Source organism: Miniopterus natalensis, chromosome 18 (assembly GCF_054644295.1).
Source record: "Miniopterus natalensis isolate mMinNat1 chromosome 18, mMinNat1.hap1, whole genome shotgun sequence".
Taxonomy (NCBI): Eukaryota; Metazoa; Chordata; class Mammalia; order Chiroptera; family Miniopteridae; genus Miniopterus; species Miniopterus natalensis.
In genome coordinates this window covers 40,223,031-40,292,884 of record NC_142098.1, presented here as the reverse complement: position 1 = coordinate 40,292,884, position 69,854 = coordinate 40,223,031, and the positions used below count along the sequence as shown (strand labels likewise).

General features: G+C 50.7%; 4 protein-coding genes and 1 long non-coding RNA gene across 6 annotated transcripts; 3 read left to right on the top strand and 2 right to left on the bottom strand.

Moving 5' to 3' along the window:
- Positions 1-1,243: 1,243 nt before the first annotated feature.
- On the top strand, positions 1,244-15,951 carry NLRP12 (NLR family pyrin domain containing 12). 2 transcript variants are annotated; one of them, XM_016217223.2, is made up of 10 exons: positions 1,244-1,535; positions 2,542-2,622; positions 5,420-7,121; positions 8,434-8,604; positions 9,937-10,107; positions 12,105-12,275; positions 13,421-13,591; positions 14,417-14,587; positions 15,027-15,197; positions 15,864-15,951. In XM_016217223.2, the coding sequence occupies exons 1-10, from the start codon at positions 1,244-1,246 to the stop codon at positions 15,949-15,951; spliced, it is 3,189 nt and encodes a 1,062-aa protein (XP_016072709.2). The 2 variants fall into 2 exon arrangements, with proteins under 2 accessions (XP_016072709.2, XP_016072710.2); XM_016217224.2 differs by lacking the exon at positions 14,417-14,587.
- Positions 15,952-25,639: 9,688 nt separating this feature from the next.
- LOC148091105 (uncharacterized) lies at positions 25,640-59,430 on the bottom strand. The gene is made up of 3 exons (XR_015716000.1): positions 59,293-59,430; positions 27,010-27,146; positions 25,640-25,866 (listed from the first exon to the last, which is right to left on the bottom strand). It is a non-coding gene; the product is annotated as an uncharacterized LOC148091105 (long non-coding RNA).
- On the top strand, positions 36,613-42,129 carry LOC107540443 (cationic amino acid transporter 3-like). Its single transcript, XM_016217204.2, has 11 exons — positions 36,613-36,985; positions 38,011-38,166; positions 39,318-39,495; positions 39,575-39,687; positions 39,851-40,073; positions 40,223-40,362; positions 40,462-40,564; positions 40,972-41,174; positions 41,372-41,538; positions 41,732-41,840; positions 41,986-42,129. The coding sequence occupies exons 1-11, from the start codon at positions 36,613-36,615 to the stop codon at positions 42,099-42,101; spliced, it is 1,881 nt and encodes a 626-aa protein (XP_016072690.2). The 3' UTR covers positions 42,102-42,129.
- ZNF331 (zinc finger protein 331) lies at positions 46,664-53,213 on the bottom strand. The gene is given in 6 exon segments (XM_087826900.1): positions 46,664-47,707; positions 47,709-47,751; positions 47,754-48,917; positions 50,147-50,273; positions 51,543-51,626; positions 52,421-53,213. Coding segments are annotated over 5 exon segments (1,449 nt in total). The 5' UTR covers positions 51,552-51,626; positions 52,421-53,213; the 3' UTR covers positions 46,664-47,601.
- A 4,847-nt stretch (positions 59,431-64,277) lies between the features above and the next one.
- Positions 64,278-65,359, top strand: LOC148091104 (vomeronasal type-1 receptor 4-like). Its single transcript, XM_087826904.1, has one exon. The coding sequence runs from the start codon at positions 64,399-64,401 to the stop codon at positions 65,335-65,337; it is 939 nt and encodes a 312-aa protein (XP_087683030.1). The 5' UTR covers positions 64,278-64,398; the 3' UTR covers positions 65,338-65,359.
- Positions 65,360-69,854: the final 4,495 nt, after the last annotated feature.

Here is a 69,854-nt window from a genome sequence, read left to right as displayed (position 1 = left end):
CCAACTGAGCCGCACCGGCCAGGGCTCAATTATCTTTCTTGCCATCAGAAAGGAGGGCTTTCTTGAAAGGGGATGTAGGAACTAGATAGCTACTGACTCCGCTTCCCACCACCTGAATACCTAGAAATTTGTCTCCCTCTCCTGTGGCCAGGGGTGTGATATTCCCCGAGATATCTCCCTCCCTTCCTGTGGCGTGATGTGGAAGGTCAGCCACGCGTCATTCGGGGAAGCCCGGGCCTCGCCCAGGCAGCACCCAGGCCAGCAGCACCCCCCTCCCCTGCCTCAGAGCCGCTGCGGCCTCAGACAGCCCACTGCGCCCTGAGCTCCCCGGGCCGGCCCAGCTCCCTTCCTGTGCTCTCCCAGCCCCCAGGCTGCCTCCCCGGTCCACCCTGAAGGACCTTCCTCAACGTGAATCCGGGTCCCTCCCTCCCCTGCTCAAAACTCCGCCGAGCCACATGATGGAATATTATCTGGCCACGAGAAGGGAATTCCCACGCAGGCCGCAGCGTGGATGAACCTTGAGTACTCGGCTTAACAACGTCGAATAAGCAGATGTAGGAGGGCGCATGCTCTGTGACTCCATTCCCACGAAAAGTCCAGGATGGACAAGTTTATAGAGAGGGAAAGTAGACTGGTGGTTTCCTGGGGGAGGGGGGGAGCGGGAAGAGACCGTCTTCGTGGGCATGTGGCCTCCGGTGGGGATTATAAAGTTCGAGCCTGCAACCCAGGTACATGCCCTTGCCCGGAAATTGTCATTCTACGGATTGGAGAGAGAGGCAGGAAGGGAGCGGGAGAGGGAGAGAAACATCGACGGGAGAAGCGTCCGTCGGTTGCCTCCGTCGCACCCTCACTGGGGCCCTGACCCGCAACCGGGGCAGGTGCCAGGCCCGGGAATCGAGCCTTTCTGTGCACAGGACCATGCTCAACCCACTGACCACACCGCGGACCACGGACACGCGCGAGGCAAGGACAGCGGCCGTCCGTCAGTCAGCACCTGGCAAGGAGAGTGACTGGCGGGGGCCTTTCCCACGCACAGAGGGACGCCTGCGGTGTCGCAACAGGTCCCCACTTCCTCTGCTCGGTGACACCGTTGGGGAGCAGGCGGGCGGGCGGAAATGGGGGGGGTCCTATTTCAACAGCCGCACTCTTCTGTCCCTCACCGCACCCTGCGCAGGATGAGCCAGGGGCCTGTGTAGAGACACTCCAGGCGCCATCTGCTCTCCCCGGGGGGTCAGCCGCTCCCATGTCCCCCACCGCGGTCAGGGACTGCCTGTGTCGCCTGTCCGCCTACCTGGAGGAACTGGGGGCCATGGAGCTGAAGAAGTTCAAGCTATACCTGGGCACGGCCACGACGGAGATGCTGGGGGGCAGGATCCCCTGGGGACGGATGGAGAGCGCCGGTCCCCTGGAGATGGCCCAGCTGCTGGTGGCCCACTGCGGGGCCCAGGAGGCCTGGCTGCTGGCTCTGAGCGTCTTCGATCGGATGCACAGGAAGGACCTGTGGGAGAGAGGACAGCGAGAGCCCCTGGTGAGCGGTAAGGTGGTGGTGACGGGACCCCGGGCTGCACCCCCAGCCCCCTTCTCCTTGCTGAGCTCAGGAGGCCTGGGCCACCACTGCCCCCTTGGCCTTTGTTCTGCCTGGTGCTGCCTGGAACACCCTCCCTCTCTCTTCTTGGTCTGGAGAATTCGAATTTACCCATCCGATCTTGGAGGCGCTGCCTTCCCGCAGTTCCTCCTCTCCGCGCTCCGCCTGGCCTCACCCTCAACCGCCCTGGCTGGCCCAGAGGCCCCCACTCGCACGTGTCCTTAGCACTCATGTTTCTTTTTTTAAATTTTTATTTACTGATTTTTAGGGCGGGGGGAAGAGAGAGAAACATCTATTTGTGGTTCCACTTATTTCTGTACTCATCGGTTGATTCTTGTATGTGCCGTGAGCAGGAATTGAGCCCGCAGCCTCTCGGTGCAGGGAGCGAGGCCCTACCAGCGGAGGCACACTGGCCAGAGCTGGTGTTTTATTTTCTATGCACTGAACTCTCCATGCCATGAGGACGTAAGGTCCATGGAGCAGAGACCTTTTGTCTTGCTATGTATCCAATACCTAGAAAAATGCCTGGTGCCCAAAATGTGTGTATTTGTTGGATGGATGGATGGATGGATGGATGGATGGATGGATGGATGGATGGATGACGGGTGAGACATGGCCGAGAACTGAAGGGGAGGGAGGAGTTCAAGCTGACTCAGAATTTCTTGCCTGAGGAGGTTATGGGATGGATGGAGGTGCCAATCACCATGATGGGTACCCAGGAAGAAAAGTGGGTTATGAACTTAACAAGTGTCACCCCAGTAAATTCAGTTAAAAGGAAAAATGTGGGTTATGAAGAACAAATATTTTAACAATAGTGAACGTGAAGTGACGGCTGAACATTCTGGGGTGTGGGTGGGCAGGGAGCTATCATGTAGACAGTTTGAGGTCATAGTAGCCAAGGTTATTGAGTGCTACCCAGATACGTGCCAGCTGATCTCCCCAAATGTGTCTTCCAGATACTCCACCTGGTGGCCCGTGCTCGCTGGGGAGCCAGTCAGCATGTTCCCTGGAAGCCTTTCCCAGAACTCCGAGAAAAGGTGAGCCATGAGCCTTGACCCTGTCAGAGTGCACTGAGCACCATGGACCCAGCTATCCAACCGAGAATAGGTGAAAGGAAAACAGGCATTTATTGCACATTTGCACGTAACAAGAAGTCTTAGGGTGGGGGCTGCAGAGTTCATGCCTGGGCTTAGGACACCATCAGAGCCCCAACTTCTCCCTGTGTTTCAGTTCTACCGACTTGTCATCTCACGGTTGCAAGATGGCAACCAGACCATCTCATACAGAAGAACTCAGAGCAGGGACAAGGGAGGCAAAGGCTTTCTTCCTGAATAGAAGGTCATTTTACCCAGGAACAAAATTATTCCAATAAACCCCCGAGTGTCTATACCTGTGTAACTCTTGGTCAGGACCGGGCACACGACCAACTCCAGGCCGGCCACTGGCAAAAGGGAATGAGATTCTCAGGACCAGGCTGGCAGGGCCCAGAGAGCCTCAGGACCAGGCCGGCAGGGCCCAGAGTCTCAGGACGGGGCCGGCAGGGCCCAGAGAGCCTCAGGACCGGGCCAGCAGGGCCCAGAGAGCCTCAGGACCAAGCCGGCAGGGCCCAGAGAGCCTCAGGACCAGGCCGGCAGGGCCCAGAGAGCCTCAGGACCGGCAGAGCCAGCAGCCACCCCCCAGGGCTTCTGAGGGACATTCACTGGAAGCAAGGGATGGGCACCCATCACCTAAATAGACTCAGTTATCAGCAAGAAAGAAACAGGAATACGGGCTCTTGGGGAGACAGCAACACCACCCACAAAATGCACGATCCTAGACTCTTTCAAGGACATTTAAATGCATTGGACGTAGCACTTGTTCAATATATGGTAACTCTTCATTCTTGTTCTCACCATTATTTTAAACTTTTGTATTTAAAAAAATTTCTGCCAGGCTGGCGTGGCTCAGAGGTTAAGCAATAACCTAGGATCCAGGAGATTGGGGTTCGATTCCCGGTCAGGGCACATGCCCGGGTTGCGGGCTCGATCCCCACTAAGGGGCGTTCAGGAGGCAGCTGATCAATGACTCATCATTGATGTTTCTCTCTCTCCCTCTCCCTTCCTCTCTCTGAAATCAATAAAAACATATTTTAAAATAATAATAATAAAAGTTTTTAATTGATTTTTTTTTTTTTTTTTAGAGAGCGAGAGCGAGAGAAACACTGATTTCTTGTTCCACCTGTCTATGCATTCATTGGTTGCTTCTTGTGTGCGCCCCATGACCAGGGAGCGAACCCCAAATCTTGGCTATCAGGAGGCTGCTCTAACCAACACAGCTAACCGGCCAGGGCTCAGATCTTTGTTACCTTCCCTTAGGCAGATACAATGGGCCTCTGGTGACATCCGAACACAAAAGGATTACATTTTTGTCTTTGTCGGGGTTTTTCCACCTGGCCCTATTGACTCTCGGGGCGGCAGCAGTCTTCGTTGTGAGGGTGGGGCTGTCCTGGGCCTTGCAGCATGTTGAGCGGAATCCAGGACTTTTATCCACTAGATGGCAGTAACACCCCCCATATTTTTGTGACAACCAAAAATATCTCCAGGTCTTCCTAAATGTCCCCGAGGGGCACACAGTCAGCCCGCAGAGAACCACTATCCTAGATCATTCAGACATCTGTACCGAGCAGGCTTTCCCAGAGGCTCGAGCAGAGGACTTCTAGAATGGATAGTTCTCCAGTGTCGAGAAGCATCTTCCTTGCTTCCAAGGGGACACGGAAAACTCGGGGTCACTGCTTCCCCAAACTTTCAAGGTGCACGCAAATCATGCAGTGGTCTTGCTAGAAATAGTTTCTGATCCAGTGCGTGGGGAATGGGCCTCAAGGTCGCGCATTTCCAACCAGCTCCCCGGTGCGGCCACGTGGAGCTTAGGTACCAGGCGGGCTGAAGTGTGCAGGTGGTGGAGGTTCCCGCATCCCTCTAGGGCTCATTGCCGGTCCTACACCTGCCCGACAGGCGATGGCCATACTGGGTGCACCTGGCCCACCACCGGCTGCGTAGCAAGGACAGAGCACTGTGTGTAAGAGCACTTGGCGCCCTGGCTGGAGAGCACAGTTGGTTAGAGTGTCCTCCTGATAGCCAAGGCTGCGGGTCGGGTTCCCCATCAGGGCCCATGCAAGACTCCCCCAGTGGCCCTCCCAGTGTGGCTGGGACCCCGGGTCAGGGCACATGCCCAGATTGCGACCTCCCCCCAGTAAGGGGCGTGCATGAGGCAGCCCATCGATGTTCCTCTCCTGATGCCTGTCTCTCTGTCTTGCTCTAAAAGCAATAAAAACAGCCTGGCCGGGCATGGCTCAGCGGTAGAGCTTCGACTTAGGATCCAGGTGATCGGGGTTCGATTCTGAGTCAGGGCTCCATCCCCAGTCTGGGGCCTGCAGGAGGCAGCCCATCAATGACTCTCATCATTGATGTTTCTATCTCTCTCTCCCTCTCCTTTCCACTCTCTGAAGTCGATAAAGATATATTAAAAAAATTAAATAAAATCAATAAAAACATATATATACATTTTAAAAAACAACCAACCAATGAATGCACAAATAAGTGGAACAACAAAGGATGTTTCTCTCTCTCTCTTTCAATAAACAAACAAAAACCCCACTTTCCACGTTAATGCCTCCGCTTCCCACGAGAAGGGAAGGTGCTCACAGGGAAGGGAGCCCCGAGGTCGTGGGGCCCCATCCAGAAAGCCCTTCTGAAGACTCTGCAGGGCACGCGGGCCCTAGGCCCTGCCGCGCTCTAGCTCCTGAATTCGGGAGCGGCCGCTGACCTGTCCTGCACGCCCTTCCCTCCTCTCCGCTAGGTCCCCGGGAAGCCTACAGGGACTCGGTCCGCAGGCGGTTCCGGCTGATGCAGGACCGCAACGCGCGCCTCGGGGAGTCCGTCAACTTCAGCCACCGGTACACCCGGCTCCTCCTGGTCCAGGAGCACTGCAGTCCCATGGGGGCCCAGCAGAAGCTTTTGGACACAGGCCGGGGACACGCCAGGAGCGCAGGCCAGCAGGCCAGCCTCATCCAGGTGGAGACCCTCTTCGAGCCAGACGAGGAGCGGCCCGAGCCTCCGCGCACCGTGGTCCTGCAGGGCGCCGCGGGCATGGGCAAGTCCATGCTGGCCCACAAGGTGATGCTGGACTGGGCCGACGGGCGGCTCTTCCAGGACAGGTTTGATTACCTCCTGTACGTCAACTGCCGGGAGATGAACCGCGGCGGCCCGGAGCGCAGCGCGCAGGACCTGCTGTCCAGCTGCTGGCCCGAGCCCAGCGCGCCCCTGCGGGAGCTGCTCCGAGTCCCCGAGCGCCTCCTCTTCATCATCGACGGCTTCGACGAGCTCAAGCCCTCTTTCCACGACCCTCAGGGCCCCTGGTGCCTCTGCTGGGAGGAGAAACGGCCCACGGAGCTTCTCCTGAGCAGCCTGATTCGGAAGAAACTGCTGCCCGAGGCGTCTCTACTCATCACCACCAGGCCCACGGCTCTGGAGAAGCTCCACCGCCTGCTCGAGCACCCCAGGCACGTGGAGATCCTGGGCTTCTCGGAGGCCGAGAGGAAGGAGTACTTCTACAAGTACTTCCACAGCGCCGAGCAGGCCGGCCACGTCTTCAACTTCGTGAGAGACAATGAGCCCCTCTTCACGCTGTGCTTCGTCCCCTTGGTGTGCTGGGTGGTGTGCACCTGCCTCAAGCAGCAGCTGGAGGGCGGGGGGCTTTTGAGACAGACGTCCAGGACCACGACCGCCGTGTACATGCTCTACCTCCTGAGCCTGATGCAGCCCAAGCCAGGGTCCCCGACCCTGCAACGCCAGCCCAACCAGACCGGGCTGTGCTCCTTGGCCGCTGACGGCCTCTGGAACCAGAAGATCCTATTTGAGGAGCAGGACCTGCGGAGGCACGGCCTGGATGGGGCGGACGTGTCTTCCTTCCTGAACATGAACATCTTCCAGAAGGACATCAACTGCGAGAAGTTCTACAGCTTCATCCACCTGAGCTTCCAGGAGTTCTTTGCGGCCATGTACTACATCCTGGACGGCGGGGACAGCCGGTCCAGCCCAGACCAGAGCCTGACCAGGCTGCTGGCCGAGTACGGGTTTTCGGAAAGGAGCTTCTTGGCTCTCACCGTCCGTTTCCTGTTTGGGCTCCTAAACGAGGAGACCAGGAGCTACCTGGAGAAGACTCTGTGCTGGAAGGTCTCGCCCCAAATCAAGGTGGAGCTGTTGGAGTGGATCCAAAGCAAAGCTCTGAGCGAGGGCTCCACCCTGCAGCGGGGCTCCCTGGAGTTCCTCAGCTGTCTCTACGAGATCCAAGAGGAGGAGTTCATCCAACAGGCCCTGAGCCACTTCCAGGTGGTCGTGGTCGGCAACATCGCCACCAAGATGGAGCACATGGTCACCTCCTTCTGCCTGAAGAGCTGCAGGAGCGTCCAGGTGCTGCACCTGTACGGGGCCGCCTACAGCGCGGATGAAGAGGAGGGGGTGAGGCCGACTTCGGGGCCCCAGATGCTACCGGAACAGTCGTAAGTACCTGGCCGGGGCTCGCTGTTCACGCTCACGCTCCTGACCAAGTTCATGTCCTCAGCTGGGGGGTGATTTTGCCACCACCCAAGGGCATATTAGGCAATACCCAGAGAAATGCCTGGTTATCGTAACTCATCCCCTCTCACTCACGAGGACTAAGTCTGGGCTCATGTCAAGGAGATTGTGTTCAATCAAGAAATGGCAGCCAGGTACTTGTCCATCAATAAATGGGTGGATAAAGAAGAGGTGGTGTGTGTATATGTACATATAATGGAATACTACTCAGCCATAGAAAAGATGAAATATTGCCATTGGTGACAACGTGGGTGGATCTGGAGGGTATTGTGCTAAGTGAAATAAGTCAGACAGAAAAGAACAGGAACCGTATAATTTCACTCCTATGTGGAATGTAACACGAAAAGCGAACAAAAATGAAACAAAAACAAACTCATAGGAACAGGCAATAGTGTGGCGGTCCCCAGAGGGGAGGGGGGTTGGCGCAGGGTGAAGTAAGTAAAAGGGGACAAGCATATGGTGATGGATGGAGACCGGACGTTTGGTGGCAACGATGCAATAGAGTATGCAGATGTCGAGTTATAATGCCGTAGGCCTGAAACTTGTAATGTTATTAACCAATGTTACCTCAATATAAAAAAAAAATATATCTTTAAGATGAAATTCACCTCCCATCCCTAGTCCAAGGATTCAAGCCTGGTCTCTGCTACTTATCAGCTACGTGACCTTGGGCAAGGAACTCAGGGTCATTCAGAAGATAAACTGAAATGAAGATGACAGCCCTGGCCAGTTTGGCTCAGTGGTTGGAGTGTCAGCCCTCAGGCTGAAGGGTCTCGGGTTTGATTCCGGCCAAGGGCACATACCTCGGTTGCAGGCTTGATCTCCGGCCCCGGTCAGGGTGTGTGCAGGAGGCAACCAATTGATGTGTCTCTCTCACAGTGATGTTTCTCTCCCCCGCCCCCACCCCACTCTCTCTGAAAAGCAATGGGGGGGAAATCCTTGGCTTAGTATTAAAATAGTAATAATTCAATAAACAAATAAATAAATAAGCGAAGATGACAGGCCCTGGCAGGTAGCTCGGTTAGTTAGAGCGTTGTCCTGACTCGCCAAGGTTGCAGGCTGGATCCCTGGTCAGAGCATGTACACGAATCAACCAATAAATGCATCAATAAGTGGAGCAACAAATCGATAGTTCTCTCTCTCTCCCCCCCTCCCTTCCACTCTCTCTAAAAGTCAATAAATAAAATTAAACAAACAAACAAAAAACTGGACTTGACCTGTGGTTCCTTCACGCAGACCCGAGAGGAACGTTCTGCCAGATGCCTACAGTGAACAGCTTGCCACTGCTCTGAGCACCAATCCGAACCTGACCGAGCTGGCTCTGCACCACAACGCCCTGGGGAGCCGGGGAGTGAAGCTGCTGTGTCAAGGGCTCAGACACCCCAACTGTAAACTTCAGAACCTGAGGTGAGTCTAGGCTGGCCTGGCAGCCCCTGATGGTCCCACCACGCCCTGCACCCCCATGGGGCTCAGTCAGACAGAGCGCAGGCTGGTGCGGTACTTTGCTCTGGCTGCCATAACAAAGTGCCCCAGAGTGCCTGGGTGACTTAACAGAAAGGGATTTCTCACTCCTGGAGGCTGGAAGTCCAAGACCGAGGTGTGGGCAGGGCTGGTTCCTCCTGGGGCCTCTCTCCTTGGCGTGTGGGTGGCCGTCTTTCCCTCTGTTCCCACACGGTCTTCCCTCTGCGTGTCTGTGTCCTATGAAGACACTCGCTGTATTGGACTAGGTCTCATCCTAATGACCTCATTTTAACTGAATTACTTCTTGTAAAGTCCCTTATCTCTCCTGGCCAGTGTGGCTTAGTCGGTTCAGCATCGTCCCACTGGTACTAAAAGGTCACCAGTTTAATTCCTGGTCAGGGCACATGCCCAGGTTTCCGGTTCGATACCCAGTTGGGGTGTGTGTGGGAGGCAACTGATCGATATTTCTCTCTCACGTTGATTTTCTTTCTCTCCCTCCCTCTCCCTCTCTCTCGAAAATCAATTGTTAGAAAAAGTTATACCAATAATAATAATCAACCAATGAAGGCATAGATAAGTGGACCAACAAATCGATGTTTCTCTCTCTCTTCCTCCCTTCCTATCTCTCTAAAAATAAAAAAAAACTCACAACACAATAAAACATGGTAGTGGCATAAAAAAGATGTAGACCAATGGCACAGAATAGAGAGCCCAGAAATAAACCCGTGCCGATCTTCAACAAGGGGGCCAGGCGTGCACAGTGGGAGTGCCTTGGAGAGGCAAATGCGTAAGGACAGGAAGAGGAATGGGGACTGTCAGGGGCCCGGGGAGCTATTGCTGAACAGGTAGTTTCAGTTTGGGACGATGTAAGGGTTCTGGGGATGGGTGGTGGTGATGGTTGTGAACGATGGGACCGTGCTTAGTGCCACTGACCTGTCCACTTAAACACGGCAAGTTGCATGTTATGCTTTTAAGGCGCCGTGGCCCTGCCAGCCTGCAAACGTGGCCCCGAGGGCCCCTTGGGACCTGCTCAGAATTGTGCGAAGCGTCACCGGGACCTAACGGCAGGACCTTTGCACCAGACCAGCCGCTCCCTACCCACGCGCTCCAACCCCTCCCCCCAGCCCCTGACAACCACTCATCTCCTTCCTCTGGTTTTAGAAAACGGGGAAAACAGACCTAAAAAAGGGAGGGAGGGAGGGAGAGAAAGGCTAAGGGACAGAGCCCACTAGGGAGCCACAGAGACATGACCCGGCTCTTTCCTCCCTCCCGCCCCAGGCTGAAGCGGTGCCGGGTGGCCAGCGCCGCCTGCCAGGACCTCGCAGCGGCTCTGATGGCCAACAGGAACCTGGCCAGGATGGACCTGAGCAGCAACGGCCTCGGGCTGCCCGGCATGAAGCTGCTGTGTGAGGGGCTCCGGCACCCCAAGTGCAGGCTGCAGATGATCCAGTGAGTCCCACCCCCGGAACGAGCTCTCCCGGGCTCGAAATCTCCCCCCCAGTGCTGGTGATCCCCGAGCCTCGACCTGGAAATTAGGGCTGCCCTTGGACCCATGCCCTGGGCTCCCTGCACTTCCGAGAACCTCCTTCTGGTTTCCTCTGACCCCGCCACTTTCGCCTGGTGAGGAATCCTGGGGCCACCTGCCCACCCGGGACCCACAGGCAGGGGTCCAGGCTGGTCAGAGCCCCAGAGCTCCCGAGCCCAGGCCTGTCCTAAGGTCCCCTTTCCTGCGACGCTGCGGTGCTAGAAAAGCCACCCAGTTTCCCGCCTGTGTGTCGTCACTGCTCACACAGAACACCTCCCTTCTGACACTTCGGTCACCAACGGTGTGGCGGTCTCCCCAGTCCCCCTCCACCACCACCAAGCAATTCTGTCTGACCAGCCAGGCGCCCTGCCGTCTAACTTAGTTCTGACACTACCTTACCTGGAAACAGTGTCAGACCCTGTAGGTCCCACAAGACTGTCCCCACCCCGATGTCAATCTCAATTTGTGGTCTGTGCTTCCGGCCACCTGGCGATAAACTGGAGGTGACCATGACCATGACCCGCTCCGCTCCCCTTGGGCTCAGTTCATTTGCTGGAGCGGCTCACAGAACTCAGAACACGTTCATCCGCTTCTTAAGGAAACGGACGCAGGACAGAGGTGAACGGTCCGATGGACAGATACCTGGGGCCAGGCGGGGAGGGTCCCGGGTGCGGGGGTCTCTGTGCCCGTGGAGTTGGGGTGCATCAGCCTCCTGGGGTGTGTGTTCACCAACCTAGAAGTTCTCCGAGCCCCACACGAGTGGGATTTTCTGGAGCCTTCCTCCTGTCGGCGTGGCCGGTTATTGGCTCCATTCCCAGCCCCCTAATCACAGCTTGGTCTTCCTGGTGACCAGCCCCCATCCAGGAGCCCACCCTGAGGCGCCTCATCGAACAAAGGTCCTGCTGTCACCTAGACACTCCCAGGGATTTCGGACGAAGGGGGTCAAAGGCCACATGTTAGAACAAAAGGGGCTCCTGGTGCCCTTATCTCTTGGGAAATGAGAAGGGATCCAGGAGCTCTGGGCCAGGAACCGGGACAGCGGCCACCGTGCGCATTTTCTGTTATCTCACAGCAGCCACCCTCATCCTGTCCCTCTGTCGAGCTCCTGCTTAGCCCCCCAGAGCTGGCTCAGGGTCCCAGGGGAGCCTTGCCTCGCTGCACCCCTCAGCTGCGGCCTCGGCTGTGATGGTTTTGATAGACACCAGCTCAGCTGACTGAGCACTGTCCCCAGGTGCTACACTGTGAGGTCAGCACTATTGGTGCCCTTATTTTATTTTTTATTGATTTGAGAGAGAGAGAGAAAAACATCAATTTTTGTAGCTCCACCTATTTGTGCATTCATTGGTTCTTACTTTTTTTACAAATGCATGTTGTTTTTCTTGCTTATTTTTTTAATCGCCATTTATCCCCTCTATACCCTGTTCCACCTGCCCCCCCCACCCCCCGGTTGAATCTTGTATGTGCCCTGACCAGGGATCGAACCCGCAACCTCGGCATATGGGGCTGACTCTAACCAGCTGAGCTGCCCGGCCAGGGCTTTACTACCCTTATTCCAGACTCAGTGAACCCGAGTCACAACATCACACGAAACCTAAATCTGAGACTTCATGAAAACTTGCTTGAGGTCCCAGGGTTAGCAGGTGGCGGCCGTGGAAGCAAACGCAGGTCACCGAGCTCTAGCGACCCCACTCTGAACTGGCAGGTCACTGTGCCTCGACGGCCCGTCTACACTGGGCGGTCATGGCTCAGCCGTCTGTCTTGTGACAGGACGCTCCTGGCCGGGAACGGTGGTGTCTCAGTGATCTCTGCAGCTTTAGTGACACGTCGGGGCTGGTGCTGGGTAATCAGACAGGCCGGGGGGTGCCCCATGGGGAGGCAGGAAGGCAAGGTGGGCCCTCGCCCCTGTTTCTCTCCTCTTGAGGCTGAGGAAGTGCCAGCTGGAGGCCGGGGCGGGCCAGGAGCTGGCCGCGGTGCTGGGTGCCAGCCGTCACCTGGCAGAGCTGGACCTCTCGGGGAACGCGCTGGAGGACGCGGGCCTGCGGTGGCTGTGTCAAGGCCTGAGGCGCCCGCTCTGCAGGCTGCAGGTCCTGTGGTGAGTGCGTGGGGCCGTCCCCAGAGGCACCTCCCCGGAGATTGAATGAAGGGACAGAAACGCGCTCAGAGCAGCGCCACTGCAGCAGCCCCGAGGTGGAAATGCCGCAGTGTGCTGTGTGCAGGCGCTGGAGTATTACTCGGCCTGGAAAAAGGAGATCCTGACACGCGCCCTGGCCGGGTGGCTTAGCTTACCGGCCGCGGTCCTGTGCAGCAGGGAGCTGCCGATTCAATTCCTGGTCAGGCATAAGCTTGGGTTGCGGCTCGATCCCCCTAGAGGGCGGGCAGGAGGCAGGCCATCTGCAGTTCCCTCTCACATTGACGTTTCTCTCTCTCTCTCTCTCTCCCTCCCTCCCTCCCCCTCTCCCTTCCTCTCTCTCTCAAAAAAAATTAAGAAAAAGAAAATGGTTAGAATGGTAACTCTTACGTTGTGCATTCTATTGTATATATATATTATATTTTGCCCATCCATTCATTCATCCATCAGTGGACACTTGGGTTGCTCCCATCTTCTGGCTATTTTGAACAATGCTTTTACAAACACGGGTGTAAAATATTTCAGCCACTACTTCCAATTCTTTTGGGTATGTAACCAGAAGTGGAATTGGTAAATCATATGGTGGGTTGGGTTTTTTTTTAACCGATTTGACAGAGAGACACGCACACACATGCATCGATTTGTTGCTCCACTTATTTGTGATTCGGTCCTTGGTTCCTGTACGTGCCCTGACTGGGGATCGAACCTGCAACCTCGGTGCATCAGGACAACGTTCTAACCAACCGAGCCACCCGGCCAGGGCTCATGCGCTTATTTTTAATTTTAGAGGAACTGCCACATTGTTTCCCACAGCGGCTGTGCCATTTTACATTCCCACCAATGGGGCACAAAGATTCCGATTTCTCCACCTCCTTGTCGACACTTAGTATTTTTTTAAATAATAGCCATTCTAAAAATAATAATAATAATAGCCATTCTATTGGATATGAGGTGACATCTCATTGTGGCTTTGATTTGTATTTCCTTAACGATTAGTGATGTTTAGCGTCTTTTCGTGTGATCTGTGTTTTTTTGTGTCCCTTCTCTGGAGAAATGTCTATTCAAGGCCATTGCCCATTTAAAAATATATATATATATATGTTGAACAGGTTAAAGATATGTCACCTCACTGCTGCAGCCTGTGAAGACCTGGCCTCCACCCTCACTGTGAACCAGAGCCTCATGGAGCTGGACCTAAGCCTGAATGACCTGGGGGACCCCGGGGTGCTGCTGCTGTGTGAGGGCCTCAAGCACCCGCAGTGCAGACTCCAGACGCTGCGGTGAGTCCAGCTTTGCCCCCATCCTAGGAGTGCGAATGCACAGTCCTTGCCCTTTCTAAGTCGGCTCACTGGCGCCGTGCTCCCTCTCCTCCTCTCCTGACCTCCAGCTCCACCTGCCTCCTTCCAAAGATCTTCCTGCCCCAGGGCCTTGGCACCTGCAGCCCTTTCGTCTTGGAATTCCTTTCTGTTCTGCTGTCCTGTCTCACCCTGATAGCATCTGTTTTATCTGCTAGGACTCAGAATAAATGCTTCTTCCCCATGGACGCTTTCCACAACCCCTTAATAGTTTTATGATGCCATATGACCTCATGCTTTGCCTCAGCATCCCTTATCTAGATTTGTCACCGTGTGTCTGAGTGTGGTACCCCCAACGTGCAGGGGCTGTGCCAACTCCATAGTCCAACCCCTGTTGTAAGATCTGGCTCACAGGTGCTTAAAAATACATAGTTTTAAATTTATTTACTGATGAGAATGAGAGCTTCGTTGTCCCACATATTTATGCGTCATTGGTTGCTTCTTGCATGTGCCCTGACTGGGGATCGGACCCACAACCTTGGCGTATGGGGACAACGCTCTAACCAACTGAGCCACCCGGCCGGGGCCTCTTTATTCTTAATACCGTTCTTCCCGTGTTCCTTCCTTTCTTCCGACTTTTTTTCCTTTCTCTCCCCCTGCTTGCCAGCTCCTCTCTTCCTCCCCCCTCGTTTCTCTCTCAGGGGCAAACATGGAGTCTCCTTCTTTGCACTGAGCACAGTGCCAGAGACAGGTGACCTTTTCCCGGAGGTGTCCCCGGATGTCAGCTGTGCCCTTGCACCCTGTCCCCAGGCTCGGCATCTGCCGGCTCAGCTCTGCGGCCTGCGAGGGGCTGTCTGCTGTGCTCCAGCTGAACCACCGCCTCCGGGAGCTGGACCTGAGTTTTAACGACTTGGGAGACCGGGGCATGCGGCTGCTGTGCGAGGGCCTGCGACACCCCACCTGCAGGCTCCAGAAGCTGTGGTGAGCGGCGGGAGTCAGGACTGGCGGGGGGGCGGCCCCTGGGTGCCCACATTTGCTTGTCCTTGCTTTTGATTGATTGATTGATTGATTGATTGATTTGAAGGGAGGGAGGGAGGAAAGAAGGGAGGGAGGGAGAAACTTGGATTTCTTGTTCCACTTACGTAGGCATTCATTGGTTGCTTCTTGTATGCGCCCTGACCAGGGATGGAACTCAAAACCTTGGCGTGCTGGGACAACGCTCTAACCCACTGAGCTACCTGGCCGGGGCCCCTGAATGCCTCTTAAATGCCCCGCATCTCCATCTTAACCTGGACTGCTTTGGTTCTACCCTGTTTTCTTCTAAACTGGTCCCCTGACAACTACACCCTGGCTCCCCATGAGCTAAGACTTTCCAGAAGCAGCCCTTCCTGCTGCCTGAAGCACTCTTTACCTTCCACAGGCTGGACAGCTGCGGCCTCACAGCCAAAGCATGTGAGGACCTCTCCTCCACCCTGGGGGTCAACCAGACCCTGACGGAGCTCTACCTGACCAACAACGCCCTGGGGGACGCGGGCGTCAGGCAGCTGTGCCAGCGGCTGGGCCAGCCCGGCTGCACACTGAGAGTCCTCTGGTGAGAGCGCGGCCCTGGCTGGGCAGGAGCAGGCCCCCGGCCTTGGTGCTGGGAGCAAAGGTCTATAGCTGAGACCCCCAGTTTGGGCAGACAAATCCTTCCCCGTCGGCTCTTGTGCCTTTACCCTCTTCTGGCTGCGTGACCCTAGAGAACTCGCTGAGCATCGAGTCCCTCGTGTCACCTGAGGTTAGAACGGAGTGAGAATGTGGAATCACTCTGCCTGACCTCAAACCCCATCACTTTCAATTTTGTGATTATTTATGCAAATGATTCAACCTCAGCATCCCTGACTGTAAAATGAGAACAGATTATCAATTAAGTGAGGTTACACCAGTGAGGGACTTAAAATGGTGTGTGGCTTAGAGTGAGTCTGTTTCCCAGTGGGATTTGGTTTCAAATGAAGCAGTGGAAAGTGGATCTTTCATTTACCGATGAGAGATTTGCTGTCACTCTTATTCATGCACCATTGGCTGCTTCTTGTATGTGCCCTACTGGGGATCAAACCCACAACCTTGGGGTGTCGGCCTGATGCTCTAAGCAGCTGAGGACCTGGCCAGGGCTGGAAATGAACCGACTTCAACAGGGCAAGCTGCGCGATATGTTTGATCTGTCACCTGGATGCCACAGTGGCGGCCTGGAGTAATGTTTCCCATGGTGCGCCCGCAGGTTGTTTGGAATGAACCTGAACACCATGACCCACAGGCAGCTGGCAGCGCTCCGCGGGACGAAACCCGACCTGGACATCGGCTGCTGACCGCTTGGCTGCGGCTCCTGCTCCACAGAAAGACCAGGCTCCGGGTTTCCTCGAGACGCGCCCAGGCAGAAGTCCTTTCTGTCTACGTGCCGTGGAGCTTGGAGCTCGAGGCTGGGGGATGGTGGTGCCAGGAGGGAACTGCGGGCCGGGCAGAGGCTTCCAGCCCAGGGCGATTTTGCCCCCCACCCTGTGGGCACTTGGCAGCCTCAGGAGAAATTGGGATGTCGGGAAACCAGGGACCCTGCTCGACATCCTAAATGCTTTGGGGGCCGTCTTGTGTGAAGGGGGAAGATACTGCTTCTGCAGATATACGGTGGACATTCGTGCTCTAGGACAACTCCTAAAACTCGCCCTCCAAATCCTGGCCTCCGACCCCTGCTTTTAACAGCTGCTTCTGAACCAACAGCCCATCCCCGGCAGCTGACTGAACAGGAAACCTGACGCAGTTACCCAATAAAACCCGTGGGCAACTTTTCTTCGAGCATGCATGTTGGGAGGTACCTGTGGTTTCCGGTGGAGGGAGGTTTCCTGGTCTAGCTCACAGGGCGCGGTGCAAACCCCTCGGTTGGAGTCTCAGCATCAGCGAGAGGCCCAGTAGCCCCGGCTCAGAGACACCCACTGAGCCTTGAGCGAGGTTTCAATTACCCAATTCCTGGGCCTCCCATCCACCCACCAACAAAGGACCAGCAGGGGAATTTAATGTTAATTTACCAAGACCCCACCCTGCAGTAGGTCCAGCAATGGGTGGAGGGGGGTTAACTCGAAACACCAGAGCAGGCACCGGGTGTTTTGGCTTAATTGATGTTCCTGACATTGGTTAATAGGGGTCAGGCGCGCAGCGCGAATGCAAGGCCCGTGACTTGCCTCGATAAGCACCTCAATGCAGTCCCGTATCCCTGTGCAAGACTTCTGGGCCATCACGTGGCACTCGGGAATGTGCCACTTATCTAGCTCAGCGGGATAGTTTAATCCAGCAAGTCCCATGTTTTCTGAACCACTCACTATCGTTTCCAGCTGCAAACCTCATAGCTTTAGGAAGCTGACTTGTATCTCACGGCTCCTGTGTTGTGGGGCGGGGCAAGAACTACACAAGCCACAGGGAGGAACCTGAGCACCAATTCTAGTTATGGGCCCAAAGGAACTTCCTTTGCCAGTCCTACGGGAGAGGCTTGGCAACTAGGGAGGGTTAAAGGCCCCACCCTTCACCTCTCCCCTTCCCATCCGCATTGTAATTACAAGACTTTGCACAATCCCATTTGTACTGGGCAAAAAAAAAGTCTTATCACACAGATGCATGGCATGAATTTTAAACTTTATTTGCTGTACGTAAACATTAAAAAATGCCGGGCTCTGGAACGCAGGAGCTGCAACGTGAAGGCGAGATTATGCATTAATTACACTCATGGGGGCCCAAGGAAACTGGGGGCTGAAAACAATTGCAATTATTTAGGGCAGGACAGGTGGCAGGCATTCCTTTTTTTTAAATATATCTTTTGATTCCAGAGAGGAAAGGAGAGGGAGACAAACATCATGAATCCTTTATCAAGCCCACGACCCGGGCATGTGCCCCGACTGGGAATCAACCCTGATGGCCTGGATCCTAGGTCGGTGCTCAACCGCTGAGCCACGCCCGGGCAGGCATTTCCCTCTTTAAACCCTTTTTCCAAACAGCCTCTCCTCGGTGCTTTCCTGGGACAGGGATACACAAAAGGGGAGCACTTTCCAGTCCGAAGCACGGTTAGTGCCCCCATTTTGAGTATCACGCTCCAGGTCTCGGAGCTCGTCTCCGGAGGCCGCGGACACTCGTGTCGGGTTTCCCATCGAGACTCAGCTAGAAAAGGCTGGAGGGATGGACAAGAGGGGCTGGGTGACAAAAGCAGGTCATAGTCCAAGCTACAAAAGTTCTAGTGTTAGTTTACATAGTTGCACGAGGGGAGAATCGGGGTTGGTTTGTCAGGCCCCTTCCCACCAGCAGACACTCGAGGCCATTCCTTGGGCTCCGGCTGCAAAGCCCCCTGACCTCACCAGCCTGGGGGCCCTGGTGTGCCCACCGGCCACACTCAAATGTCGCAGCACTTTCCGCCTGGCACCCGGAGAGTGCGTCCACATTTGAGTGCCCCCGGCTGAGCAGCGCCCCCGAGCTCTGGCCGGGAGGCCTGGGCAGGCCCGCCTGCCCCGGAGACCGTCCCAGGGACACGGCGAGGGCCAGGAGCCTTGTGTCGTCCGTCCGCAGCACCGTCTCAATCGGTGGAACTCAAAAAATGGCGGCACTTTCCTCTCACATCAGAAAGTGCCCCCACAGTTTGAGTTGCACAGGTCGAGGAGTCCTGGACGCCAGCGCCGGAGGGGACGCCTGCCGAGGATGCTGAACGTCGCCGAGTCCTCGGGCGTGGGAAGCAGGGCAGAGGCCGAGCTACGAGGGAATTTAACCCGGGAGACCCCCCCACCTCCGGGATCGGGGTGTAGTTAGGAGGGGGTTCCAGTGAGCTTAGTGCACGGGCCCACGTCACCCAGGCGAGGCTGCTTTAGAGTAGTTGTCGTTTCAGGGTCGTGGCCCGAGGTTTAGCCTAAGTGACCCCATTTTGGGCCTGTTGTGTCCCCTATATAGGGACTTAGGAGTCCGAGTTACAGTCAATGCCTTGTCCTTACGGCACCAAGGACGCAGAGTGAACAGGGGGTCCCCACTCCCAAGAGACCCAGGGACTCAGAAGCCACCCCACTCTCATTGGTCCCAGGCCCAAGAGCCCAGGAGGGAGCAGGGCAGACACGAGGCGCATGGGCCAATTTACAGGGCTGGGCGAGGAAGGGACGAGATGAGGGGAGCGGGAACGGGGTGGGGTGCTGGAAGGCGGGGGAGCCCTGGTGGGCCTTCAAAGCCCGGAGGGCTCCAGGGGATCGAAGGGGTGAAGAAGTGCAGGGAGGCCGGGGCAGGGTGGGGGAAATGCAGGTGATACTCACAGGCCTCAAGCGAGGAGCAGAGTGGCGTCTCTTCCCAGGAACTGGGAGGACTGGGATTCTGGGCTCCTAAATAAGCGGAGGACCCATCCAACCCACCCCCACCCCACCCCCACCCCCACCCAACTCGGGGACAAGACCACTCCCCTCCCCACCTCCGCCCAGACCCACCCTGCCCCCTTTCGACTACCGCTCATCTTGGTCAGACACAGCCTCACGAAATCTTTAAACTTTATACATTTTTAAAAGTTTAGAAGAATAAAAAAGTAAAAAGTTTTAGTAAAAGCTTTAAAAGCTTAAACTTTCATGATTAGGACTCTCTCTCATCATTGACGTTTCTATCTCTCCCTTCTTCGCCCTAAAAGCAATGAAACTATCTTATAAAAATAAACACTTTAATGATTATATTGTTAAGGACAACCAAAAAAGCCCACACCACAATGGTCAGTGGTTAAAAAGATTATACTGTTTATTGTGAAATAAACAAATTCTGTTATTCCACCTGAAGGAACTAATTGTGAACTGGGGAAATGCAGGGAATTACCCACAAGAAAGTAACTCCGCCTCCTGGGGGAACTATAACAAATTGTGCTTGAGCAATCATTTCAATATCATATCTATTATTTATATCTACTATTTATATCATATATATTATTATACTTATTGGGCAAATACGATACGAGATGCTTTACTAGTTCCATTAGGTACAAGGGGTGACAGGGCCATGGGGTTTGGAGTCTTAAACAGGGTTTCGATGGGCGGGGGGGGGGGGGGGGGGGAATTTTTTCCTTCCCCAGGAGATAGCTGCCAACGTCGGTGACAAGTTTTTAGAGAAAGAGAGAGAGGAACATCGACTTGTTTTCCACTCATTTGTGCAGTCGCTGGTGGGCTCGTGTGGGCCCTGGCCGGGGATCCAACCCACAACCTTGGGGTAGCAGCCGAGCTACCCGGCAGGGCTGTTGATGCATATTTTCGAGATCTGAGGCATTATGGCAGTGACTCGAGTTCATGGGAGTTGCTGCGGGTGGTTGGATGAAATTTCAGAAAATATATAAAGTAACAGACAAAAGCAAAGCGGTTGTGTGGCAACACAGAGCGTGCTTTTGCCATAATCCCATTAACCTCCTGCTGTGCGACATTTTCCATCTTTATACCTTTAGGATTACGTGTTAATAGTGAACATTTTGGGGAGCAACATGGATAAGAGAGGTGGCCTCCAGGCTAGCACGTTGCCTCCAACAACACCTGTGCCTCTTGACTGAGACGTCCTGTGCTCGGCCTTGTTTTTCTAATAAGTTGCTTACCGGTTGGTTCTCAATTATTTGTCAGTTTTTTATTTGTCTCCTGTGCTTAGCTTGGGGTGGGGTGGGGGGCAAAGGCTTGTCTCGCTTGTTCCCTTGTGTCTCCCATCCCCCAAAACCAGCCCTGGGCCTGGCATGCGGTAAAGATGCATCCCTTTTAAGGATGACAAAGTTTATTAAGGCAACCGAATTAAAGGAACATTAAACAGAGACAATATTCAAAGATGACTTTTAAGTACATTTAAAGCCAAAGACCCAATATGATATTTCTTCCATGATTCCCAACATTGTACCATGTTGTGCTCCTCACACTTTCACTGTTTTGATTTCACAGTTCTAAGCTTGGTCAGCTCTTTGCTGTTTTGGTCATTTAACCCGTAGAGTTAAGGTCACGAGTTAACATCTTTCTTAAATGCATTTTCCAGGGTACTTTTCCCCAGCTTTACTGAGTTATAGTCAATTTGTTAACTACTGGTTAATGTTAAGTCTCCAGTTAACATCTTTACTCTTTCACGAGCAATTTTGAAATTTTATTTTTAGCTCAGGACGGAAGGAATCAAACCCCAAAGACCCAGGACAGGAGATTTGCTGGCATGGGGGGGGGGGCAAGGACAGACAGAAGGACCTTTGCCTCCAGGAGAATTCTCCCCGCAGACCTGAAAGGCCTTCATTTGCAAATGACTAGATCTCGTTGTCATTCCAATCAGCCCGGACTCCCCACCCTCCCCACCCAGGTTTTAGCATTATCGGGCTGGTCTCCATACCAATAAGAACAGGAATTTTTGTGCGTTTTTAAAAAAAAAAAAAAAAACCACCCGTTTTTTTTTTTTTTTGAAATCCTTTTATGCGCAGCATTCACGCCCATCCTTCTGGAGAACTTTTATCTACACCCCGGGGGCGAGCGGGTGATAATCCAGTTTCTGAAGTTAAGGGAATTCCTCCCTGTTATCTAAATTTACTGCTACCTGTGAGATTAAGGATTAAAGAAAAAAAAAGTGGAGAAAGATGCTTTGCAGGCTGGATCGGAAGCTGGTCCAGGGCACCTGGGTGTCCCCGGAGCCTCCTGTTTACTGGTGTCTGACACCTCAAGATTCAATACACATCACGATATGCCCTGAGCCCCCAACCTGCGCCCCCCGCAGCCTGCAGTCCTCAGTTTCGAGTGCCGCGAACAAAATAATAAAAGATAAAAAGAAAACCCTGACCCAGGGGGAGGTTACATGCAAAGGAGTGAGGCCCCATCACGATTTTGTTGAAGCACAAGCGAAAAAAAGGTCCCCGTGGTGTCCGTGAAAGGCCCAGTCTTAGGGCCGCTCCTGCTCTTTGAGGGAATCCAGTCTATGGCACCCCCCTTGCTCCCCAACTTGCACGGGGGGCCCCCCACAGAACCCAACCGAAGCCTGAATCCAGTGCCCTTGAGACGGCGCCCCCTGGCTCCCCAGGCATGTCTCCTTGGCCTGGAGGACTCACAAACCTAAGTTGGTCTAAGTGGTTTAGGTCCCGGCCCATTCTCTCCCCATCCCCGGGCAGAGATGGGCTGACAAACTGGCCCCTTTAGCCTGAGGTCTGTTTTCACACAGCTGAGAATTTTGCCTTTTGAAGTGATTGGGGGGGAAAAATCCCCAAAGAATAACTGACCTTTCATGACTCATGAACATGACACGAAATTCAAATTTCAGCGTTGATAAAGTTTTATTGGCGCACAGCCACGTGGATGCCGTACAAGTCGCCTGTGGCTGTCCCCTTGTGACAAATGCAGAGTTGGGCCATTTGTGACCCTGTGGCCTATAAACCTAAAATATTTGCTCGGAGGCCCCTTTACAGAACTCGCTGGCCGGCCTCTGTTAGGGGGACTGTGACTAGGCTAAGATGACACGGCTGCCTTGCTCGAGCCTCCAGTTTTTAAGCACTAGGTTCGATAGGATTTATAATTTTGTATTAAAACAATGTGGCTTGTGGAAGAGAAATTATTCTGACTCATTCTGACGCTCGTTAAAAATGGCAAGATGGACTTTACTCAAGGCTTGCAATGGGGGGAAGGGAGGCAAACTTGGGCCTTCGTGTTCTTAGGTGTGTTTTTTTGAGAGGGAGCGAGAGCGAGGCCTCGCTCTGGGGTTCGGCTGAGTGACCCATCCGTTGGCTGTTTTCTGCGTTTGCCGTTTCGGGTGCTTTTCCCCCAACACAGTGGACATGCCCGAGTGGCAGTTGGGGCGGCCTGTTCCTAACTCGTTCAGGGTCAAGACCCCCTGGGCAGGGGAGGCAGGTGGGGCTCAGCTGACTGCAAGGAGAAGTGGGGCTCTGTGGCCGAAGAGGAGGGCGAGGAACTTGATGTCAGGGTGGCCCAGTTATTCGGGGTGGAGGGGCGACTGACAGCAACTTGTTACCAAGGGGGGCGATGTGGCCAAGGCTGGGCTGGGCCGGCCAGAGGCCAGCGAGGGGTGAGGGCCACGCCCTGATTTCCTCCCTTACAAATCCACTTTTTTGGACCTTGGGCCTCACCGAAAGCTCATGGGGGTGGGGATGGGGCAACCTGACGGGAAATGGGGGCCCTGAGGCAGAAATTCCTCCCGCTCCAGGACTCAGGAAAGACATTTAGACCCTCATTCAGGCCAAAGAATGAGAGTGGCTGGGCCTCGCGGAGAATCCGTGGGCTCTCGCCGGGCACGGGGGCGGGCAGGCGGGTTCACAGGCTGCCGCCGGGGCCTGGGCCGGGGCCTGGGGAAGGGGAGAGGCTCCCGTTCACCGGGTTTCTCAGACTTCGCCAAGCCAGAGCGCGTTCCCCGCCCCCCATGAATTGTGAGACGGGGTGTTTTTACTTTAGAAGAGTTTTTTTCTTAATAAATCTCATTTTTTAATATAAGTTTAGATTTACAGAAAAAGTAGTTAGTACAGAGATTCCCTTTATACATGTTCCCGGCCTCCTATTATTTATATCTCACATTAGTATGGTATGTTACAATTAACAAGCCAACATTAGTATTATTATTGTCATTATTAGCTACAGTCCTACAGTCCAGTTGATAGCTCCTTAGTGGTTGTTGTTTTTTTAACCTAATGTCCTTTTTGTGCCCGCCCAGGAGGCCACAGTCCATTTAGTTGTCATGTTTCTTTAGGGTTCACTTGCTTTTGAGGGTTTCTCAGGCTTTCTTTATTCTTTTAAATTTATTGATTTTTAGAGAAAGAGAGAGACAAACATCGACTTGTTCCACTTTTGCATTCATTGGTTGATTTCTTTTAAGCTTTTTTTATTTTTAACTTTAATTTTTTGATTTGAGAGAAATCGACATGTTGCCCCACTTACTTTTGCATCATTGGTTGCTTCTTGCATGTGCCCGGACTGGGGAACCAGCACCCAACACCTGGTCTCTCTCTCTCTGGAGAGTCTGTTTTTAAATTTCCAGACTCCACTTTTACTGGGTATATTCAAAGTCTTGTGATACATGCACTTGCTCAACAAGTATTAGTTGAAATCAGCGATTTCCCAGGCCCTGATTCAGCAGGAGGAAATGGAGATCTAATCCCTTAGTGCTTGGGGCGCACAAGCAGGAGCCCAGAATTTGAAATGGCCAAAACCTATAGCAGTCGGGGGGAGGGGAGCCAGTCCAGGGGTAACTCCCCGCGATTTGGTAAGTTTTATGAAAGAAACTCTGAACGCAGGTCGGGAGAAAAGCATCTCTGCCCTTCCACCTGGGTCTGGCAGGCTCGGGCCTCAAAATTGACTGACAATGCGCCGATTAGCAGGAGAAAAGACGGGGCTTGTTTACACTGGCCCGAGGGACCTCCCGGTCAATGGGAGCCTGGACGGGCGGCCCGGAGAGAGGTTTTTACCCATCAACTTAACAAAAGGAGGGTGTTAGGGCTTCCTGGGGGCGGACGGAAGGGTCTCTGGGCCTTTCTGATGCTAAAGGCTTTGGGCCGTCGGTGGGCCCCAGACTTGCCAGGAAACTCACTCCGAGGGGGGCTGAGAGCTGCTGTTTGTTGGGGGGGGGGGGGGCGGCACAAACGAAGGAAGCTCAGCTAAGATGTCTTTCTTTTTTTCTTTCCCCCCCAAAATTATAAGAGAAAGTTTATTTAGAAAGTTACAGAGGTAGTAAAAGTGAGCCGTAGAAGGCATGGGCTAAGGAGACAAGTCACAGAGGCAGAAAAAGGGCCCTTGGAGCTTAGGAGAGTTCACCCAAAAGAAGGTAAAGAGGCCTTGCTCTGGGAGAGACACACGGAGATCGAGCTAAGATTTCTTTCTGCATCTCCTGAAGCCCAAATGTTTCCGGGCTAAAGACAACAAAATATTTTTAACTGATTTTAGAGAAAGAGAGGGAGAGAGAGACATGGATTTGTGGTTCCACTTATTTCTGCATCACTGGTTCATTCTTGTATGTGCCCTGACTGGGGATCGAACCCACAGCCTTGGTGTATCGGGGACAAGGCTCTAACCAACTGGGCTACCCGGCCAAGGCCAAAATAGTCTTTAAAACAGTTATACATGTTCCGTGATCATAAACAGTTGGTCTATAAAGAAAAAAGCTTAAGAACTAGTACAACTCTTATCATGACCGATATCATTAGCTCAGTGGTTAGAGCGTCATTGGCCTGACCACCGAAGGGCTCGAGCCCTGGCCAAGGGCACGTACCTGGGTTGCAGGCTCCATCCCAGCCCCAGCGGGGGGGTGCGGGAGGCACCCCCTCGATGTGTCTGTCGCATGGACGTTTCTCTGTCTCTCCCTTCCTGCCTCCCTTCCACTCTCTAACCATCAGTGGAAAAATATCCTCGGACGCCGCGAGGAGACTAGACGTAAATGTGGAGGAAGAGGCATAACTCCCTGGGAAGACAGCTGCCTGCAGTCACCCAGACATGAGTCACGCGTGTAGACAGAGGGCTTCTATGTCGTGGTGAGGTCACTTCTACCCGGTGCTTGGGCAACCCTGGGCAGTGCTCCCCTTCCCGACATCCTGGGAGTGACTCCGGGGCAAAGCGTGAGTCAGACACATCGCTGGGATTTTTGGCTTCGTGGTGGCCTCCAGAAGTCTGTCTGTCTGTCTGTCTGTCTGTCTGTCTGTCTGGATGGATGGATGGTGTGTCGATATGATGCCCCAACCAACTGAGCCACACTGGCCAGGACAATAGTAACTCTTACAGTTACTGTGGACAAAGAAGGGGCCACGAACTAAACCGGACAAGCTCAGGGGAGGCCTGCATGGCGGGCCCTACAAATTCAGAGGCCGAAAGTAGCCATAAAAATTCCTAAAATAGTGTCGGGGCCGAGGCCTGTAGCTTCCTTGACAGAGGTCAATCTGGACCTTACCTGAGCCTGTCCATTGTCTTGGTGCTTCTCCGAGAACATACATACCTTTGAGACCCTTTCGTAGTTCATAAGTGGGTGACGCTCGTAAATTGTTTTAAAAATTAGGAACCAGGTAAATGTAATCAAATCTGTGATCTTCTTTATTAAAACATAGAATAAAAGAAAAAAAAAATTGGGGAGATGCTAGAACCTACGTTCTCGCTCTTGGAAATTCAGAGGGCAGCATCTCAGTATCCTGCAGGGTCCGAGGAGGAGAGAGTCAGAGACCTGCATGACTTCATTTTCCACATTCCTTTTAGAAATACTTTGGGGTTTTTTCGTCTTCCTCTGGGCGATTCTGCATCTTTAGAGACATCACCCTGGGGCAAGAAGTTTCCAGGGAAGCAGTCAGCACAGGTCGTTTGTTCACTCAGGGGCCAGGACAAGGGCTGTTTTAAGGTCATTGGTGTTTTAATAACCAAAGGGTCATATTTACCCAAAACCTACCAGTGTTTGGCCGGTTTTCTGAAGGGAGGACACGCAGCGTGGAAGATACTAAAGGAATCCTGGAGCTGGCTAAGTGGTGGCCACGGGTTTTGAACCCAGGACTCTGCCACAGGATCCAGCCTTGGGAAGGGGTTTGGTTCCCCTCGCTCCAGAAAAGGAAACGTCCCAGGGGCCGGCTTTGCTGAGCCTGGCTCGCCCGGAGCGCCCCCTCCCGGCGGGAGTGGGGAGGCGCATCTCTGTTCACGCCACCTCTGTGTGCGTGAAGCCAGCCGGGGTGGAGGTCATACTTGGTTTACTGACCTGCGTCCCTAAGGCCCTTTGTCTGCGCTCCCGCTGCTAGGAAACCGTGTCCTCTACCATCCCCTGCCTGTTGGACGTCCCAGTCCTTGAGAGTCCACCTCCCGAAATAGTCGCCCAGCAAACACTTTCCTACCCCCCACTGCTTCCCGGGTCCTGGGGTCCTGGCTGCGGTGTCGCACCCCGACCACAGACCAGTGTCCGTGCTGTGCGCTCGCCCTACCTCCACTCCGGTCTCCCTGGGGGATTTTTCTGGAGCTAGACCAGAGTGTTCTTTTCAAAAGGCAAGTAATTATCTTGACACAAACGCAGCTAAAAAGTACCTTAATGGGCCCCAGTGTCCCTGAAAAACAATGACTTTTTCCCAGCGCTGCCTAAAGCACCTTGTCCCTGTTTGGTTTTCATTGTGATCCCTCTCGCTGGCTCCCTCATTAGATTGCAGCCCTGCCGCCTCTTTTTGTTTCTGTTCTCACAGAGGGCCCTCAACATGTGATTTTCTTTGCCTGGAACGCTGTTTGCCAGCTGATCACAAGGCCAACCTCTGTGCATCCTTTTAAGCTCGCATGTGATTTTCTCGGGAAAAGATTGTTCCCGACAGTACGAACTGTTCCGATTCTTTTGCACAAAAGACCACAATTTCTGAAATGCGCAGAGGTGTCTATTACGTAGAGCTCGGCTTTTTTTCTTCTCCTTAAGGGAATGAAATGCTACAAACATACCGGGTATACGGAGTCGGGACCAGTCCCTGCTGCGACAGTCAGCTGGGAGAAAGCAGGAACGTGGTGAGCTGTCCTGAGAGGCTCAGGCGGCAAAAGCCAGACTGTGGGAGCCTCTTACTGGTCCAGCGGCTCAGGTTCTGCAGCAAAGGTTATAAAGAAGGGGATGTAATATTCAGAAGGTCAGGGTGGGAGAGCATTGGAAAAGAAGGGAGTATTATTATTTTCTTCTTTTTAAAAAAAAATTCTCACCCGAGCCCGGCCAGTGTGGCTCAGTGGTTGAGCGCTGACCTATGAACCAGAAGGTCATGGTTCAGTTCCCAGTCAGGGCACATGTCCAGGTTGCGGGCTCCATCCCCACTAAGGGGCGTGCAGGAGGCAGCCGATCAATGACTCTCATCATTGATGTTTCTCTCTCTCTCCCTCTCCCTGCCTCTCTCTGAAATCAAGAAAAAACATTAAAAAAAATAATAAAATAAAATAAAAAGAAATAAAAATCTTCACCTGAGGATATGGTGTTTTCATTAACTTGAAAGAGAGAGGAAGGGAGAGGGAGAGAGAGAGAAACATCACTGTGAGAGCAAAACGTCGATTGACTGCCTCCTGCATGCCCCCTGCCAGGGATCAAGCCCATAACCCAGCCTGCCACCTGGGCATGTGCCCTGACCCCAAATGGAACCAGCAACCTGGTGCACAGGATGAAGCCCAACCAACTGAGCCACACTGGCCAGGCTTTATTTATCGACTGATTTAAGAGAGAGAGGAAGGGGGAGGGAGAAGGAGAGAAACATTGATTTGCCGATCCACTTATTTACGCATTCATTGATTGACTCCTGTATGTGCCCTGACCGGGGATAGAACCCGCAACCTTGAGTTATCTGGGCGACACTCTAACCAACTGAGCTACCTGGCCAGGGTGAAGACATGTTATTCTTGAGTTCCCCGCCCAAGCAGTAGGACAGTGTTTGACAAGGGGTATTGCTCAAAAACATTTTTCTTAATCAGTTCACTAAAGAACAAACCTCGGCATCAATCCACATAGACATGACCTAGATATCGATCCACTCTCCCATTGGATTGATACTGGGTTGAGTTGATATCTAGGTCATGTCCAGGTTACTCACAGAACAAGGAGAACCTTCCCGTGTAAAGCCAACCTGCAAAGGTACGCACAGGACAAACAGGGCTAGAAGCTGCTGCTGCTGCTGGGTAAGTCTCTTTTTAAAAAAGAAAATAAATGTTTGTATTGATTTTAGAGAGAGCGGAAGGGAGAGGGAGAGGGAAACAGCAATGGGCTGCCTCCTGCACACCCACTACTGGGGATGGAGCCCCCCAACCCGGGCATGTGCCCTGACTGGGAATCAAACTGGTGACCCAAGTCTTGGTGCATGGGACAACGCTCAGCCCACTGAGCCACACCAGCCAGGGCTTGCCTCTTAACTTCAGATGAGGACACTCAATGTCTATTTGCTTTACCAGGATCAAGTCTGTAATCCAACTCTGGTGCTTGGGACACGGAAGCCACTTGGAGGTGAGAATAAAGCTGCCTGCACAGACGTTATAACGTAGTCTTCGAAGGTGTGGATGAAAAGGGGCCACATGCTAAGCCTGACGAGACCAGGGAAGGCCTGCATGGCGGCCTTGCAAACCCGGAGAACTAAAGTAACCACAATGGTCTGCAATTAAAACTTTAAAACTAAAAGCAGCTGATGGTGGGTAGTCACGTCCTAAGGCAGTATTTTGCCCTAACAAGGTTAATTTTCACCTTAACTAAGCCAGTCTGTTGTCTTTTGCATCTGAGATAGCAAACCTGATTAACATGCCTTTGCAAAACAAAGTAATTTCCTGTTTTTCAGGGCCCTCTAGGCCCGGAGCTGAGACCACAAACCCCGTCATTATTGTTGTTATCATGTTAATTGTTGACTGTTAACTACCCTGCACCTGCCTAAGTAAAAGGTGTATGTTTACCCTATTACTCCCCCCCTTGCATTTCTGGGAGAGTGGGGGGGGGGCACCAATTGGTTACTCCTTGCATTCGCCCTGACGGGGCCAGGCTTGAGCCTGCAACTGAGGTGCTTGTCCTTGGCAGGAATCGAACCCGGCACCTTCCAGTCGGCGGGCAGATGCTCTAACCAGTGGGCTCGTGTAACCCGCTTGCCTCTCCTCTTTTGCTTGTAATACACAAAACGGTGCAAAACTTCCCTTCCCCAGAGCATCACCCCAATACTTGAGAGTCTGCCTCCCAGCGCGTGTGGACAGTTTGGCTCAAATAACGCACGAAAACCCGCACAGGTCTGGACGCTTGTGGCCGAGGCGGCCGCTGAGGCCCTGCAGCCCCGCTCGCTGCCCCCGCCGCCCCGCCCGCCATCAGTTCTGCTTTCCCGCGCACGCCCTTGAATTTGTAACGGCTGAGGCGATGGAAACGCGTATCATTAGTTCCCGGTTAGCTCTGAAACCCAGGGTCCTTGGTTTGGGTTAAATTTAGCTTTAAATCCTAGCTCTAGAAATTCCCCCTCTCCCTGGAGACCTAGACTTTCCCCAGATAATCAGCAACCCTAAGGCGGCAGAAGGCAGGAGCCCAGGCCTGCCACGTGCTCTGTCCCTGTGGCCGGGCAAAGATAACACCTCGAGCAGGTGACGTGTCACCTCCCGGGTCTTGGAGCGAGCCTCTGGCTGGACCGTGGGGTCGGGCTCCTGGGCATTGGCCCCTGCTCCCCGGGGGCTGCCAGGCTCCGTGGTCGCTCTCGCCCGGCTCCGGCAGCCTGGTGGGCGAGCTCTAACAGCTCCGCCTACCCTTGAAGTCCTTCCTATGAGCCGGCCCATACTTGACCCCTTAGGGGTCGAAGGAGGCCATCGGCTTTAGCTAGTGAAGTGCTTGGGATATTATGCTTGATTTTGAAAAGTCAGAGTATTTAGTCCATTTGTTCTATTATAATGACCTGGGGCGGGTGAAGGGGGCCAAATATATGGTGATGGAAGGTGAGTTGACTTTGGGTGGCCGGCACACAGTGCAATATACTGATCTTGTAGCAGAATCTACACCTGAAACTTATATGATCCTATTAACCAATGTCACCCAATTAATTTAATAAAAAATACAACCCCCCCAGATTACTTGTATTTGGTCATTTAATTACATTTATTGGGGTGACACTGGCTAATAAATTCAAATAGGTTTCAAGTGTGTAATTCTATAATACATCATCCGTATGCTGCATTGCGTGGTGCGCCCACCACCCCAAGTCCAGTCTCCTCTACCCTCCTTGTCCCCTCACACATACTACCCCTCTGGTTGGTTCCGTTATTTTATTTATTTTAATTTATTGATTTGAGAGAGAGAGAGAGACATTAATTTGTTGTTCCTCTTATGCATTCTTTGGCAGATTCTTGCACGTGACTAGGGATCGAACCCCTAACTTCCTTATATTGGGACAATGCTCTAACCAACTGAGCTCCCCTGCCGGGCCTGGCTTTTGTTGTTGTTGTTTTAATATATTTTATTGATTTGAGAGAGAGAGAGAGAGAGAGAGAGACAGAAGCACCAACTGGTTGCCTCCTGCATGCACCCCGATCAGGGAACCGAACCCACAACCTGGGCATGTGCCCTGACCAGGAAGCGAACCAGCGACATTTTCGTGCAGGGGACAGTTCTCCAACCAACGGAGCCATGCAGGCCAGGGCTTGATTTTGTTTTTTTAAAGGTTGGGTTCAAACATTTTTACAGTGTGACTACTGTGTGAATATGCTCCATGCAGAATGTGAAAGGTTGCTCACCCCAATTAACATGAGTAACCCCACAGCAAGAATTTTCTTGAAGCTGAACCAGCTTGTTCAGACTAAAATTCTCAAAATTTGCCTGGCGGGAAAACAGGCCCCTCTTGAGCCTCTGAGTTTTTTTTTCATGTGTTTATTTGTTTAATTGTTTAAAATATGTTTTTATTGATTTCAGAGAGAGGGAGAAGGGGAGAGAGAGAGAGACATCAGTGATGAGACAGAACCCTCGATCGGCTGCCTCCTGCACGCCCCCTAGTGGGGATCGAGCCCCAAAACCCGGCCTGTGCCCTGACCCGGAATCCGAGCGCGATCTCCTGGATCCTAGGTCCATGCTCAACCGCTGAGCCACGCCAGCCGGGCTCTCTCTCTCTCTCTTCTTGTGCTCAAAAGTGTTCGTAAAAAAGAAAGAACACAAAACCCCTCAACCTTTTACTCAGACATTTCCTGGAAGATGAGAGGGTGGGGCCGATGAGAGAATATGCCTGGGGACCATCTGACATCACAGGACTGAAGCTCAGACTGTCATTGTTTCCAGAGTCTCTTAAATACTTTGTACACGCCCTGAACACTGATCCTTTCAGGAGTTTCTTGAATTTTCGGAAACCACCTTTTCAGGCAGAAAATGACGTCATCCCATTCTACACAAGGGGAAACTGAGGCTCTGGGAGGGAAAGTCCTGCCCAAGCCTGATCATGGAAGCCTTCTTCGGGAGTTCGGGGCTTAGCTTCTCCTTGGGCTCTTAGCCAAATGCTTTGTGGCCAAATAAAAGTATCTAATACAAAAGAAAATATGGTAGATTCATGCAATAGAGTATTTAACAATTTTTTAAAAATTTATTTGAGAGAAAGACATGGATTTGTGGTTCCTCTTACTTATGGTTCATTTGTCGCTTGTTGTATGTGCCCTGATAGGGGAGTGAACCAGTAACCTTGGTGTCCTGGGACAATGCTCTAACCGGCTAAGCTACCTGGCCAGGGCCTTCAGACGACAGAGTGTTACAGCCTGAAAAAGGACTTCTCGCCCTGGCCGGGGAGGCGCAGTTGGCTGGAGCGTCGTCCTGTGCACCGAAAGGTTTCAGGTTCGATGTTCGCTCAGGACACACGCCCAGGTTGCAGGTTTGATCCCCATCGATGGTTTTTTTCTCTCTCTCCCTCTCCCTTCCCCTCCCTCTAAAATCAATATGCATAAACTGGGGGGGGGGGGCGTGAGGAATGGAGGGGGGTCACTGGGAAAAAAAGGGAGCATCTGTAATACTTTCAACATAAAGATAAATTTTTAAAACTGCATATCAAATGAGGATTCAAAAATTTTTAAAAAAGCTGTGCAGTATTAACGTGTACTTGACATACCCCAAAACACATCCATCATAAGTGCACAATTCAAAGAAAAAGTAATCCTCACCTGAGGATATGCTTATTGATTTTAGAGAGACGATGGGAGAGAGAGAAACATCAATGATGAGTCACTGATCGGCCGCCTACTGGGGATCCAGCCCGCAACCCGGGCATGTGCCCTGACCGGGAATCGAACCCCGATCTCCTGGATCCCAGGTCAACGCTTGACCACTGAGCCACGCGGGTGGGCCGGGGGTGCTCCTTACATTTACATCGTGATGCCTTTCCCTGCCTGCACCCTCAGCTCCCCAGCAGACCGAGCTCCTGGCGGCATAAACCCGAGCCACTCATCGTTTATCTCCGTGGATGGCTGTGTAGCATGCCCCGTGCTTGCCCAATGCTTTTGATATGTGAATGAACAAACGCCAGAGATTTTTGACTCCCCTTCTTTCAGTTGGGGTCTGGGTCTCCTGGACATCTGCGTGCCTCAGGCCATGTGCACACTGTAGAAAGCTGAGTAGCCAGGGACGGCTTGGAATGAGTCACCTGGAGCCATGCCGACTGTGGTTGAGCTGAAAACTGGGAAGGCCCAGAAGGCTCAGGAAGACCTTTGACCTCTCCCACTCACTGTCCAAAAGAATGTAAGATAGAAGACCTGCTCCAAGAATGGAGATATCGCCAAAGATAAGTACAGTTTAGTAAAAAACTAGTGTGTGATAGGAAGGAACCTTTGGTCAAAGTCCTCTCTGTGTCCCATTGTTTTAAGACGGCACAGCAAACATTTTTACAAAACATTAACTCTTCTCATCCCCTATAAATAAATGGCCTTACTTCCCCTTGAAGTCCTAGATCTCCACTTCCCCATCCTTGGTCCAGAATGACATATATACCTAAGGTTGCCTTCTGGTTTTTGGAACCTTCATGCTTATGTCAATTCCTGTGCACACGTGTGTATTAAAACTTGATTTTTCTCCTGTTAATCTGCCTTGTGTCATTTTAATTATTCAGAAAGACTACCAGAGAAAGTTTCCCCATCCCTGACCAGGGTAAGAAGAGAGAAAGAGCGGGGTTGGGAGCAGGATCCCATGTTCTACAGCCCCTACTTCTGGCGTCTTTGATGAAATGGATATATGCATTTAAAAGTCTTAAAATCAGCCCGGCCAGGCGTGGATTAGCCGGTGAGCAACAACCTAGGATCCAGGAAATCAAGGTTCGATTCCTGGTCAGGGCACATGCCCGGGATGCGGGCTCGATTTCCATTTGGGGGCGTGCAGGAGGCAGCCGATCCATGACCCTCTCATCATTGATGTTTCTCTCTCTCCCTCTCCCTTCCTCTCTGAAATCAATAAAGATATATTAAAAAAAGAAAAAAAAGTCTTAGAATCATGTCACCCAGCAATTCCGCTCCTGGATATATACCCCAAAGAACTGAAAGCAGGTTCTCAAAGAGGCATTTGTATGTCCATGTGTATAGCAGCATTATTCACAATAGTTGGGAAGTGGAACCCAAGTGCCCATCAACGGAGAAATAGATGAACACCAGGTCCCCCCATACAAAGGAATTTCATTCAGCCTTAAAAAGGAAGGAGATTCTGATGCCGGCTCCAACATGGATGGGCCTTGGGTGTACTATGTTGAGGGGAATAAGCCTGACCCAAAGGGACAAATATTGTATGCTTCCACTTCTATGAAGTATCTAGAGCGGTGCAAGCCTTAGAGACAGAAAGTAGAATGGTGGGTGCCAGAGGCTGGGAAGGCTGGGCATGGGGGAGTCAGTGTTTAGCGGGGACAGAGTCTCGGGTTTGCAAAATGAGGAGAATTCTGGAGCGCAAGGATACAGCAATGGGTGTGCGTGCACTTAATACTACTGAATAGGACACTTTAAAATGGCTCGGGAGGCCCTGGCTGCTTTGCTCAGTGGTTAGAGCGTCCACTCGCAGCCCCCTGGAGTCTTGGGTTCGATTCTCCATCAAGGGCACGTAGCTCTCTGTTCAACAGGAGGTAAACAATTGACATATCTCTCTCACATGGGTGTCTCCCTCTCCCTTCCTCTCTCTCTCAAAATCAATAAAGAATTATTTAAAAAATAAATGAATAAAATAGTTCAGGTGGAGATTTTTTTTTCTCTTCAATTTTTTTATATATCTTTATTGATTTCAGAGAGAGGGCAGCAGAGGGAGAGAGAGAGAAACATCAATGATGAGAGAGTCAGTGGGGATGGAGCCCGCAACCTGGGCATGTGTCCTGACTGGGAATCGAACCTCGATTTCCTGGATCCCAGGTCGATGCTCAGCCACTGGGCCCAGCCGGGCCAGGGGGAGGTTTTTGTCACCTGTATTTTACTATGAAAAGGAACCTTTGAGCGGTGCCCTGAGGGTAAACACAGAAGCCTCTGGCCTGATAGGATCACAGCAGCCTCCCGGGCCCTCCTGAGCCGCCCTGCCTACCCGGGGAGGGTGGTCTTGACGCGTTCCCAGCTCTGTTTTTAGAGATTCTATCAGCTCCAGCTCCGCCTGGCTTCCCTCAGACGACGGACTTCTAGCCAGTGATCCTGGGGCTGCTCCTGCGGTCGGGTAGGACCGACGCGGGAGTGAGCTCCGGTACCTTAGAGACCTCGGCAACCGAGCGTGCCGTTAGCTACTCAGCCCGGCTCCACTTCGGGGTGGAAAAGACTCATTTTCCAGATGAAAGAAGGAGCGGTGAGTTGTGTGTGTGTGTGAGAAGGGGTGAGGGTGGGGGAGGTTGGGTAAGTGTCCACAGGTTCTGAGGCTGGTTTGGTTTTCTAATTTTTATTTATAGATTCTTATTTTTATCTTTAGAGAGAGAGAGAAACATCGGTTTGTTGTTCCACTCACTCATGCACTCATTGGTTGATTCCTGTACGTGCCCTGACCGGGGATTGAACCCACAACCTTGGTGTAGGGGACGGTGCTCTAACCAACAGCAAGGAGAAAGGGAACCCCCAGCCAGGGCCCCCCACCTTCACTTTTTTTTCTTAACCCGCATCCTAGGATAGTCTGTTGCTTTTCAGGGAGAGTGGAAAGGTGAGAGAGAGAGAAACAGAAAGAAACATATCGATTGGTTGGATTGGTTGCCTCCTGCACACGCCCGGACCAGGCTGGGGTCGAGCCTGCAACCGAGGTACAACATGCCCTTGGCCTGAATCGAACCCGGGACCCTGCAGTCCGCGGGCGGGCACTCTAACCGCGGAGCCATCTCTAAGTGCACCGTTCAGCAGCATTAGGTCCATTTACACTGCTGTGCAAGCAACGTCCAGGGCCCTCATCCATCTCACCAGACAGAAACTGCATCGTCGCTGGGAAACAATCACTCTCCCCTTCCCTCCCGGGCCCTGGAACCACCACCATTCTCCTCTTAGTCCTTTTTCCCCCAATTACAGTTGACATTCCATTCTCATTAGCTTCAGGTGTACAGCAAAGCAGTCAGGCATTTTTATAACTTACAGAGTGACTCCCCCCGTGAGTCTGGCACCCCCCTGACACCATACATAGTTATTACAATATTATTTTTATCTATCAATTGATTTTTTAAATAGTTTTTAAAAAAACTCTCACCCGAGGAGACATTTGTTTCTTTTAGAAAGAGAGGATGGGACACAGAGAGGGAGAGAGGGAGAGAACCAGTGACTGGGTGCCCCTTGCACGCCCCCACCGGGAACGAACCCCCAACCTGGGTATGTGCCCTGACCGGCAACCGAACCCACGACCTTTTGGTTTACGGGACGACACTCCAACCAAGCGAGGCACACGGGCCGGGTGACGATATTACTGACTGTGTCCCCGTGCCGTCCCTTATATCTCCGGGACTCTTCCGCGACTGCCACTGGGCATTAATCCCTTGTCTTTGTCACCACCCCTCCCCCAGTCTCCTTCCTGTTTCTATGAATTTGACAACTCTGGGTAATTCATAGGAGCACAAAGGTTCTCAAGGTTCGTTAGCGCTGTAGCCTGGGCCAGAATTGCCCTCCTTTTAAGGCCTTCTTGGTCCTGGCAGAGGGCAGAGGGGTGTGGTGAGGAGACATCCCAGGCCCGGAGCCTGTGCCCCCCCCCAGGCAGCTGGGGGTCCCTTCTCGTCTGACGCTTCCTCTGAGCTGGGCTAGAGTCTCTCCCTCCCTACAAATTCCATCTCTTCCCGCCCCAGCTCCCAATTCCAAACCCATTTCACTGCAAAACCAAACCCACCAACCAACCAAAAAAATGAGAGAAAGCGATCAGGGGGCCGGGTCCTCGGCGGGAAATCCGAGGCCTGCGAGCTCTCCCATCGCCCAGCCCCCCGGGCGGGAGGAGGTAGCGATAATAGTAATAATATTCCCCTCGGAGCTGTGAAGGCGGGAGCGCAGGGCGCGGCCTGTGGCTCCTGCAGAACCCGGGGCGGCAGGCTGTGCCCGCTGAGCCTCGCGGCGGGCGGGGTGCACGCTCTCCACTGCTCCCGTCTTGTTTTCTCGGCGACCCAGGCCTGCTCCCCAAGCCCACCGAGGATGCTGTGCCAACACGTGTGCCAGTTCGGGCAGAAGCTGGTTCGCAGGAGGCCCCTGGAGCTGAAGGAGGGCCCTGCCAGCGGCCTGGCCCGTTGTCTCAGCGCCCTGGATCTGGTGGCCTTCGGAGTGGGCAGCACCCTGGGCGCAGGCGTGTACATCCTGGCTGGGGAGGTGGCCAGGGACAAGGCTGGCCCGGCGATTGTCCTCTGCTTCTTGGTGGCTGCCGTGACTTCCGTGCTGTCTGGGCTCTGCTATGCGGAGTTCGGGGCCCGGGTGCCATGCTCCGGGTCCGCGTATCTCTACAGCTACGTCACGGTGGGACAACTGTGCGCCTTCATCAGCGGATGGACGCTCATACTGTCCTATGTCATAGGTGAGGTGGCGGGGCCACTGTTGGGGAGACGGGGGCTTAGGAAAACCGGAGGGGGTGAGGGCGATCTAGATCCTCACTCAAGGACACTTGGTTCTATCACCCACCTTGTGAGGGGAAGTGGGTAACTGTCAGGGGAACCCCCAAGCTTGATTCCACTCAACTCTGTCCTGCCTTCCTTAAACAACTGCTCCAAGGACCAGGGAGAAATGCGAGCTGTGGGAACTGGGGAAGAATTCCTGGGGGTGAGAGAGAGACATGCTCCCCAAGGCCCATCTCCTCAGCACTGGGAGGTCTCTGCTCAGCCGTTGGCTTCCTGAGATTTCCCCTGACCACCCAATTTATAGTGCCAACCCTCATCTCCCAGTCCCCTCCGTCCCAATGCCCCGCTTTCTTTTCTTGCATAACATTGATCTGCTCCTAACATTTTCAATAGTTCCCGTTTTGTGAGACATCTGCGTCTGCTCTCCCCACCCCACGAAAATAGGAGAAACTCTGAAGCTCTGGCCTGGTAGCTGAGTTGGTTAGAGCGTTGTTCTGAACACTCCAAGGCTGCAGGTTCCACGTTTCTGTCTGTCTGTCTCTGTCTCTCTCTCCCCCTTCCTCTCTCTAAAATAAATAAATAAAAACAAATTTAAAAAAATTGTTAAGCCCTGACCCGGGTGGCTTAATTGGTTGGAACATCACCGCGTGCACCAAAAGGTTGCGGGTTCCACTCCTGGTCAGGGCACACACCCAGGTTGCGGGTTGGAGCCCCAGTTGGGGCGTGTGTGGGAGGCAACCGATCAACGACTCTCTCTCACGTCCATGTTTCTCTCTTTCTCTCCCTCCCCCACTTCCTCTCTAAAAAGAAATCACGAAAAAACAAAACTAGAAAAAAAAAAAAAAGATAATTTTTTAAAAAGCAAGAGAAAAAGAAATGAAACTCTTTGAGATTAGTATTTTGTTTGTTTGTTTTCCCCAAAAATATATCCCATGGTGCCGACCGGGGGTGCAGATGGTACATGACTGTGACTTCTGCCCTGCAGGGAGTGCCAGTGTGGCCAGGGCCTGGAGCTCGGCCGTCGACAGCCTGACTGGGAACCGCGTCTCCCAGGCGCTGCGGGGCAGTGTGCCTCTCCACGCGCCCCACCTGGCCAGCTACCTAGACTTCTTCTCACTGGGCCTGGTGCTGCTGCTCACTGGTGAGGCTGGGGTCGGGGGCAGGATGGAAGAGTGGGGCGCGGAGGGGGGGCTGGGGTGCGAAAGGCTTGGTGGTGGCAAAGGGCTGGGGGATTAGAGAACAGAAAGGGGGGGTTGGTGGGAGAGACGGGAAGGCAAGATGTAGACCATTGTTTCCCACCTTGGAATGCTTGCCGTTTTGAGCTGGGTCATTTTTTGATGTGGAGGACTGTCCTGTGCAGTAGGGTTTCATTTAAAAAAAAAATCTTCGTAGGATATTGATGCGAGTGCCGCCCAGGCCCTCAAACGGGACAATCAGAATGTCTCCAGACACTGCCACGTGTCCATTAGGGGACAACGTCGCCTCCAGCTGAGAACTATTGACTCAGACAAACAAGTTTCTTCCTCTGTACTGAGACCAACGTTTTATTTTTATTTATTTATTTATTTTTACTTTTTAAAAAATATATATCTTTATTGATTTCAGAGAGGGAGGAAAGGAGAGGGAGAGAGAGAGAGAAACATCAATGATGAGAGAGAGTCATTGATCGGCTGCCTCCTGCACACCCTGGACTGGGGAGGGAGCCTGTAACCCCGGCATGTGCCCTGACCGGGAATCGAACCACAATCTCCTGGTTTCTAGGTTGATGCTCAACCACTGAGCCACGCCCAGCTGGGCAAGACCAAAGTTTTAAAAAATTATTTTAATTAAAAAAAAAAAATTTGAGCCCTGGATGGTTTGGCTCGGTGGTTAGAGTGTCGGCCCCTGGACTGAAGGGTCCCGGGGTTCAGTCCAGACAAGGGCACTTACCTCGGCTGCAGGCTCGACCCCTGACCCCCGTCGGGCGCGTGCAGGAGGCAACCAATTGATGTGTCTCTCTCACATCAATGTTTCTCTCGCTCGCTCGCTCGCTCTCTCCCTCCCGCTCTCTCTGAAAAGCAATGGAAAAATATCCTTACATGAGGACAAACCCTTCCCCCCAAAATAATGAAGTGTGTGGTTCGGTGGCCCTTGGCGCGTTCAGTGCTGTGCAGCCATCCCCTTGCTCTCCCCCGAGAACACTGGCATCGCCCCAAAAGGAAACCCAGTGCCCGTCCAGGGTCCCTGCCGTCGCCCCTGCCCCGGCCGCTGGAGACCAGCAGCCCGCTTCCGTCTCGCCCTGTCTCCCCGCAGGCCTCCTGGTTCTGGGAGCCAGGGAGTCCGCCCTGGTTTCCAAGATGTTCACGGGCCTGAGCCTCCTGGTGCTCAGCTTCGTCGGCCTCTCAGGCTTCCTTAAGGGAGACCTGCGCCACTGGCGGCTCACGGAGCAGGACTACGAGCTGGCCAAGCTGGCGTCCAACGGCACCTCCAGGTGGGCCGGGGGCCGGGCGATGGGGGCACGGAGTCGGGGGCTGCGGTCTTGACCACAGACGCACCGTCTCTCCCCACAGCCTGGGCGCCCTGGGCTCCGGGGGGTTCGTGCCTTTCGGCCTTGATGGGATCCTCCGAGGAGCAGCGACGTGCTTCTATGCATTCGTGGGCTTTGACTGCATCGCCACCGCGGGTAACAGGGCCGTGCTGCCCCGCTTGGGGTCTGGGCACCATCTGGGCTGCCCTTGGGCGCAGGCGGGTGGAAGGCTCGCCGGCCCTCGGGGATTTCTGAGGACAGGATGCTGTGCCCTCGCCTGGGCGCGGGTCTCTGACCCGCAATGCCTCCCGGCGCGCAGGGGAGGAAGCCCGCCACCCTCAGCGAGCCATTCCCCTGGGCATCGTGCTCTCGCTCTTCGTCTGCTTCCTGGCGTATTGTGGCGTCTCGGCGGCCCTCACCCTCATGGTGCCCTACTACCAGATCCACCCCGGCAGCCCCCTGCCCCAGGCCTTCCTGCATGTTGGATGGGCCCCTGCCAGATACGTCGTGGCTGCCGGGACCCTCTGTGCTCTGTCGTCCAGGTCAGTGTGGGCAGCTCTCTCCTGTTGCCTCCGGGTTCCCAGGTATCCCGGCCGTGGATGGAGGATGGGGGGGACCCCTCGCCCCGCGGAGGCTCGGCTGCAGGCCCCCGTGCTCTTCAGAGCCTCGCACGTTCCCTTTTCTCCTGCAGCCTCGTGGGCTCCATGTTCCCCATGCCTCGGGTGATCCTGGCCATGGCAGAGGACGGGCTTCTTTTCCGGGGACTTGCCAGGGTCCACCCCCGAACACGCACCCCCGTCACAGCCACCCTAGTGTCTGGGACTATCGCAGGTGAGGGACAAAGCCCGGCCCTTTTCGGGCGGATTTCCTCAGCTGGGATATTTCCGCGGCGTCTCACCCTGCCCGCCCCTTGTCTGCCCCGCGCCGCAGCACTGATGGCCTTCCTCTTCGAGCTCGAAGATCTGGTGGATCTCATGTCCATCGGGACCCTGCTTGCGTACTCCCTGGTGGCCTTTTCTGTGCTTGTCCTCAGGTGAGACCCCGCTGCATCTTGAACGAGGGGTCTTGAATCAATGGGTATTTTTTTATAATGTCTTTATTGATTTTAGAGATAGAGGAAGGGGGAGAGAGAGAGAGAAACATTGATGTGAGAGAGAAACATCCATCAGTTGCCTCCCGTAGGCACCCCCACCAGGGACCGAACCCACAACCTGGGCATGTGCCCTGACCGGGAATCGAACTGGGGACCTTTGGGTGCACAGGACAACGCTCGACCGGCCGAGCCACACTGGCCGGGGCTGAGCCAGTGGGCACTGAAGGGGTGGCTGCTCCTGGTGGCCTTCGCGAGGCCCCGTCCGTGCACCGCTACGCTCGGGTGGGGAAGAGGCTGGGCGGGTGGGCAGCGGCCGGGTGGGTGCTCCCTTCGCGCCTCCGACCCAGGTACCAGCCAGACGAGAGGTCGAGCAAGAGCAAGCGAGCGGAGGTGGAGATAACTGAGGCAAAGCTTGAGCTCGAAGCAGGGCCTCCGGAGGCCGTACCGGCAGCGGGGATCGCGAGGACCCTGAGGAGCCTGCTTAACCCCGGGAGCACCGTCCCCACCCGGCAGTCCGGCCGCGCCGTCTACGGCTGCGCCCTGCTGCTAGGTGAGCGTGGGCTGTCCCCTCGGCGGTGTCCGGAGCCGGGGGGTCAGGTGGGAGTGTGTGCCTTTGGAGGGGTCGGGGACATACCGCCCCGCCGTGATGTGGGCAGTTTTGGGGGTGGGGTGTGCCCCAAGTTCTTGACACATTTGGCTTCTGAAGTTGGACCTGCTGTCCAACCCGACCCGACCTGGCCCTTGCAGCTCTTCTGCTGACCGTCCTGAGCCTGATAGTGGCCCAGTGGCCCAGCCGTCTGGTCTCTGGAGACCCAGTGCACACAACTGTGACTGGGCTGCTGCTTCTGCTAATTTTGGGGGTCACAGTCATCATTTGGAGACAGCCCCAGAGCCCAACTCCTCTTCACTTCAAGGTAGGTGACTCGATGCTCCCAAACTACCTTGAGAGAATGAGCTCTGCACTCTACTCGGGAACACCCCGAGGGACACCCCGTATGAGCAGCACTGACTGCACAGCCCGGAAGGACGGCAGCCTTCCTTCCACCCAGCGGGGCCATCTTTCCAGCACCTGTGGTGCGTTCAGGGACGAGCTGACTTTGCCCACAGGTCCCTGCGTTGCCTGTCCTCCCACTGATCAGCATCTTTGTGAATATGTACTTGATGATGCAGATGACCTCTATGACCTGGGCCCAGTTTGCCATCTGGATGGTGATTGGTAAGTGGCTTTCTGGGGAAAAGAGGCCTCTTGGGTGACTGAACCCAGCCTTCTTCCTACGACTTTCCCCCCGAAACTGTCTCAGGTGCCATAACAGGAGGCCTCCTGAGCACTTGCCTTCCTCATGGTCTCATTTCCGTCCTAGGCTTTGCCATATACTTCGGATATGGGATCCGACACAGCTTGGAGAACACCAGTGATCAACAGCCACCAGACTCAAGCTCTCAGACTCTTGACAAGAACACCTCTAGTGCGAATTAGTGTAACCACAGGAAACAGATGCTGCGTGGGCTCCCGTACGCTGCACGTATCTTCTGGTTCAATGGAGACTGTGAGCCTCTATGAAGTGCGAAGGTGGGCTGCATTTAGAGCCCTGGCTCTACTGCCAGGACATGCCTTTAATGTGGTATAATTTTAATGTAAACCTTTAAAAGTATGATATACGTAACAGAAAAGTGCATGCTTTTTACGTGTGTGGGAAGATGAATTTTCACAAAGAAACGACAGGTGACCAGCCAGCAATCAGAAGAGGAGATAAAATACTATTTGCACGTAGAAGAGCCCTCTTGTGCCTATTTCCAGGGAAGACAGATTGCCATATGGGCAGAAAAGACATGTTTCAACTATAAATTGTGTCAAGAGTCGCACTTTACGTTTTTAGATTTTTAATTAGAAAATATTTTCATGCCAGGCCGGTGTGGCTCAATGGTTGAGCATCAGCGTAAGATCCAGGAGATCAAGGCTCGATTCCCGGTCAGGGCACATGCCCCAGTTGTGGGTTTGATCCCCAGCAGGGGGCGTGCAAGAGGCGGCCTATCAATGACTCATCATTGATGTTTCTATCTGTCTCCCTCTCCCTTCCTCTCTCTGAAATCAATAAAGGCATATTTTTAAAAAAAAGAAAATAAAATTTTTCACAATGACGGTTAACATTCTATATTCCATTAGTTCCAGGTATACAGCATGGCGGTTAGACATTTCTATAATTTGTGAAGCGACCCCCGACGCCGTGCATAGTTATGACGGTGCTGTTGACTGTGTTCCCTGTGCTGTACTTTCACATCCACGTCACAATTTTGCAACTACCAATTCGTACTTCTTAATCCCTCCACCCTTTTCACCCAGCCCCCAGTCTCCCTGCCACCGGGCTACTATCAGTTTGCTCTCTGTATCGGTGAGTTTCTGTTTTGTTCACTCGGTTATTTTCGTTTTTCAGATCCCACATGTAAGCACTATCACACGGTATTTGTCCTTCTCTTGTCTGACTTATTTTACTTAGTGTAACACCCTCTGGGTCCATCCATGGCGTTGCAACATTCTTTGTGTCAAGGGCTGCACTTTAAATATTAGGACACAGGTAGGTTAGAAGTAGAAGAAAGAAAAAAAGAGGTCATACAGACGGTAACAGCGCCCGGCTGGTGTGGCTTAGTTGGTCGGAGCGTCGCCTGGCGCAGCCAAAGGTGGCGGGTTCGATTCCCGGCCAGGGCGGGTGCGGGAGGCAACCCATCGACGTTTCTCACATTGATGTTTCTCTCATAATCAATTTAAAATAAACAAATAAAAGAAAGCTGACATAGCTGCATTAATATCGTACAAAGTAGACTTTAAGAAAAAGAATTACAGCTGATAAAGTGCATCATTTCATTCTGATAGAAATGATCATCCCCCCCCAGTTTCACTGAGATATAATTGACAGGAAACATTTGTGTCAATGACCTTTTTTTTTTTTTTTTTAAATTCCTCACCTGAGGATATTTCTCTATTGCTTTTCAGAGAGCGGAAGGGGTAGAGAGACACATGGGTGGGTTGCCTCCCCCGCACACCCGGGCCAGGGCTGGGGATTGAGCCTGCAACTGAGCGAGGTGCGTGCCCTTGGCCAGAATTGAACCCGGGACCCTTCAGCCCAAGGGCCGACGCTGACCACTGACCCCGACCAGCCCGGGCAATGCCTACTTCCCTTCAGGTTGCTGCCCCGACTCAGCCCTGCTGGCGCCGAGCTGAGCTCCTCACTTCAGAGCAGCAGCCTTGCTGGGGGGGGGGGGGGGGGGAGTGGTCGAGTGCTTGTTAAGACGGTGACAGCTGGGCGGGACGAAAAGGAAGCTAAACTGGAAAGACAAGACCGGGGGACGGGAACTCGACTTTCAGATTTGTGGACGTGGAGGGTGGTGGTGAGAAAGCAAAGGGCTGTCAACGCTGTGGGAACGAGCCACTGCGGCAGGCGGAGAACGGAACCACCGCGGGGATGAGTCAAGAAAGCGAGGGGCCAAGTTATTAGATGACTTTAAAAAAATAGGATGAAATTACAGGGTCAGAAAACATTAATTAGTGGAGACCGAAACCTGGAGTGGCAGTTGGATGGACACCACCTGATTCATCCTTCTCAGCACCCTGATGTGGGAACAGCCCCACTGGGCTATGACAGGCAACACTGCCCACAAAATACTCCCCCCCCATTGCTTTTCAGAGAGAGCGGGAGGGAGAGAGAAACACAGATGTGAGAGAGACACATCGAGGGGTTGCTTCCCGCATGCGCCCCGACCTGGGACAGGGATGGAGCCTGGGCACGAGGTACGTGTCCTTGGCTGGAATCAAATTCGGGACCCCTCGGGCCACGGACCGACACTCTAACCACTAAGCCAAACCTGCCAGGGCCATAAGATACTTTTGAAAAGTTGAATCACAATGTAATCAAGGCTCTAGATCAGCTATCAGCTCATAGAAGACAGTAAGGGACAGTCACTTATCAACGGAAAACACCAGTCAAACCTAGACTGTGGGCAGTCCTCCAGGAAAAGGGTGTGCTGACTGTAACAGACGACACGGCCCAAACCAGAGAGTTAATAGCTGCAGGTTAAATATTCACCGAACTCGAGTCTGATGCTGACATTTGGAAGAAAAAAATCTCTTTTGCCAGAAAGAATACATGTCGTACCACTCATTTTTGTTGGGTGTGATGATAATGGTATTTGGGGTTGTTTTTAAAAAGTAAGATTTTGGATGCGCTTCAACATACCCCACCCCCCAAAGAAAACATCCTGTTTGAATGTGATTTAGAACCAACTGTATACAGACAATAAATGACCACTGTGAAAAATGTGGAAATGGTTAATCGTTGTAAATTGGAAAGATGTGTTCCTATATAAAGTGGTTCCAAGAGGTCACCAGCATCTCATACCGTAATGGGTATACGCCCCGCAGACATGGATTTTGGGTTTACTACAGGGGCCTCGGGGGTGACTTTGGCTCCACTGGTCTCAGTGAAGTTCTGCAGGTGAGCCAGCTTGCAGCGGGTGGGGGACTTCACAGGTGCTGGGGGAATCGGAAGAGGCAGATGACCGCTGCAAACGTGGCCTTAAGGAGTTTCCAGGATCGACTCCTGCGCCAGTGGGCCTGGGAGGCTCCAGTCTGCAAACCTGGGGAAGTGTGGGGGAGACTCCCTTCCCGATGCAGACTGCACGCCGGATGCTGGTGTGGTCAGGACCCCTGCGCGCAGCCTCTGCCTAAAAACTGTTAAGGCAGCAGAGCCCAAACTCCAGGCAGAGGTCTTGCAGTTTGTGTGAAACCTGGGTCCGCCTGAGGCTAAAAGCAGCCGTAGCTCTGCAGGGGTCAGTCACTTCCCATTCTCCCACCCCACCCTCTTTGGCTACTTTGTTGGGTGTTTGTCCTCGAACCCAGTCCTAACGTAACACTCTTCTATTTCCTCCTGTCGATGACCCGTCCCTCCAGGCAGTGTCCCTGCTCCTCGGCTGTGCCCACCAGAGGCCTGCCCACTACTGCTTGTGTCCGCACAGCTCCAAGTTTCTCAATATCATCTCCACCATGCTCCCCACATTCCGCCTCCCTCCTCACACCTTCCGTTCTCTTTATGGTTGAGCATGTTTCAGGGTCCCTCCCACGCTGTTCAAATCCCCAGCTCACCCCTAACACCAAGGTGTATGTGACCCAAGGACTAACCGGCTTTAACTGAAATGTAACCCTGGCCTAGAGGTACACCAAACGTAAACCCTGCTTCAACCCAATTCTGGATCCTTGGTCGGCCTTTATTGTGTTAACTTTTCCAGTTTCGGCTGGAATTCACCATTATGTTAGTTTCAGGTGTGTGCCAGCCTTTACAGCCCACTCCTCTGGGCCGAGGCCACACCCCCTCCCGCCCACAGGTTCTCCCACAGCTTAGCGCCCACCCTCGCCCCAGGCTAGGCTCCCAGCTCGGGTCCTCCAGCTACTCCCCGACTCTCCTCCAGCTCCCAGGACCCGCCCAGAGAGCCAGCCTTTCCTTCCTCAGGCTCTCAGCCTACCAGCCCCTCCCCCGGCTCTTCAAACTCACTCCCTAGTCCCAGCCCTCCCCACCTGTGTTTTCAGATTCCCACCTGGGGCTCTAGTTCCTTCCCCAGCCTAAACCACTCCCTTCGCTCGAGGGCTGACACCTAGGATCGCTCAGGTCCAACTGCTCTCCGGGACTGTACTCCAGGCCCTGGACCCTACCTCAGGACACGTCCACTCCCTTGCCCTGAGCGTCGCCTCCATGTCCCAGCTGTGGGACCTCCAGGATGTGGAAGGGGTACAACGTGCTGGCTCAGTTCCTTCCTGAACAAGGTATGTTAGAGTACCCAAGAGACCGGCTCATGCAGTTTTGATTTCAGCCGTCTGTTGGCCGTCTAGTGACACACAGAGCAGTTTACTTGGCATTTCCTTGATGGGAAACGACACTGAACACAATTTCACTTACTTACTGGCCACCTGGTGATCTTCTCTTGTTCCGGTTATTGAAGTCCTCCCTGTACTCTTTATTATTTTTATTAAAGTTTTTTTAAAAAATTTATTGATTAGAGAGAGAAACATGGATTTGTTACATGTATTCACTCATTGGTTGATTCTTGTATGTGCCCTGACCAGGGACTGAACCTGCAACCTTCAGGGAGCAGGACGACATTCTAACCAACCGAGCTCTACCCGGCCAGGGCTGATTTGTCTGGTCACTGGCTTGGGGCATTCTTTATATTTTCCACGTGAGTCCTTTGTCAGGTGTAGGTAACTGTCTCCTCCAGTCTGTGTCTTGCCTTTTCACTTCCTTCATGGTGCCACCGATGAATGGAACTTTGTACTTTTGATGAAGTTCAACTTACTAACCTTATTTTACATTTAGTGTCTTTCATGTCCTAAGAAACACTATGGGCCCCAAGGTTGTGAAAACTGTATTTTCTTGTAGAAGTTTGATAGTCTTGTCTGAACTGTCACCCCCACAGGGGATCTTCTTGTAATAATTCATTAGTAGCAACACTGACGGGAATGATACAGAAACAGCAACAGCTACCATTTATTGAGAGCTTACGCAATATCCCAGATACACTTTCAAGGCGTTTACATGTACGAACTTGTTTAATCACCACAACAGCAGTACTAGGTAGTTATCCTCACAAATAATGCACAGGGGTAAAAGCTAATTTTCCCAGTCTCACAGGGAGTCAGGAGGTGGGATGATGGTGGTGGTGATGGCCCGGAGGGAATGTGCCACGATGAAAGGCTTTTGCACGTATGTTGCATTAGCAGGTACTCCCCAGGACGGATCTCAACTGAGACTGAAAGGTGCTGGACACCTTCTATGCATCCATCAAACCAACCCACTCAGTAAAAAAGTTGCCTATACTGAGTATGTTGTAATCATGGAGGGAAGATGGTTTCTCTAGTCTCCAAATTTGCTTCTAACCTGACTATCCTGATACTTTATAAGGAGTGACCAGCGAACAGTTTATGTTAAATCACATCATGAATTTTCCTCATGTGAAAGAAATGAATGCTGTTTAGAGGCCTCCGAACATTCTTTGTATTCAGGTTTGTCAGCAGTGTGAATTCTCAGGTCCTCTAAAATGGTTCACGTGGTCACAGGCCTTTCCACAGTCCTTACACTCATGATGTGGGTTTTCACATGCTGTGTAAGTTGATGACTGTGGCTAAAGGCTTTCCCACATTCTTTACAGTCATAGGGTTTTTCCCCTGTATGAATTCTCTCATGTTTCATGAGGCTTGACCCATAAATAAAGGCCTTTCCGCATTCCCTACATTTATAAGGCGTTTCACCAGTGTGAATTCTCTCATGCTGCGTAAGGTGATAGCTACAATTAAAGGCCTTCCCACATTCTGTGCATTTATATGGCTTTTCACCAGTATGGATTCTCTCGTGTTTAACAAGGCTCGAACCCCAACGAAAGGCCTTCCCACACTCCTTGCACTCATGAGGCTTCTCACCAGTGTGAATTTTCTGATGCTGAGTAAGGTAATTTACGCGCGTAAAGGCCTTCCCACATTCTTGACATTCAAAGGGCTTCTCACCCGTATGAATTCTTTTATGTTGAGCAAGGCTCGAACCACAGATAAAGGCCTTCCCACAGTCTTTACATTCAAAGGGCTTATCGCCACTGTGAATTCTCTTGTGCTGAATTAGTTTATACAGGCGGCTGAAGGTCTTCCCACAGTCTTTGCATTCATAGTCTTTCTCACCAGTGTGAAACCTCTGATGCTGAGTGAGCTCGTCCCCACGTCGAAAGGCCTTCCCACAGTCTTTACACTCGTACGGCTTCTCGCCCGTATGAATCCTCCTGTGGATAACGAGGCTCGAACCCCAGCGAAAGGCCTTCCCACAGTACTTACACTCGTAAGGTTTCTCACCAGAGTGAATTTTCTGATGCTGAGAAAGCTGATTACCCCAACGAAAGGCCTTTTTACATTCTTTACACTCATAGGGCTTCTCACCAGTGTGAATTTTTTGATGTTGAGCAAGTTGGTAGCCACGACTAAAGGCCTTCCCACATTCCTTACAGTCATAGGAATCCTCCCTATTATGAAGTCTCTGATGTGATCTCACAGAGGTATTTCTGCGACCAGCGGGCTTTCTCACAGAGCTGATTTTCACTTGGTTGATACTCCCCTCTGGAGGGCCCTGCGCTCCTTCCGACTCACCTTCGCACACCCAGTCAAGGTCAAGGGGCTTCCTTTTCTCAGCTGAGTTCCTTTTGGAAAAACGTTTCTCACAAATGCCCTTTTTTGTAGGTAAATTCTTGGTTTCATATGGTGACTCCAAGTCTAGAAGAAAAGAGAGCACCACGTTTGTTTCCTTTTAGGGAAACAAAGCAAATAAACAGGCCTAACTACAAACCGAAAGCTTCTCCCGCAGAGTAAACATGAACCAACCAGACCCGAGTTGGAATGTACAGTCCACGTCTGCTCCCACAACGTTACTGGCGAACACTGAGGCCTGGCTGTCAGCCCACCCATTTCCTGTCAGCTGACACGATCAAGCAAAAGACATTAGAGGGGAAACTCTCAAAATGAAGATGAAAAAGGGTAGTTTGTAGGCATTGTGATGACATACCTGGGGAGCCCAGGAAAATCAAATTACAACCACCTGAAAGTAAAAAATCACAGAGACTTCAAAAAAGAGAAAGAAGTAGAGAGCAAACACGTGGACCGGACAGGGAAGGAACAGGTCTTGTTTTAAACTTTTGAAGGCCTCCTCCCTGGAGGAGAAGAACATGGCAGCTGACAGTACAGACTCTGGGCCGGAATTCTCACGTTCGGCTCCTGTTCCGACTCCTCCGGCGACCACGTCCTCTCGCCCCAGGGAACTCATCTACAAGTCAGGCTCAATCATCGTGCCTATCTCACAAGCTTGTGAGAATGACATGAAATGTATTTATACACACACTCACACGCAGTGCCTACAACAGTGCCTGGTGTACAGCAAGCACAATATCAGCCATAAATATTATGGTTGTTATTTCACTAACAGAAAAATAAGACATTTCCCGAGACAATTACAAGACACTATAGTCTAATGTTTAACTCAAAGTTCATGGATTTATAACTTTCAGCCTCACTTCAGGCACGTGTGTCAGAAGTGAAATATGCTCAGTTTGGCTTTACGTGAATTCTGTTTGCTCAATCCACCTCTACAGAGAAATCAAGTCGCTCCAGAGCACAGGCAATTTGGGTATAAACATTAATATCACAGTATGAAGCTTGGTTTCCTTGAAGATGGTTGTGAAATGAATGTTCCAGAATTCTAATTCATCCTTTGCTCATGAAGAGAGCAGGAACTACGGGAAGGGCCAGATGAAGGTGGGAAGATCACTGATGGATGACAAGAGGAAGGTGTGTGATGCCCCCTTTCCAACTCGATAAAGCTCAACAAGCATTCCCTGGGAACAGGAAGAAAACTCAACTTGTTTCTTGAAAGACAGTCCTAAAATCCACAGTGGAGGGGGCCAACACTCGGGGAGCAGAGGCTAAGCTACACGATGCAGGCAACTTACCCAGTGAGACCAAGTTACTATAGTTCTCCAACATCACCTCCCAGTACAGGTCCCTCTGCGTCGAGTCCAGGCAGGCCCACTCCTCCTGAGAGAAGTTGATGGCCACATCTGAGAACGTCACCATACCCTGAGAACACAAACCCACATGTCCCTGATGAAACAGAAGGGCAGTTTCAAGATGAAGGACAGGAGAGGAAGGGCTATGCTCTGGGTAGAGTGGATACAGCGCGCACACTGGAAGCCTGGGATATGGCTGTGCCAAGCAGAATCCCTCATGTTCCTGCAGAGAACACCGGCTACACTGTGGAATTCTTAGGCACACCAACCTGTCGGAGCAGGGATAAAACAGTCCGAGGTTCCCTCCCATTGCCTCGCACAGAGCTCGCCACATGCCTGCCTCACATCCTCACATCCTCACATCCTCAGCAGGGGTGGACTGCTAGAGCATCCTTTGCCATTTGAGGGGAAAGAAAAGAACTCCTCCGGTTTTGTTTTGGAAATGTAACATACGATCTTTTATCTTTGAAAACAGGGCTGGCATATTTGAGTGTTTTCAAGCCTCCAGTTCACCATTTTGCCAGGTTACCTTTTAAGCAGCCTTCCTTTGTAATGACAAAAACATTAAAAAAATTCCATTATAATAATTAAGTCTAATCCACCCGTGATGATGTGGATTAGACTTAATTATTATAATTAGACACTTAGGTTGGACAAAACGACTAAGGTTCTCCCCAGTTCTTGGGAGCATGTGGTCATCTATTCCACCATGCCAGACGCTCTTACCTGTGACCACCACCACCCCTGCCTGTCCTTTGTTCCTGATTGACAGGATACTGGTAGCAAGTGATGCAGAAGCACAGAGGTCGGGCAGTTCTGTTCAACAACAAAAGTGACCTCTCGGGTTCCTGGCAAGAGCAGGATCGCTGCTGAGTCCGCAGGCCTCAATCACAGCCCTACCGGATTCTAACAGCCTCATAAAGCTTGGGCTGTCACCACACACTAATCCTGGGACCAACAAGTATGAACACTCCCTCTTATCTGACTGGAAGCAACATCAGTGGAGAATCTTCATTTTCTCCTGTGCTCAAATGGGTCCAACATCTCCAACTAATCAAACCATGGACCCAACTAAAATCTTTCAAGAGACTTTCTCTCTCCATTGCTCCAACATTCCTGTTGACAAAAAACTGAGCACGAAACTGAATAATTAGCTCCATATTAGTGAACATGGGCCACAAAGGCAGGCGTGGTGTCAGTCACCATTCATCGGGACGGGGAGAACTGGGCAGGTCATCAGATGGGGCTCACTTGGGCAGGAGGCTTCGGGGTAATTCACAAAAACAGCCACAGGACGGGAACATCACATTGCAAGAAGGAAAGAGAAATACACACTTACGTGGGCCATAGCTTTAGAATGAAGAACTGAAGAGTTGTCTAGGGGTTTCCTTCACCGAAGATACAGAGTCCAGAGAAACCAGAGCTGGACGAAGAGACAGAGGCATTGAAGTCAGTGCACCGTGGTCCCCAAAGTGACATCATACAACCTTTTTGCTCCTCCATCTTTGCTTCCAAAGAGCCCCCAGCTCAATCCCCAACACCCCCACACAGACAATGCACATCAGGAAAAAAACAAGCGCTCCCGCGAACTCTAGGAAACCCAGTGGCACAGAGTGGAACAGAGGAGTTTTATTTATATTTTGCCTTGAATTCAGACCCAGACATTTTAGCAAGAGGATTTCTAGCCAGCTCCCTGTTAGGGGTTAAGTATTAAGAATTTGGCCTTGACCAAAGAGAAGTCTGGCCTTTGTCCTCAGCGTCTGAGAAGTAATCTGCATCATACTTGATAGGAAGGTCCTTGTTTTGGGTACCAGCTGGCCATACTACATCCTAGGATGGGGCTGGCCATACCCAAGAGTCTTTGGGTGGAACTGGCTACACCCAACAGTCTTAGAGTGGGAGCTCTTCACTCTAGAAGGATCAACCACGTGATTTGGGATGGGGATTTTGGGTCATGGGGTATCAGTTGAACTGGAGACTGAGGTTAACATCTGAGCAAAGAATCAATCAATCATGTCTATATTGGTGCTCTGGTGAGTTTCCCTGGCTGGCAATGCGCTGTGTGTAGTCATTTGTTGATGCCAGCAGGGTAACAAGTCCTGGCTCCTTGGGGAGAAGACAATGGAAGCTCATGTTGTGAACGCCCCTGGACCTCGCTTTATGCGCCTCTTTCCTTGGCTGATGCTAATCTGTACCCTTTCCCTGTAATAACCATACCCTTGAGTAGAATATCTTCCAGTGAGTTCTAGGAGTCCTTCTAGTCCTGAATCATTGATCCTGAGGCTGGTTTCAGGAAACTGAAGGTGGTCTTGGGTGAAGACTGCCCCCTTAAACCTCTAACTCTGCACAGGGGGACTGTGATCTGGACCTGAGTGGGTGTGTTTAGGGTGCTCAGCCTCATTCTGAGTCCATCCTGCTCCTTCCAGTCACACAGTTCAGGGTGAGGAGGGGCTGCATCATCCAAACTCGAGTCTCTTCGGGCCTCTAGATAGGGTGATGTGGGTCAGGACATGGCAGGTGGACAGGAAGGAGAAGGAAATGCCCAGGCAGCCTCAGCACTCCGCGTCCAGAAGAGCTGACTGCGTAAAAACATGCAGACTATCAATGCGGAACATAGATGTTAGTGGTTATTCAGTGCTAAGTTGGAAGAAATACTTAGACATGAAGAATATTTCAGACACATCGTCAGTCGGAAAATCAGGCTAGTAAAACAAGAGGATACATTACAGTTGTAAAATTCTATATATGAACATATATACACACACACACAGACAAACACATAGACACTGATACATCATAAGACATCAACAGAAAGGGAAACAGAAAAATAAAAATAGAAGAGAACATCCTGGAAAATTACATATCCCTTGCACAGAAAAGAGTTAACATAGCGGGTCTGAACCTGCTTGCAAGATTAGTCCTTGGCTGGACTTCCAGCATTCCCCCCATTCCCTAACTGATAACCGTGGCTCACGCTCCTGGAATTTTTGTATGTGTCAGGCAGACGATGCCTATGTGACTGATGCGGCATAAAAACCTTGTGCTCCCTGGCTGTGAGTTTCCCAATAAACACTGTGTGTCGTTGGAACTTGATGGCGGAGGGCTTAAGTACGTGCTGTGTGACTGCACTTGGAAGCTTGCGCCTGGTTTCTTCCAGCGTTTCCTGTGTGCCTTCCCCTCTGGTGACTTTGCCCTGAACCTTTTCACTATAATAAATCTTAGCTATGGGTAGGGTGATGGGTTGAACCCTGAGTCCATCTAGAGAGAATCACTGAACCTGGCGGTGGCTTTGGGGACCCCGGCACACCCTTTGATCTTGAGTTTTTTTAAAAAAATGTATCTTTATTGATTTCAGAGAGAGGAAGGGAGAGGGGGAGAGAAACATCAATGATGAGAGCGCCATTGATTGGCTGCCTCCTGCATACCAACTGGGAATTGAGCCCGCAAGCTGGGCATGTGCCCTGACGGAGAATCGAACCTGGTCTCCTAGATCCCAGGTCTATGCTCAATCGCTCAGCCACACCAGCTGGCCCTGAGTTTCTTCTTTTTGTATAAGTATACCTCACTGGGTATTTACAACCACGCACTGGCTTGACATATAAACGTGTGCATTTATTTCTTTTAAATTTATTAAGGGGAACTTAGACTCTCAAAAGATAAAAACAAAGTTTCATCTTGAACTTGCAGAAAAAGCTCAGATCATTTTTGGATTATTTTACTAAGTAACTTTTCCTTATTTCCTTTCACTTCCTAAACCAACTCTTTGATGTCTACCTATGCCCACATATGTTGGAGTCGTGAATGGACACAATGACCAAAATTCCAAAGGATGTCTTAGATGCTGGCGCTTGTCTCGATGCTGCTTGGTTTTATGTCCTGACGGGTGGGTGAACTGTACTTCTGAACTTGTCCTTTTAGCCATGGTGTCCTACAGACAACTGCTAAATCAACTGACCCTGTTAGTCTTCACTTTGCACCAAACATTATTAGAAAAAATATGTAAGGTATGAAACTTACAAAATAAATTCTATTTATTTCTGCAAAGAGCCTGCACATTCAGGATTGTTTGGTCATGGCCTGACGTGAGTGGTTACAGTGAGAACGATGCCATTCCTAGCACCTGTCAGGGCATATCACCTGCAATTCGCCACAGGCATAGACCACAGGCTGCCTCCTGCTTCTTCCATTCAGTTACCTTTCCTCGCCAGATTATAAGCAATGGACAGGTAACGGTGTCCCTTCAGTGATTCTAGTACTAATACCACAGGGTCAGGCACATAACAGGCACTTAACAGAAGTATGATTTTGACTCAAAATTCCACTTTCTGGAATGTATCCCAAGGAAGAAGCTATAATAGTTCACATATATAGGGTTCCCCCCCAAAATGTATACACACACTTTGAATAATTGAAAAGGCAGTATTTATTAAAATACATTTCATTTTTAAAATTGAGCTATCAGCTGTTCAAGTGTGTATACATTTTTTTGGGGACACCCTATATATACACAAGAATGTTCAGAGAAATTTTTTACGGTACAGTTTTTTTATTGAAGTAATTGTAGATTCATGTGCAGTTATAAGGAATAATACGAAGGGATCCTGCGCACCCTTCCCCAGCGCACCCCAATGGAACACCGTAGCAAAGGTACAGCACAACATCACAACCAGGACGTTGAGACTGACATGATCCATCAATTTTATTGCTTTTCCAGAGAATTATTTATTTTATTTTATTTTAATTGTTGAAAGTATCTGAGAATTCTTTAAAAAAAATGAAAAAGTAGAAATAGAAATATCTCACAGTAGAGGACAGATTAAATAAATTAAGGTTTGCTATAATGGCATATGTTTATTAATAATGATACTGACTTAAGTTGATAAAGGAATTTAAGACAAATCACCAAGCCATGAAGGTCGGTTTTAAAAGGTATGTATAACGTGGGAGGTGAAATTAAGAATACAGGCTCGTGGTCTGACTTTCAGGATTTGAATCTGAGCTCTAACAGTTGCTAACCTCAGGGTGTCTGTTCCCCTACAGGTAAGACGGGGGTAAAAATAGTACCTACTAGGTATGACTGTTTCAACTATTAAGAAGAGAACCTACATAAAGCACAATAATATGTAACAATTATGCAATACATGTTAGCTGCCATTTCTGAAGATCAATAATGTCACACACCCCTCGACTCATTTTTATAAAAGAAACTCAATCCTGTTGCGTCCCCAAAATATGCGATTCTCACACCTGCTGTCTATATAATCCATGCTAACTAAAAACTTTCAGAGTCTCTTAAGAATGAAATTCGTTTTAATTAACAATATTAGAAGAAGAAAAAAAGATTCTGAGTCAGGTAAGAAGGAAAGGTTCCCTCCCCACCAGCAAAAAGAGGGACACTCATGATCCTGCATCAAAAATTCAGCTGAAACGATGCCAAATTGAGAACATTAGATACCAAATTAAGAACATTACCGAGAGCCTGAATCTTGTCTTCTGTGGGATATGGAAGATTTATGTGAACATTTTTAACTACCGTCATCTTATACTTTTTTCTCATATCTGCCCCTGGAAATGTCACTTCTTCAGTCCATATCTGCAATGTGTCAGTGATCACTGTCATTGTCTGTGAAAGAAATACTAAAAGCCTAGAAAGTCTGATTTTGAAAGTCTCTCTTTCTTGATTTGTAGCCATGGGATCAATTTCAACTGATGTATCTCCTATCCTATAAGGGGTAAATATATGGGAAATTTTTTCAAAGCAAGAAGGGGATCATAGGCACACCTCTCCCCTCCCCACAAGCAGACAGGCATAACATGACCCATGGATCCCTTTTACAAACTAAGGCCTGAAGAGTCTGGCTTATTTACATGATCAATTAGCAGAATTCAATGCTCTAGAAACAAAACCATACACACATGCTTAGAGTAGGAGGGGAGGACTGGAAACATGCACACTGTAATATCAATAGTCATTAGCTCTAGACCGTATCGTCACAGGTAAGTAATTTCAGTTTCTTCTTTATGAGCTCCTTAGGAAATTGAATTTTTTTTGCAGCAGGCCTGCATTAATCCAATTTAAAAAAATATAACCTAAGGCAGTCCCAAATTAAAAGGCCCCCCACAGTTATGGGGGTTGAGTGTGATATTGTAGTCATTACGGGAAAGTTGAATGAGTAGGCCTGTGGTAGACAGAACAGCTGTCTCCCAAGATGCCCATGTCCTAATTCTGGAAACTGTGAAAATGTTTCATTACATAGCAAAGGGGAGTTAGGTTGCAGATGGACTTAAACTCACTAATCAGCTGACCCTAATATAGAGAGATTATCCAGAATTATACAGGTGGGTCCACTGTAATTGAAAAAGTAGATGAGGGGTGTCAGAAGGAGAGAGGGAAAGATCTGAAGACAGAAGCAAGGTCAGAGGGCTGTGACCTGAGAGGGCTTGTCTTTGCTGGCTTTGAAGATGGAGGAATGGGCTGCAATTCCGGGAACACGGGCAGCCTTTGGAAACTGCAAAAGGCAGGAAAAGAGTGCCCCCTAGAGTCTCTGAAAAGGAACGCAGCCCTGCTAACTGGTTTTGCCCGGTGAGACACCATTTTGGATTTCTGACCTCTAGGACTGTTAAGATAACAAATCTGTGCTGTTTTAAGGCACTAAATCTGTGGCAATATGTTACAGCAGCAAAAGGAAACTGTTACAAGACCCCCCAGTACTGAAAAAACAGGTGACAAACCAATATCACCTCCCTGATCTTGAACAAAGGCCTTTCCCTGTGTCTCAGAAATACTGTCAGGCCCTGAGTATAACAATAGGGGAGAACATCCTGCAAAATACCTGACCAGTACCTCTTAAAACTGTCAAGGTCATCAGAAACAAGGAAAATCTGGGTAACTGTCACAGCCAAGAGGAGCCTAAAGAAACACGACAACGAATTGTAACGTGGTCTCCTTAATGGGATCCTGGAACAGATGAAGATGATGTAAAAACTAAGGGAAATAAATAAAGCATGGACTTTAGTTCATGGTAATGTATAAAAGCTGGCTTATCCATCACAACTAATGTCCCATACTAATGTAACTTGGTAATACTGGGGAAACTGGGGGCAGGGTACCAGGGAATTCTCTGTATTAAAAATCCTTTGGAATTTTTCTATAAATTGAAAACCATTCCAAAAAAATAAAATCTATTGAAAAAGAACACGAAACAGCTATATGTAGCCCACAAAACATAAAATACTTAATATATGACCCCCTATGGAAAAAGTTGACCAACCTGGGCTCTAGATCCAAAACTCACATTCAGTATCCATTGCTTTTCACAGTTCATACAAGATGCAACTAAATAAGCTTAAACTGTCAGTCAGACCTCAAAGAAGACCTGGCTAATACGACTGAAAAAAATCCCTGCCTTTATGACAAAGACCTTTGCTCGAACCCCAACTCTCAAAAGCCTCACAAGGCTGTTTACTTTGTCATTTACTGACTAAAACAATCAAACCTTCTCCTTTTTGTGCTCCAAAAGTCAGGCCTGTGAAAAGACTGAAGATGTCTAGTGTCTGATTCCACCTAAGGACGAATAGCCTCCTTCCCACATCACACTCTATAATAAATCGCAAACACTCACCTCCCAGTAGTATTCTACACCATCAGATTCTTAGAAAAAAGCACACAGGAGGGTGTGAACAACTGGCCAAAAGAACAGGTGAATGCTCACCAGAGAGGGTGGGTCAGTGGGGAGTACACTGGGGACTACACCTGCACAGCCCTGTCACACTTCTTGGGAAGGAATTACTGGGATAGGTCACTGTTAGGGGGGACATTTCGGGCCAAGGAAAGCAAATATTCTTAAGCCCTATAACCAAATCACTTTCTGAACAACAGCAAAACTCATCTGAACCTTGATTTTAAGATGTGCAATGATTCTTCTCCCTCCTGGGGATGCGATTTTTTCTGGAGAATCTGGCCTGGGGGAGAGAGAAGGAAAGAATGAGACACCAGGTCCTTTCTGGAGCACAGGCCACATCAGAACATACCTTCCCAGGCCACACGGGTCCCCATGTCACATCTACAACCAACCAGAAACAAGGGGGAACTCGAACCTGAGTATTTCAGAGATTCCTGGGGACCAGGCTGTAATGACCCAGGTTTTGTCACTATATAGCCGTTCACTCCCCCGCACCTGCCAAGTCAGGGACCTCGCCCCTGCAAGAGAGCAACCTTATTCCGGAGGCCTTTCCCTTCTGTCACTCGAGTAGTCTCTATGGAGAGCACTTTAAGGTCTAAAATTGTCATCTCAGGACCACAGTCCTTCTTGCTGGTCATTCCCATTTCATACAGGGTTCAGGCTCTGACTCCCCCTTGGGCCACTGCGCCTAGGCAGCAGGTACCACATGGCTGGAGGGTGAAGGCAGAGGGGCAGCAGCGACATCACAGCTACAGGTGTCCCCCCCTCCCCATGGCCCCGCCTCCGGGGCTCGCTCAATCCCGCCGCTGTCTCAGCCAAACAATCGCACTGTCAGGAGAATCACCTCGGTCCTGTCACACCCACGGACACTCACGTCAGAGTCACCGTGCGGGGCCCTGACCACCCACAGAGGAGCAAAGGCACGTCCCGTAGCCATGGAGACGCGTCCTGGCCCTGCCACCCCGGCGAAGCCCACACGCAGGTAACTCACACAGCAGAGTCCCCGAGTCACACACAGCCCGGCCGCGTGGCCCCCCCACAATCACGCGCAAGTGCGTCATAGCCACGGAGATGGGGTCCAGCCGCGTCCCCCCACAGACGCTCCCACGCGCGCGTGTCACAGCCACGGGGACGGGGCCCGCCGAGTCACCCCCACACACAATCACGCACAAGTGCGTCACGGCCGCGGGGACAGGGCCTGTCACCCTCACCGACGCTCCCGCGCACCTCAGCCCCGGGGGCGCGGCCCGGTCCTGACACCGACACACACGCGCGCACTTCTCTCCGCAGCCGCTCCCGCAGCTACGGGCCGAGGCCGCTTCAGGCCTCCCCGCCCGGGGCGTCTCGCTCGCCGCCACACCCCGCCGCATCCCGCGCCGGTTTCCTCCGGCGACGCTAACAACTTACCGCTCGGGGCCGAACGATCAACCGGGCGTCGGGAGAGGGCGCAATGGGTTAAGGGTAACTTCTGGCGGCGTCCTGGGAAGCCGGCGCCTAAAAACCCCGTGCGTCAGACGCGCGTCTCCCGGCCCGCACCGCGGGGCGCTCCTAACGACGCCTGCCCCAGAGGCCCCTGGGAAATGTAGTCCAGAATCCAGGCACCCGCGGAGGTGGAAGCGGCTCAGGTCCCAGCATGCAACTCTACAAGGCCCGAAGGAGCTTTGCCGCAGAGACTTCTGGGAAACGCAGTTCCTGTCCCGGGAGCCCTCGGGGCTGGAAGCCGGGCCTACAGAAAGCATCCTGCCTCGCCCTCTAAAGAACCTCTGCGCCCCAGAATCCGCCGGGGGGACGGTTGGTGGTGGGGGTGGAACGGCGGACGGAGCGGCAGAATCTGCACATGCCGGGAGCCCTGCCCGCCGTTCAGGTTTCTCCAGCGCGAAATTCCCCACTGCTCAGGGCAAAGGGCCAACTCCTGGGAAATGAAGTTGTGCCAGGGAAGGAGTCCCCAAAAGAAAAGGTGGGAGTCCTGCGCTGTTGCTTCCCACGCGCATTTCGGACCCTTTCACAGGAGTAGCCAGATAGCAATCTGGGATATTACTTTGGACTTGAAAAACATGGGTTTGAACTGCGCGGGTCCGCTTATCCGTGGGTTTTGCTTTTTTGCTTCCAGGGATTCAACCAACCAATTTGGATCTGGTTGGGAATTCGAGATGCAGAGATCTGACCGCATGCATTATACTATCCCCTTTTATATGAGGGCCTTGAGGACTTGAGCATCCATGGATTGTGGTATCCTCAGAGGTCCTGCAACCAATTCCCCACGGATGTCCAGGGCTGGCTGTAGTTTTAGTTTTATTTTCGGGGGGGGGGGTGTCGAAAGTTATACAGATTTTCAATTGTACAGGGTCTGCAGCCCTAACCCTCGTGTGTTTTTCTTTTTAGGGTTAACTGTAAAAGAATTCCTAGTCCCCATCTATTATGAAGTGGTTGATTTTAAGAGTAAATGATAATTTTCCCGTAGATTTTTTATTTATTATTTAAATTCTGCTTTTCTAATTGACATTCCTTTTACATCCATTAACTGGTATGTTTTTATAAAATAAGGCTTCCCCTTATAAAGTATAACTATGTGGTTACATCTGATATTGTGCCCGGCCGGGCGTGGCTCAGCGGTTGAGCATTGACCTAGGATCCTGGCGATAGGGGTTCGATTCCCGGTCAGGGCACATGCCCGGGTTGCGGGCTCGATCAATGACTCTCTCATCATTGATGTTTCTATCTCTCTCTCTCCCCCTCCTTTCCTTTCTCCGAAATCAATAAAGATATATTTAAAAAAGAAAAAGTTTAAGAAATGTGGGATCAAATTTAAACCAAGTTTGAGGATACAGGAATGGAATAAAGATGCCCCCCCTGCAATGGGAAGAACATTTCCCGGGGGGGGGGTATTGGGGCTGTAAGCGCACCACCACTAGCAGTCATGGGAAGAGCCTTGGAATGAAAGAAACAGGAGGTTGCAGAGGACACGCAGCCCGTCACCTCGCCCGGAGCGGAGGAGGGGCCAGGGGAGAGGCAGGTCCCGCCCTAGGAGAACGCGAAGAGTGGGGTGGTGTGCGCGTGTCGCAGGAGGGGTGAGGTCTGCAGACTCCCCCGACCCGGGGGAGCGCGCGGCGCCTGGCGCTGCCCGCTGGGGGTGGGCACCTGCGAGGGCGGCGAGAATCCACGTACCCAGTGAGGGCTTCAGCCGGCGCAGGGGTGGGCGAGGAGGGCCGCTGAAAGGTTTCAGGCGGGAAGACGACGACGCAGGTGGCGTCCACACCGCCGCGGGGCAGCCAGGCGGCAGGGCTCCGCCTCCGAGTGATTTTAACCGATAACGGAAGCTGATCCCAGGGCTCGGGACGTCTCACGGCGATACAGGGCCACGCCACGAGGGGGACGGGCGGGCGCGAGAATTTTAACGTCCGTAGCGGCCCCCACACCCGAGCTGTGCAGGTTTGCGGACCCGGAAGCCACCAAGCGCCGGTGTGAAAGAGACAGACTGAGTATCCCTCAACGGGACGTGACCTCCAGGGCTCCGGATCAGCTTCCGGGTCTGCGGGAAACTGCGCAGGCGCAGGCAGGTGCAGGGGGCGGGGCCTGCACTGCGGAGCGGGAGAGGGAAGCTCGTGGGAAAGCGGTTAAGCCAATGACCGGACTTGGCCTGGAAAGGGGCGTGTCTACCACCCGCCCCGCCCCCAGGGCCTTTCCTATTTGCCCCAGTGAACTTGATCATCTAGGCTCCCGCGCGTTAGAATGTCCTTCACGTGTTTAGCGGCACGGTTGCTTCCTGCCTGTTTTAAGTAAACGTTTTAGAGAAAAGCTTAGGGTGGTGTGGACCCCTTATATTTGGAAGCCGAGATGTTTTCCTTTTAATAAGCTGAAACCGGTTTAAGTGAAAAACTTTTTTGCCTGGGGTGGCTGAGTGGTTGAGCATCGACCTATGAACCAACAGCTCTTGGTTCTATTCCCCATCAGGGCACATGCCCCATTGTGGGCTTCATCCCCAGTAGGGGACGTCCAGGAGGGAGCCGATCAATGGTTCTCATCATTGTTTCTATCTCTCTCCCTCTCCCTTTCTCTCTCTGAAATCAATTTCAAAAAAACAAAAAACCCCACCTTTTTGCCACCAGGCAAAGACACGCTGTGATTCCTGCAGAGGCGCTGAAGAGTGATAAAGAATTAGATTTTGGATAGAAGAACTCAGGGAAGCAGATAGCTCAGGAAGGCAAGCATGCTACACTGCCAGTCCCTCATCGGCCAGACCTCAGCAGGTCCTTCTCTCTCATGGGAGAATTTGTCTGCTTCCAGGGATCAGGGAAAATAAAATGTGTCTCCGAACCTCATCTCCTTCTTTGTAGATGTTCTCTAGATACTTGTAATTGTTTCCTATAATTGGTAATTGGAACAAAGTTTTCCAAAAATATTCTCAGCTCCCAAGCCTGTTAGTGCCAGTGCTGCTACAGGTGAAGTGATAATTGCAGTTCCCAGGGGAAGCGAGGTCACAGAATCACAACCCATATCTGAGGGTCTGGCTGCCTCCCTCTCACATGTACTAACAGTGCTGACTTCACCGTGCGTCAGCATCCAGGCAGTGGGAAGATGTCGGTGAGTTTGCTCTTGATCAATCTGAGAGGTAGAGTCTGTAAGGGAAGGTGTTGTATCTGGAGTCTGGGTAAGTGCACATACTGGACAAAGACGATCTTCTGTGAGTGAACCTGGTCCAGCACCAAAGCCACAGAGTAAGGGGGAGGAATTCCTGAGGCTTGAGCTGAGTGGGTAAAAAGAGATGGTCCTAGACCTGCTCCAGTCCCTGACGGCTCCTGATGTGATGTAGTGCAATCCTCACTGACATTCATTGTTGTGTTTTATCCAGCGATTGTGAACTCTGATTTTTAACATGCTTAATGGCTGGAGTTCTGCAGTAAATCTCTGTTCAGCCAACTTTGTGGGAATCACAGACATAATTTTCAGGTTTCTAGAGGTGCACCCATAATAGGTCCATGCTTTTAAATCTATAGGAATCATCAGATCCTGCAAAGAAATTGTGTCTGAGAGCTGTTACTGAAATAAAAATATTTTTTCTGACTGAGTATATTATTTGCTAAACATATTTAATAATTGTGTATATGTTTTCTATGGAGACATCTTTCCCACTTAAAGAAGCAGCATTTAAAAAATATAACTTTAAAACTTTCAGACAGTATTTTCAGACTCAAATACTGGGTGTTCCCAAAAAACGTATACACACTTAAACAGCTGATAGTTCAATTCTGAAAATAAAATGTATTTTAATAAACACTGCCTTTATAATTATTCAAAACGTGTGTATACATTTTTGGGGACACTCTGGCATTTCTGTTGCTCTTAAATATTATATTAATCGAATGCAAGTATGCCATTTACACAATACTCAAGTGTTTTGCCTTATGTGTCTAGTATGTTAATCTTTCATACAAATCTTGCCTTACTGCTAAGAATCTTATTTAACTCAGTTATTAATAAGTAGGTATGAATGTGACCTAAAGTTATTAATAATTTTGTTTCTACAAAGCACTGTTTCTGTGAATTATGTAAGTGAACTTTTTTCCTGGGATAAAGCAAATGAGTCTTTGTTGCCATGCTAAAATTGCACCATTCTTGCACTCATTTAACCCAACTTGTCATGGGGCAGGTACCTGCAGTTTTATTTTGCAATTAATACACCTGCTTTCTATGAAGATCTCTAAAGCTTTATTCAAAGTTTATATTTGCCTATAGAATAAACCTTCATAAATAAGTGAACACTTGACGTTATCAAAATTTTAAAATAAAATACCACAAATGGAAATCAAAATGACAGGGTTCAAAAACAACTGGTTTCTTTGAAAAACACAGGTAACTAGTAGGTTATTACATTATAGGTTAAATGCACTGTCTTTGCTACCAGCTCAGCCAGGAACAAATCCTAACTCTGCTCCTAACCAGTGTGTGAATGTAGACGAAACTCAACACCTCTGCGCTGATGTGGTACTCACCTTTGTAAGAAATGCCTCTTGAGCTTATGAGGGATAAAGAAGTTATTTTATGTGTGGTCTTGTTTGTTTTTTAAAAAAATATCTCTTTATTAATTTCAGAAAGAGAAAGGAAGAAAAAGGGAGAGGGAGAGAGAGAAACGTCAATGACGAGAGTCATTGATCGGCTGCCTCCTGCACACCCCCAACGGGGGATCAAGCCCGCAATCCAGGCATGTGCCCTGACTGGGAATCCAACCTTAATCTCCTGGATCATAGACTGATGCTCAACCGCTGAGCCATGCTGGCCAGTGTGGTCTTAGTAGCAGTGATTCATACTTTGAAAGTGTTCTTTAATGGTTACACATTCAACTTTTAGAGGCTTCTAGATGACAGAAAAACTTTAAGTCAGTATTTCAGTAAGAACTGCTGGTAAGTGGAGAATATTGGGGTTCAGCTGACATGATGCATGTGGCTTATGCCTCATATTCCCATGCAGGGTCGTCTCTAGCTCAGAAGAAAATATCGGTCACTGAGAACAGACAGCATGGCCACCAGGGATCTGGTCGTAGGAACAGTCTTCTTACTACACACTGTTATTGGAGTCCTGGGGAATTTCTCTCTGCTTTACCATTATCTCTTCCTTTATTTCACTGGGTGCAGGCTGAGGCCCACAGATTTGATTGTCAACAACCTGACTGTGGCCAACTCCTTGGTTCTGTTCTCTAGCGGAATCCACTATATGATGACATCTTTTGGGTGGTATGGCCATCTCAGTGATTTTGGATGTAAATTTTTCCCCTATGTTCGGCAAGTGAGCAGGGGTGTGTCCATTGGCACCACCTGCCTCCTCAGCATCTTCCAGGCCATCACCATCAGCCCCATGAACTCCAGGTGGGCAGAGCTTAAAGTGAAAGCTCCCAAGTACGTCACCCCTTTGATTTTCTTGTACTGGATCCTGCAAATGCTGGTAAATGTCATTGCTCCTATAGTTATGTCTAGCAGTTCGGGCAACAAGAACATCACAAGTGTAAAAAATTTTGGATACTGTTCTTCTGTTCATCACAGGAAAAACCAAGACTTATATGTAGTGTTGTTTATGTCCCCTGATGTTCTGTGTTTCGCGCTCATGCTCTGGGCCAACGGCTTCATGGTCTTCATCCTGTACAGACACAAGCAGAGGGTCCAGCACATCCACAGGGCCTGCGTCTCCTCTGGAGCCTGCCCTGAGTCCAGAGCTACCAAATTCATCCTCCTTCTGGTGAGCACCTTTGTCTTTTTAAACACCCTTTCCATTATCTTTCTTCTTATTGTATCTGTTTTAAACAGTATCAGCCAGTTTCTCTCCAACATCAATGCATTAATTACTCTGTGTTTCCCAACTGTCATTCCCTTTCTGATCATGAGCCATGATTCTAGTGTCTTGAGGCTGAGCTTTGCCTGGATAAGGAATATGAAATCTCCTAACCTCATGAGGAATATGTAAATTGTATGTATCTCAATTAAATGTAACTTAAATTGTTATTCCATTAAATTGTCTGTAAGTTTGGTGTTTCGCACTAAATTTTGCAGAAACGAATGAGGCATAGAATTGTTAAGAAAAGGCACATGGCCCGGCCGGGCGTGGCTCAGGGGTTGAGCATCGACCTAGGATCCAGGCGATTTCGGTCGATTCCCAGTCAGGGCACATGCCTGGGTTGTGGGCTTGATCCCCAGTAGGGGGCGTGCAAGAGGCAGCCGATCAATGACACTCATCATTGATGTTTCTATCTCTCTCTCCCTCTCCTTTCCTCTCTCTAAAAAAAGATCAATAAAGATATTTAAAAAAAAAGAAAAAAAGAGAAAAGGCACATGAATGAGGATCGGCCTGTGGCAGGTCACTGCTGATGAAGATGGCCATGCTGGAAGGAAATGCAGTCCATAAGGAAAGCTTGTGGGAGCTAGTTCTGACCTTGTACATGACAATGCTAGAGAGGCTGGGGTAATTTATTTCAAATATAATATTATGAAGGGAAATGAACATGTTCAACATATTTTTCAGGTAGAAATGACCAGATTTAACTGGAGTGGGGAAAAAGAGAGCAAAAAAAGTACATTTCACCTGATTTTTAAACCACATCTGGTGAGTGTGACAATTTTAATAGACGGGAATTGCAGGACATTGCAACCCGTAGAAGGCAGATGTTTCCTCTGAAGATGGAAATGGATGCTCATGTCTCTAAAATGATGACATCAGCTCATGGTGGGGGTGTCCATGAAATCTGGAGCACTGTAGGCAGGGCCATTCGAAAGGAAAAACAGGAATCCATTCTCTGTATGTGGAGTTTGTGGCTCGCTGATTTTCAAGGAGTTAAGTGGATATTTTATCAATTTTAATATGTTTTTTAAAAAATTGATTTCAGAGAGTTTAGGAAGGGAGAGGGAGAGAGAGATAGAAACATCAGTTCTGAGAGAGTCATTGATTGGTTGCCTCCTGCAGGATGCCCCCTACTGGGGATCAAGCCCACAACCCCAGCATGTGCCCTGACCCAGAATTTAACTCTGACCTCCTGGTTCTTAGGTTGACACTTAACATGGGCTGGGCACTGTAATTTTAAATTTATACTGAATAGGTCTAGTAAATATGCGCATTCACCAGTAACTGGGAGTAAACAAATACACACTGCTGGGGCATGGCTTAGCGCTTGATGGACATCAGCCAGCACAGGTTAAAACTGCTGCAGGAAGTCATGCCACTGGACAACAGAACCAATTACCGCAGGAGATGCTTGTGATTACATGCTAATCATTCACCTAACATTGTTTTCAAGTGGTGACACTTGTATTTAAATATGTAGACTATAGTTGTAGATATTTCATGTTTATTTATGTCAGGGAAATTACTACTGTGTTTTCTTGAACATACCTAGTCTCTCAAATTTGTTAAAAATAATAATGAATTAATAACAAAAAAACCACACCTGTTACTTTAATTACAAGCAAATCTTGTTTCAAAGCATTTTGAAATTAACAGGGTAAAATTCACATATGACATACAGACCGGAAATTTTACACGTTAAATCCAAAGTCCATTAAATCCGGGTCCCCAAAATTGAGGTTTTACTGTTTAAGTAAAATAATATGGTATTTGTCTTTCTCTGACTGACATATTTCACTTAACATAATACGAGCATTTCTAAACCTGGAAAGGAAACTTTGGGCACAAAACAAGGAAAAGCTCAGGGCCCTCCCCAGTACTATCTTCCCATGGGTTGCTATTTTTGCTTTCTCATTGTCACTTCGCATGCCTGGCCTCTCATTGGGCCACACCCTCTGTTGCTAATCTCTACGGAGACAACGCCACCTTAATGTCCCTTTTCCCAAATACAATGGGAACATATTTTTTTGGTTTGATACTAGAAATTTCATACATTAACTCCGAAAACTTTTTGTTGTTAATTTACCCTTGTCACCATTCAGTGGGAAGGATGGAACATCGTTCAGTGTTTGGTTTGCATATCAAAACTGATTGGCACGTACACTAAAGTGTTAAGAGATTCCTTGTAAAATAAGAAATATTTTTAGGGCAAGCAGGATGGACTTTTAGGTGGTGAAATAAATGGCTTGAGAGAATGGGGAATGGTGAGGGAGTTAATGTGTTAATGTGCTTATTGAGTGGGTCTGGCGTGATGGTACCCACCGATGGTTTGAGCCTTCAGCTGGTATAAAGAAAGGGACCACTTGAGCTGTATTATCAGTTTGCCCAGATGGGCAGAACACAGAGCAGCTGTAGTGAGGCTTAAAAGATGTGAATGGTCAAACATCAACAAATGGAGCCACTCTTTAATAAGACTCTGAATGTTTACTCTGGAAACTGCTGAATTGTTGGTTGGAAAAGACTCTGATTTTCCCCCTGCTAATACTTTATTATATTCCATTCCTTTTATTTTGCTGCACAGGCGAGTTCCATTGCAGGACATGGTTGTTGAAAATGCTTATTAACTACTATTTGTATACTTTGCATAGGATAATTTTTAAAAAATAATGTTTTGTCTATTTTATTATATAAAAAACATTTCTAAACTAGTTTACTCAAAGAATAAATTTCCAAAGGATATGAAAATGTTGACTTTAAATTAGGGGAGGAAGCAAAATGTGTCATGGTTCATGTTGAACTATTACTTTATTTTGTTTGTTTTTTTGATCTTCATCAGAGGCTATTTTTTCCATTGATTTTTTAAAGAGTGGAAAGTGGGGAGAGAAAGTGAGAGAGAGAAATCGATGTGAGAGAGACACATCGATTGGTTGCCTCCCACTCGCACCCAACTGAGGCCATCTTTCTTAGGCAGACCTTTGCCAGCAGGCAGCTTTTTCCTGGGGGTGGGGGAGCAATTGCCCCACCCATTAGAAAACCTCTGGCCCCACCCTGTGGAGTTTTATGCCTTGCAGTAGTCCACGGCCTGAGGCTCATTAAGAGACTCAGATTAATCTGCCTACTGGCAGAAGCGGATCTCTGGGTACTTTGAGTCTTTTCCCGATCTGCTTCTGGACCCCAGCCTTGGAAAAGCGGACTTTGGCGTGCATCTTGGTCCTTTCCAAATGCATCAAGCCCCAACAGTTAACCACAAGCTGTGGATTGTTGATAGCTCCAAACAAGGTACTCAAGGCCAGTCATAAACAGTGTCTGACATTGGCCTGCACTAGAGACCCTCCAAAAACACTGGGAATCCTAGCAGACCTAACTAATATACAGAAACAAACCCAAACACACAGCCAAATTGGGAGACAAAAACCAAACCCCAAATGAAAGAATAAGAGAATTCTTCAGAAGAAGAGCTAAATGAAATGGAGATAAGCAATCTATCAGATACTGAGTTCAGAATACTGATTGTAAGGATGCTCAACAGCATGAGAAAATTTATGGAAACTATGAAGAAAATTAAGAATGACATAGCAGAAATAAAGAATACATTGGAAGAAATAAACAGCCGATTAGAGGAAGCTGAGGATCTGATCAGATCATCGAATTAGAAGACAGGGTAGAAAAAAAATCACTCAATCAGAGATTCAAAATAAAAAAAACACACAAAAAATAGGAGGACAGCTTAAGGGAGCTGGGGGACAACCTGAAATGTCAGTTTACAATAGCTAAGATCTGGAAACAGCCCAAGTGCCCATCAGTAGATGAATGGGTAAAAAAGCTGTGGGACATTTACACCATGGAATACTACGCAGCTGTAAAGAAGCAGGATCTCTTACCCTTTGGGACAGTATGGAGGGACCTGGAGAGTATTATGCTAAGTGAAATAAGCCAGGCAGAGAAAGAGAAGTATCCCATGATCTTACTCATATGTGGAATCTAATGAACAAAATAAACCGATGAACAAAATAGATGCAGAGACAGAAGCAGGGAACAGACTGAGGCATCTCAGAGGGAAGGCAGGGGTGGGTGGGTGGGTGGGGAGAGACTAATCAAAGAACATATATGCATATGTGCATAACCCATGGACACAGACAATAGTGTGGAGAAGGCTTGTGGGGGGGAATCAATGGGGGGAAAAAAGGACATCTGTAATACTTTCAACAATAAAGATAAATTTTTAAAAATAACAAAATAAGGTGCAAAACTGCCCTTACCTGGAACATGATGTCAACTTGTTGAAATTTTGCTGCCCGCACTTGTCGACAGTTTGGCTCACGTAAGCTCAGGAAAATCCTCTATGGGTCTGGACGTTTCCTACACGGATAGGAAGGTGTTAAACTATAACGAGCTGGGCAATGTGTTTAACCGGGAGTTAAACCGCAGTCAGCATACAGCCAAGAGGCACCTTAAGGATTCAGCGCGCGTGGCTCCCTGGAGGGTCCCCATAGTAACAGTTTTGGAAACCAACGGGGCAGAATTTAGGGGTCACGACGCGGGCCGCCCAGGCGCGAGGCCAGGCGGGTCCCCTGGCCGCAGAGGGGGCGGAGCGGAGCCGGGCGCCCGCGCGCCTGCGCGCTCCCCGGCCCCGCCTCCCGCGGGCG

Excerpts from the sequence above, each read along its gene's own strand:
- NLRP12 (XM_016217223.2), top strand. The coding sequence starts at position 1,244 with ATGTCCCCCACCGCGGTCAGGGACTGCCTGTGTCGCCTGTCCGCCTAC. Across the intron at positions 7,122-8,433 it reads CAGATGCTACCGGAACAGTC|ACCCGAGAGGAACGTTCTGC; the intron begins GTAAGTACCTGG and ends TCCTTCACGCAG. Across the intron at positions 12,276-13,420 it reads TGCAGGCTGCAGGTCCTGTG|GTTAAAGATATGTCACCTCA; the intron begins GTGAGTGCGTGG and ends TATGTTGAACAG.
- LOC148091104 (XM_087826904.1), top strand. The coding sequence starts at position 64,399 with ATGGCCACCAGGGATCTGGTCGTAGGAACAGTCTTCTTACTACACACT.
- LOC107540443 (XM_016217204.2), top strand. The coding sequence starts at position 36,613 with ATGCTGTGCCAACACGTGTGCCAGTTCGGGCAGAAGCTGGTTCGCAGG. Across the intron at positions 40,074-40,222 it reads CTCTGTGCTCTGTCGTCCAG|CCTCGTGGGCTCCATGTTCC; the intron begins GTCAGTGTGGGC and ends TTTCTCCTGCAG. Across the intron at positions 41,539-41,731 it reads CAACTCCTCTTCACTTCAAG|GTCCCTGCGTTGCCTGTCCT; the intron begins GTAGGTGACTCG and ends CTTTGCCCACAG.